Raw genomic sequence first — 71,863 nt, forward strand, 5'->3', positions numbered from 1 at the left:
TTGTGGTAGCTGTTATCAGGTGATGTATGAATACATAATGATCTTAGACCAGTTCTTCAGTATATCACCATTTTTTGTCAATCTTAATCATAATGCTGAATCACTAATTAGGTTTGTAAATTTTATTGGATATCTAATATAGGTAAAATGTTCGGGACATTCATCATGTTCAGGAAATCCAGTAACTGTAGCGATTACAGACGAGTGCCCAGGTTGTTCAGAATCAACCCATTTTGATTTGAGCGGTACAGCCTTTGGAGCCATGGCCATTTCTGGCCAAGAGCAACAATTGCGCAGTGCTGGCGTTCTGCAGATACAATATCAACGGTATGTTTGTTATAATGTTTTGTTTCTTAAAAATCCCTGATCACAAGTACATAAATATTAGGATTATGATGGTTGCTGGATTGCACTCTTGCCTGCTACATATATTCCAAATGTTTTTTTTAGTACTGGGTATTGACTAGATTTCTTATCTGGCCTGTAGAGTAGAATGCAACTATCCAGGCACAAATATTGTGTTTCAGGTTGATGGTGGTTCAAACCCTTACTATTTTGCTACATTGGTTGAATATGAAGACGGAGATGGCGATATTGCTACTATCGATCTTCAAGATAGTTCAGCTTCGGCTGATTGGCGACCAATGCAGCAGTTGTGGGGTGCTGTATGGAAGTTAAATTCAGGTTCCGCACTGAGAGGTCCATTATCTCTACGTCTTAAGTCCTCTAAGGGGGAGATGCTTGTAGCATTAAATGTCATTCCAGCAGGGTGGGGTGCTGGTGTGACCTATCGGTCAATCGTCAATTTTAATGAATAGCTGTTATATGTAGTTCGTTAGTGACTAGCAATTATCCGTAGTTTCTTAGTTTTTATTGTACTAGTGACTGGCCCCTGCGCTGCAAGGTTTTGTATATTACTGTTAAAAGAAGAGAGGTAACCAAATGACATCTTTTACTGAATCACTTGTTATTATCAACAATTTTTCAAGTGCCAATGCTTCCCTTTGCGTAGAAACTCGGGTATTGGTTTTCAGTTAAGGCCTACACCCTACACCTTGTGCAGTGATATGTTGGTGTAATTCATTCTCGTTACAACTTGAACTCTTATATCCTGATTATCTGTTTTCTTGTTTTTTTTGTCCAGTAGATTTGGTGCGTGTATCTGTTCTCTTGTTTTCTCGTATCCTGATTATCATCAGACATCAGTTGTATAGTTACAGTATTATTTTTTTAATTACTGTCATTTAGTGTGCTTCACTTTTCTTGAGTTGACTGCAGCGAGGATTTACCCTTGAAGCTGAATTTGCTCTCCTGTTGAGGATTAGTCTTAACTATGGGAAGACTGGTGCCCAGTATTCGTTTTTCCTTTGGTGCCATAGAACATCTTGGTTCATGGAAGATGATGGTTTTAACTTGAAGGTATAGTTTCTATGCTCACTGATTCGACTCATTCGTTGTAGACAGAGGTTATAAAAGTTATTTTTTTTTTTTTTTAGGAGGTTGTAGCCTTGTTGATGCTAAAGCTAGCAGAGACATAGCTGTTGAGATTGATACGCTGCAACAGGCCAGAATTTGACACTGGTTTTTCGAGGTTAGTTACACTGTGCTTAAAGTTGTGGTTGATACTTCTCTGGACTTGAATTGGTAGAGTGTATATTTAATGATCGATATTACTTACTATTGTGTTTGTCTTAGTAGAATATAAACCAAGTGATAGCATGTTGTCTCAGTAGAATATAAACTAAGTGATAGCGTTTATCTTTGCAGCAGAATATGATATTATTAGATGAACTTTCAGCAGTGTCCTTCAATTTGGTGTCTTCCAATTAATATGACATGCTCGCAGTAGCAGCTATGCTGAATCCATCGGTTTACTTGAATCCTTCTGCATTACCTTTTACGTCTCTTTTCTAAATTACAAATTTCCAGTTGTTAGAGTAATTCATCCACTTGGCTCTCGTTTTCTGGTAAACTTAGTACGATAGGAGTTTCATAAATCATCTAAACTTTTGAAACGATGATCCCTGGTTTATTCTCTGGTTGATGTTAACGCCTTAACGGGTATTTCCATTTAGAGGGCAACTAATACATATAGGTTAAAACTTTGCTACTTTCTGGTAGGAGACTTTGATGTGGTTAGATTATGGCCAGCTTAGAAGTTCTAGGTGTGGTTGGATTTTGGCTCGATACTCCTACATGTGTTCCTATAGAATATATTAGTGTGCTAATTACGCTGACAGCATGAATAGATTTGAAAATGCTTGCACCAATATTTCAGTTTACTAGAACTTTTGACAAGGGATTGAAGAAATTCAGTTATTGAAAACAGATTTACAAAAATGCACATGTAACTCATTTGCACATACAACTAAGAACACATCCTTAAGACACTAATTTATCACATCTTTTACAGATTCTGCACACTTTTGTTGATTCATGACCTAGTCATTCTTGACCTTCTTGATTGCTATCAGAGGGAAATAGTAGTATCCCTTGATCATGGCGTAAGAAGCTCTTGGTTTGAGGGTTGGCTACTCATCTTTATCTTCCTCCTCATCGTCATCATTGTTGAAAGGGAGAGGTACATTTGTGAATGCACGAAACTTGCCGACGTCTACGAAAATGCACATTGAACTCATTTGCACACACAACTAGAAACACATCCTTGAGGCACTAATTACTATCACATCTTTCTTAGATTCTGCACATTTTTGTTGATTCACGACCAGTCATTCTTGAGCTTCTTTATTGCTATCAGAGGGAACCACTAGTATCCCTTGATCACGGCGTAAGAAGCTCTTGGGTATGAGGGTCGGCTACTCATCTTTATCTTCCTCTTCGTCTTCATCATAGATGAAAGGGAGAGGTACAGTTGTGAACGCACGAAACTTGCCGACGTTATTTACATGTTCATTCTCTATCCTGAGAATAACAAATTTCATCATTAGTTAGAACCCATAAGCAAAATTTCTACTCCAGGAACATGAGTGCAAAAGAATTACAGTTGTTTTGGCCAAACATTAAGTCAGATGAATTTAAAAACATAAAAAGTACCTGAAGAAATTCCATACACCGCGACGGAAAATCTCTAGGCACGCGACAAGGGCAACCATTGCTTCCTTGTGTAAGAAAGAAACTTGAATGTTTAATACTGTTTGAAGCCAGGCAAATCTCAGCACCACATCCATTACCATGGCTACGTAGTAAATACTTTTCTGTGAAACTAGAAGTTTGTCTCTTAACCATGGATTCTTTGAATTCCTTCGTAGTAGTCCCCAATCTAGAACGAGATCCCAATATATTGCAGTAACAGCTGCAATGATTGCACTGATCCAAGCCAATACCAATAGTAGTGTTGTGTTATGCTTACTGTAAGCTGTTGTCAGGCTGACTGCGAGAACGATACTTAAGTATTTGAACCCATTAGGTCCCTGCATTGGATCTTTCTCTTCAAAGTATCGCCGAAAACACTACAAAGAAATAAAATTAAAAGATCAGTCGTTTAGGATTGGGTATTAATTCATGGATCCTTTTAAAGATACACATAAAACCTTGGATAGATTTGAACCCATGGATGAAACAGTGGGTTTTGAATGTCTAGTTAAGGTAAGTTTTACGCAACGTAGATCTTAATTTAGCCTCAAGTGAGAAAAGGATACTAACCTGTAATGCCCGTAGCCAAAATGGGAATGCAGCTAACATGATGTAGAATGAGTTATAAACAACGTCTGATTTGCATTTGGTCTCCCTCACTTTGTAATCACCTGAAGCATAGTAGCAGATGTAGAACGCAACACTTCTAAGAGCTTGGCCCTAGTAGACCAAAAGAACAAAGGAATCCATGTTAATTAGCTGTCTCAAATTGAGAACGTAAAGGCTCAGACACACACAAACAGGTATATTAGAAGATTTAAACCAGCTAACACACCTGACTACTCAGCTGATCAGCCAACATAAAATCTGATAGAGTGACCTGCTCAATCGACAGAATAAAAAAGAGATTGAGATGAGAATTTAACGAAAATTGCTTTTATTCAATAGTGCAAAGTTTTTTCTAGTCATGATTTTTTACTATAAGAAATGTTTTCATTCTTTACCGTGTACAAAGGAGCACTGATACAACGGAATGCAGTTCGCAGTAGGTAGACACGACTAGAACGATACACGATATTGAAAGGGCAAACTGTTATGAGAACTATAACCTGTGAAACCAAGAAATCATATAATAGTTAAAATAATGGTATCATAAATTAAGAACAATAGCATCATAAGTTGATAGTTTAGGAAATAAAGCTCTTACAGAAACTAATGCTAGAGGAAGTAGTTCAGTGAGAGCTTTGTATTTGCTTGTGCTTATATCCATTTCCATGTCTAGGTTGGCGAGCACACTGGCCAGTGAAACCGTTGCAAGAATTGTACTTAACAGAAAAACTTCTCTGTGTCCCAACTCTGTTCCTTTTTTGAAACCAAATATGAATGCATAATTGATTTGATAACGTTGCCAAAAGTAGATATTTGCTGAATACAGGAGCGCGTGTAGGACAAGAAACCCAAATAAACTGCAAGGAAAATTCAAACAAATGATGAAATTAGTCTTTCAGTGAAACATCATTGTTATGAATTGAAAACCTAAAAGCTAATTATAGCATTTGATGAGGTGACTTTGGCTGTTAGGGATAACTAACCTGTAGAGTGGAAACATGGTTTCCATATAATTAGCACTGCCCTCTTTTCTAATGAGATTTCTTACATTTATGACCAAAATTAGGCATATTAGAAGAGAGATTGTGCAGCCCATAAAGAAACCTGGAAAAAAGAAATCATAGATAAGAAAGTGCAAATTCCACAACAAATTTATGTACAAAAGCAAAAGAAGTTTTTGTTTTTGTAAATCATTTTACCAGAGGTAAATGTTGTTGTATGTTTGTCTTTCTTCTTTTTCGATCTCAAGATGTTCATGCCTTTACTACGGTTTGACTTGGAGAAGTGTTTGGTAAATGAATCCTCTACCCTGTCCATGAGCCTAGTAACCTGTAATTAAGTTTAACAATAAAACCCCTTTATGAGTTAACTACACAATTCAATTAGTATTGCTATATAAGATTTGTCACCAGTAATGGAAAATAAAAATTACATCATCAGAGCTGCCGATGTAGGAGTTATCCACCATATTCAGATATATTTTTGATGCATGTCTTTCAGTTATCTGCAACAAAATGGTCATCAAATCAATTTCAGATGTACTAAAGAATAATTTTTTATTTCTTAGTTGAATGGGAAACAGAAAGATACCTTGTCATATCTCTTCATGGTCTTGGAAAAGGCCAAGAGGTTCATAAAGCTATAGCTCTTTAAAAGTTGAAGTTTGTGATAGAAATGGATAATTGCAGTCTTGAGTTGTTCCTCAACTCTCTTTAGATTCCGTTTTCTGAAACTGATTAACCCTCCACTATTTCCGTTCTTAAAACTGATGATTCGTTTTATAGTTGCTCGCGGACCGAGTGTTTCATTGATCTTAACACTGTTCAGGATTTCCATATGAGCTGGTATTTCAGTCTTCAATTTTTTCCGCCCCTCTCTTTCTCCTCCACGGCTGTTGTTATCAGTTGGCTGTATATTAGATTCATCGAGATCAGTATCATCAAAATTGCTTGTTTCATTTTCATCTGAATAACTTCCGTGGCTGCTTGGTCCAATGCTTTCTTCTATGACTTCCATATGCACCATTTCTGCACATTTGTTATGTAGAGTTGTGAAATTCTATTACAATTTCATAAACTTAATAAGGAGGGGGCTTTTTATGCAGTCTTAAATCTTACTCATAATCAGTGTATTGAATACTAATCTGCACGACATTACTGTTATTCCAGCATATGAACAAGAAATATTGGAGATTACTTACCAGTACTGTGGGGGATAGAGGTTTCTGAAGAGACAGAGAATCTGGCTGCAGATTCAGCAATTTCATTACAGAGGTGTTCAAACTTTGCTTGATCGGGATCGTCAATTTTAACCCTAAAAGCAATCAATGCATCCATTTGTTTGGTCAACACGGCAGCTTCATTCATAACCTTATCAACCTTGTCTTTGTAAAAGTTATTTACTTTGTTGAATTCCTCATCAAGTCTTTTGAAGAATTTTAGTTCATATTCTCCTCCTTCTTCATCCGACATCAGGAACTTAGTCTCATATTTCTCATGATGGACATCCGGATGACTCAGCATTCCTTTTTCTAGGTCATGATCATCTTTTTGGTGCATGATTTGACGAACTAAAATGACTGGTTCTTCTTCATGATGAAATAATCCATGGTGATGGTGATGCCGATTTGTTGTGGTCGTAGTAGTAGTAGTTGCAGTAGTCTTGGAAGTAGTATCAGTGGTGGTTTTAGAGTTGGTGATGGTAGGGATGGTGCGATCAATTACTAGACCACTGAAGGTTCTGTAGACTGCAGCAACTCCACCATGATGATGATGGTGGGGGTGAGAATGTTGGAGTGGGGTTTTGAATTTGAAATGCTTAAGATCTTCAAGGATGGATTTGAGGGATGTGTATTCCATGTAAGCTCCTTGCCATTCTGGTACCATTTTTGACCTCAACTCTTTGTCGAACCTCATCTTTTTCTTTCTCTTAATCTCTATGGTAATACAAAGGTTTGCTAATGATCTGATACGTTACTGCAGATATACAAAGACTATTTATAGACTTTCAGCTTTTGAGCAACTGCGTTGGCATATCCCTGAAAAGCGAGGATTTGTCTCATGTACCAACTTGACAGACAGTCAGAGGCAAGTGTCATTTTTTTATTCAGATACAAGTACAGAATGAATGAGTTTTTGTATATTGCTAACTAGAAAAGTAGCCCATAGATAAGATAAACACGGGATCTATCTAAGATCCGTGTAAGAACAATATTTACATGATACATAATAGTACATCTCTGTTCAGTTTCCCAAGTAATATATTAGTTTGCTTTAGCAGAGATCATTAATGAACATGCATGTGAGCCGAAAGCCCCAAACCCACAGAAGGAGTTGACCTGAATAGCACCTCACATGGAATTTGGATTATAAAATTAGCTGTACACGTATAGTTGTATAGGACTATTAATATGCATTAACAGCACTTAGTGGGAGATTGAAATGAGACGCGTATTCTTCCACACATGTCGATGTTCTGTCCTTACGAAGGATATCTTGACGTGGCAAGCCTAATGTCACCGAGTCTATGTTCCAGAGGAATGATTTTTTGATTTAGGTTGTTGTTTGATACGGGCATTTTATCGTGAAGCGAACAATGGCAGTGCACATATGGGCAGAAAAGTGAACCTTTAAATGTAGGTGGAAATGCAAGCAGGTCCCATTTGGAACCACATTAAGCCATTGTCCGTTGCCTCTGTTTTAGCTTGGGTTCTCTTTTTAGTTTTTACCTGTCTTGTTTTTATCTACAGAAAATAACGTGCGGCCTTATTTCATCCTAAAATTAAGGGAAGAATTCATAAAAATGATAGAAAACGCCCCACTAGCATTTGTATGGTGACATAATGTGTTTTCGACCCTTCATTTCCCTAACAATTCACATTCATCACAACAGGTTTTTCGTTCAAGGATGATTAAGCTGTCCAGGTAGGGGGTCGTACACAGGAACATAACAAAATGTGTGTGCATGGTGTATTATTGTTTGGCTTCTGTTCCAGCTGAGATGTTTTGGTCTATCTGGTTGGAAAGGAATGGGAGAGTCTTTGAGGAAAAAAAAAGAAAATCACCCAATGATTTCAGATCTGACGTCAAATCTCTGGTAGTGTTTTCGGCATCAGTCAAACATAAGGACTTTAAGGTGGACTCGTCTATTTCATGGAGTTCCTGGGAGGCGTTTTTCCTGTAAGTTGTCTTCCATTCTCATTTTCCTCTGTTTGCAGTTTTTCTTTTTCCTTCCTTGTACTTCTTGTGGCCCTTGCTTGTATATTCTTTTCTCCTTAATTACAGCCGTTGAAAGTACATAAATTGATTGACAATGTCAGATAATGATGAGTCAGAATTTAGCAGTAGTACGGTACAGAGTACTTTCCTCTCACACGAACCAACTTGACAGAGGGTCAGAGGCAACTGTCATTTTCTTTTATTGAAAGTACAAGTACTATGAACATGATTCTGCATATGGCTAGAAATAACAACTCCTAGATAAGGTAAGCATCAGATCTATCTAGGAACAATACATATACATGAGATCAATATAGGAACAATATATAGATGATAGATATCACTGCATATCCTTTCGGTTTCCCAAGTGACGTTTTAGTTTACTTTTAGCAGAGATCATTAATGAGCATGAACACGTGACTGAAAGCCCCAGTCCCCCAGAAGAAGGGTTGACCTATAAATGATTAACATTTCACATGGCATTGGTATTCTAAAATTAGGTAGAACAAGTTATGGAAATTGATGATTGTTGACCATGTTAATAAGGTAAAGAATGCAAGTATATGCTCTTAGAACAAAAGTACGATCCATTGTAATTCATCAGGTGTCCCTATTAAAACAAATTCATCGGTCGACGTCGTGATTATTCACTGATTCGATGGAACTCTCTGGCATGTTTATGTACCTGCGTTTCAGCCTTAAAATTCAACTCTTGCTGTTTTTATGCTTGCAATTTGAAAATTCTTTTCCCAACTTTACCCTCCTTGCAAACATGTTATTTCTTTATTTGACTACTAAGGTTAAACAGGGCCCGTTAGTATTAGTCATTCAGCCTACGGGTTAATTATGTTTCTTAATAAGATTTTTAGATGGTTAGAGCTGAGAAACTAACCAACAAGGATTGGTGAAGTTGGTCAGGAGCCTGACTCTCAGATTTGAGGTTAGTGATCGAGTCTCTACTCTGGAATGTGGAGATCTCATAAAAACCCTCTCATGTTTCTGAAACTAAGAAAAATTAATGCCTCTTGGTAAACGGAATGGCTTCAATTAGATAAAGCATGTAAGATCTAACCTTGCTGTTAACGTGAGGGTTCATTTCTTCCTAAATTAGGGCATAATTAATGCAATTCCAAGATGTGTCTTGATTTCATAATGAATTGTTTAAAATAAAAAAAAAATGATTGATATTTCAATGATAATGTGTCAGGAATGAACAAAGAGGTACAGTACAGAGTAGTTTTGGTGTCTCTTTCTACACTCCATCATTAGAAGACGAGGACAATTGTCTTAAGCTACCAATATTCACACGTCTAGATTTTCGTTGGACATTGATAACTTAAAGCTCACCAACTGCTCTACCAGCAATCCACATGGTTGACAGTTATTTTGGCATGTTTGGCATATGAGTGGGGATGAAGCAGCGCATATTGGTTTGTCTCACGTACCAACTTGACAGAGAATCAGAGGCAAGTGTCATTTTTTAATTCAAGTACAAGCACTACTTGCATGATTGCTAGAAGTAGCAGGCCATAGATATTAGATAAGTTAAACATCTGATCCATCTAAGAACAATATACATGATAAATATCACTACATATCGTTTCAGTTTCCCAAGTGATAAGTTACTTTCAGCACAGATCATCGATGAGAATATAAATTAGCATATACGCATGTGAGCTGAAAGCCCCAGTCCCGCAGAAGAAGGGGTTGACCTATAAAATATTAACATCTCACATGGCATCTGTATTATAAAATTTGGTGTAGTTAGATAGAACTATATTAATATGCCATGACACAGCAGTTAGCGTGTGAGATGCGTGTGAGGCTGAAATGAAACGCGTATTCTTCTGAACATACAGAATATCACGTCCCTGCTTGATGTGAGGTTAGGGTATGGTTCCTCAGCGCTTTATGCGGAGGTCCTCACCTTACAGAAAGCACTCACATGGTTACAGTCATCATCTACACTGACCGTAAACAGTTGCCAGACATCCTATGATCAACCAATGCAAAACCCTTCTAGCATAACTCCCTCAAGCTACGTTGATATCTCCAATGATACTAACTAAAGAAGGCTTGCTTAACTGTTTATGAAATGGCAGGTGAATTCAGGGAATGCAGAGTCATGAAATGGAATAAGCCAACCTCTCATTGCAGTTGCGGATGCAGATGCTAGAAGGTTCTGTTTTCTTGTGTCTTGTTTTGTCTATAAAAAAAAAACATGCTGCTTCGTTTTCTTCCTAAAATTAAGGGTAGAGTTAATGCATCCATGTGCATCCAAAACTTCTGTCTTGATTTTATAATTTCTTAAACATTAAGAAAATTGATTGATTGATAATGTCAATGATAATGACTCAGATATGAGTACCTCGAGGTACGGTACGGAGGAGTTTCGGTGTCTCTTTCTACATCATGGCATCATCCACATCTCACGTTAGAAGATTGGGAGTCACAGTTGACTTAGCTACGTTGCAGCAGCGACATTGATAGCAAAAGCTCACCAACTGCTCTACCAAAAACAATGCACATGGTAATTGACTAATTTATACTATTTTGGCTTGTTAGTCATATAGGTGACGCTACATCTTGACAAACTTGGTTGGCTCTCTCATCTGCTTATATTAGAATTATCTATTTTTTTTTTATCAGTATCCAAGGAATGGATTCCAAATGTAGAACAGATTCCATTAATTTGACAGTTAAACAGGTCGTGATCACTGATTGATGATGATAGATTATCAAATCCAGTGGCTCTTTTCTCAAGATTTCTCTTTGAAATGGTTTAAATTAAGTTTAACAAGTATTAGTAGACAATGTCTAATATTTCCATTTGTCTGCCCATGTTGGGTGTAAATGTTGTATCCAAAAGTGAAGTTTAGAGAGCACAAATGCACAATCTCTGAAGGGCCGGTTCAGGATGGTTGGGATTTAGCTCGGTTATTAATGATTTTATATTTGAAGTCAATAGTTCGAATCGGATGAATTTAGGGCAATAATTCAAATCTTCGGGTCAAAATGAAAATAAAAAGTGAAATAAAAGAAAAATGAAAAGACAGAAAAGTGGCTTGTAACGTATCAACGATGACTTTTAGGAACTATTAATATTCGTTCTGTAAGCCATAATCACGTCCACGTTCAACATAGAAGACTGTTGACAATTGACTGAACACGTCTAGACAAGATATTCATTAGACAATGATAGCTAAAAACACCAACCAAGGCACATGGAAATTGATTAAGTTATTTTTGGCACATCGTTGGGAATGATGCTACTACGTCTAGACAAACCCTAGTTGGCACCCTCATCTGCATACTTTTTTATACCAATTGGGTCGATAAAAGTAATTACACATAATTAGTTAAAAAGACCAAAAATAATTCATGGATGAATAAAACACTTAGATTTTGATACTGTTTAAATGGATAAAAGTGTAAAAATAGTCAGGATGTAAATGGTTTCATCCTACCCATTTTTAAATACTTTTTCTTATTTTTAATTTACATCAGGATGCATCCAGTTTCATCCTTGCTATTTTTTAAGTTAAAGTTAGGATGAATCCAGTTTCATCCTTGCTATTTTTTTGTTGTCCACTTCACCCATAATAATTTTTACTCGTCCATTTGAATCATATTTTAAAAATATTTGGACAAATGACCCATTTTTCAAAAAAATTATATATCCAAGGAAGAGACAGTAGGTAGGCGGGCGGTACTACTTCTTTGTCCTGGTGAACGGTGAAGTTTCGACGAACGTGCTGTGGAGATGGCATCACTGGGAAAATATACCATTCCAAAGTTTATGAGCGACGAGTCAGTTTCACAGGTCGTGATCAGTGATCGATGATTGATTATCAACTCCCAAGAGTTTTTTTGATACGAAAAGAGCACATTTAAATAAAAACACAAAGATGTCACCGAAAATGACATTGACGCTACAAAAACGCAAGAGAGAATGAAGAATGGAAACCAACATGCCCACGGAGGAGCCATTCAGCACACTCTTGAAGAAAAACTCTAAACAGAAGTCAGAAGTTCTAACATGAATTTACGTGAGAACCTTCACAAACAAGAAACCAAAAAACAACAAATACCGAAAGATATCTACATTTAGTTCATTTATATGTTGACATCATGACACAAATAGTAGTCTCTCGGACTATAAACTTCTAGTCATTTGTTGCCCGAACATTAGGTAACGAAGTCTCTACTATCAACATGGACACATACACATACTGGTGTAACACTTTGGTGTGTAGGAAGCATTTTCATGTAAGTCCGTGGATTATAGCTCGAAAGATATCACTATCCATATTAAAACCTCCAACAAAACAAATTGTTCACAGAAACCCAATTTGAAATAACCTATCTAGACTGCGCACTTAATTTAATTCATCCCAAATAAAAATAAAAAGCAACCCCACTTTGAATTTCTATTCTCTTATTACCACTAATGATATCAGCAGCACCACCACCAACCATCGCCACGCCACGCCGTCGACCGCCACCCCCATCGCCTCCGACCACCAACCATCAGCACCACCGCCATCGACCAACACCATCACGCCACCACCAACCACCACCACCGCGACCACTCGCTGCTGCCGCCACCACCTCCGCCACCAACCAGCCACCGCTACTCAGCCATCGTTGCTGCCAACCAGTTGACGGCGCAGCCACGCCATCGATGCCGTCCTCAACTGCCGTCGCCATCATACCACCACTACCACCAAAAATGAGTTTCATTGATCAATATCAGCAAAATGGAAAAAAGATGTTGAAATCAAAACAAAAAATAATTATATCACTAACAATATTAGTTTCGTTGGAAATTTTTTTCGAAAATAAGATGAAACTTCAACTGGTTCCATAGAAAATGAAAAAATATCAGATGAATCCAAAATTGGTTTCAACAAAAAACGTCCTTAACAAAATTTAGTGTGGTCAATAATATGACCTCAAAAAATGTTTATCAAATTCAGATGGAGCCAACAAACACTTGTTATAGAAATTATTGTCACCAGCAACGTTAGTTTTACGGATAAAAGTTCAAAATAATAAAACAAAATTAGATGAAATTAAAATCGGTTTCACCAAATTTAGATGAAACCGATATTGATTTCATTATAAATTTACTCTTGAGTGTTTTAATTTTTCTTTTCCAACAGTTTTTCTATGAACTATTGTGATAATGTATATATTTTCATCCCAAGTCAATAACATTATTACTTAAGAGTAAATTCAGATGGACCCAAAACTCATTTCAATAGAAACTTATTTATCACCAACAACATTGGTTTCACTGGTAAAAGTTTAAAAAATAAAAATTATATGAAACCAAAACTAGTTTCAGCCTAAACCAATCCATATCATGAACAAACATTGGTTTCACCGATTAATACCTCACAAAAAGCAAAAAGAAAAAAAAATCAGATGAAACCGAAATTCGTGTCAACAAAAAACTATTCTATCACTGTATCGGGGAAAAAGTTAACTCTTCTTCTGCGACCATATTGCTTGTTGATTCCAAAAATGCTTTCAACTTGGTTAGTAGGTATTCTATGCTCCAAGAAGTGAGAACTCGCTGCCCAATTATTTCTAAATGGGTGGAGTCAGCCTCCTAGGCTATACTACAATGAATTTATTTTATCGTATGCGCAAGAAGTGCATCAGGGTGATCCTCTTGGTCCCCTCCTTTTTGCACTCACCTTACATTCTTTGGTCAAGAAGATTGCGGGGTAACGCCAGTTAGACTTGAAGGCACAGTATTTAGATGATGGTACGATTGCATGTGATACTTTAATGGTGTCCAAGGTTCATAACATCATAATATGAAGGGGGCGGGATTGGGATTCATCTCAATATCACTAAGACTGGGTTTTTTTTGGCCGACAGTCGACACGAGGTTTTTATTTGGTGAAAACTACAGTGACACCCATTTTTCAGATTTCTCCCACTTTGAAACCCACCGACAAAAAACTTCAGGCGCGCACCCATTTCCTCGGTGAAAATTTCTTCCACACCCAGAATTTCTAAAATTGTTTGTTCGCTTATTATTCCTCGTTTTTCTTTCATTACTCCTTTTATTCTTCTTTTCTAATATTATTTTTTTTTGATTCGAAATTAATCAGAGAAGAAATGGGTTTTGGTATGGTAATCGAATTGAGAAATTGGAGTTCAAGAAGGAATCTGAGAAGGGGATCTGAACCGAGAAAAGTTTTGACTCGCATATGAGATGGGTTTCTGGTGGTTTCTGCTATTATGAAGAAATGGAAGAATTAAACAGGGTTTTGATTGCTGGAAATACATGGAACTGTAGCTGTTACGAAGGAGAAAGTGAAGCCAAGAATGAATGGCTTGAGAAATCAGAAATTAGGGATTTAGAATTTAAACCTATGAAAAGACAAGGCAGTTGCTAAACCAGCAATTCCATCACCAACAATGATTATATCTTGCTTTTGAGTTTCGCCCACACTTGTTGATGAAGAATAAATGGGTTTTAGTCTGTCTCTGAACAACGAATTTCTTCTTGTTTTTGAATGAGGGAAATTTGATGAAGACGAGAAGAAATAACATGAGAAGATAGTGATAGCCATTGTTCCTGATCAAAAATTCAGTAGTGCATGTGATAATTGAAGCCTTTGTTTTTTATTTTGTGATGGACAAAGGAAAAACCAGTGGTGGAGAAAGAAATGGTATTCACTTTCTACACAAAGAATTAGGAGTATGAATTTTGCCGGCTGCAAAAAATGTAAGTTAACCAGATGATTTTATTCAATCACCCCAATTATTCTCTTGGATTGTAAAACCGAGAGGCTAGAAGATGGACATGTAACTCTGCTCATTGCTATGTGGATGTAGTGGTAGTGGTTGTTTGAAGTTTTGAACCACATACATTTTAATGCTAACTGGGTACTAGTAATGCCTATTTATAGATAGAACATGGATACTAGAGATGATCCATATGGACAAAATGCCCTTCGCTAATCGACAGATCTCAGGACGCCATATCTCTCTTGTGCACATGAGCGTTGTTGGGACAACGGCATATCGACAATATTTTTCAAGTTGCTGCATTTATAAAAATGGATGCATAACCTATTATGTATCTATAAAATTTGTTGCATAACTTGTAATGCAGTCCAGAAAACGGTTGCATAACACGTTATGCAACAACTTTTTTGTCACTATTAAAACCAACAAAAACAAAGACTGCATAACTTGTCATGCACCTACAATAATATCTGCATAACATGTTATGCAGTCGCGAAAATAGATGCATAACCTATTATGCATCCAAAAATACGGCTGCATAATGCATTATGCATAGAGAAATTTGTTGCACAATCTTTTATGCATCGAGAAAATAGATGCATAATGCATCTATTTTTTATGTACGCACTAATACAATGGTTACATAACTTGTTATATAGATGCATAACTTTGTTATGCAGATGCATAATTTGTTATGAAGTGGAGAAAATGGTTGCATAATTCGTTATACGTCTGCAGAATGTGTTATGCATCTTTTTTGGTGGCTGTATAATAGTTATGTATCAAGTTTTCGAAAAAATTTCCTAAAATGATGATCACTTCCGATTTTTTCGTGAAAAACAAAAATTTGATATTCTTGTTTGTACTCGTTGCGTAGCTCTCTTAAAAAGATTTCCAACGATATAAAATTTGTAAAATTCCAAGGCGCGGATTTTTAGATATGTTATATTCAAGTTGTGTTGCCAATTATACCCCTGATGCATAACCCGTCATGCGGATGCATAATCCGTCATGCAGATATTTTTAATAATTTCATATAATTATGGGTGTCACGGAAATAATTATGGGTGTCATGGTACCTAAAATTAATTGTGGGCCTGACAATGAGAATATTATTTTTTTTGGACCTACCCCTAATTTTCTCTTTTTTTTTTGCCTTCCGGGCCCAGATTGTAGACCTTCTAAAGGTGTAAAGTTGCTTGGAGGGCTGGTAAGTCTCGATCACGACTTTTGTATTGATTTCCTCACGTATAGAGTTCTAAAGACTATGGTGTTGACGGATGCCGTGAAGACATTATAGGACCCCCGGTGTGAATTACATTCATTGAAAAGTTGTGCAGGGGTTTCAAATTTATATTTTTCTATGCGAACTGCTATGCCTGAACAATTAATGGAGGCACAAGCTGTGTTTAACTCTCATTTAGGCCAACATGTGCGTCACATTATTACATTATGGGGTTGATACAACACCGGATAGTTTCTCTACCTCTTCGGCAAGGTGGTTTGGGCTTATTCTTCATGGCAGATGCGTTACTGTTACCTGGCCTCAGTTATACAGACTCTCAGTAGAACCTGGTGAACCGGGCGTACAAAAGAATCTTTATTCTCTATACGATGAAAGAGAGACAAGGATAGCTCAGAGGGTAGTAAAAGTTCCCGTTCAAGCTGTCATCCTGCGTAATATTTCCTTGCTTGGTCCAGATCTTGGTCTTCAGCATGCTATGGACTTATTTCCTGGTGTATGTCCCGATGTCGACGTTGATCTTACCGCCCCTCATCCCATGAAGTTTTTGGAGGTTAAGTATTTCCAGGTTGTCATGAATGAGATGTCAATAAAGTTCTTTATGCCTACCCAAGATTGTGCTCTCTGGCAGCGTAACAAGTCTAACCATGCACCGGATTTATCAAGGTACTATCCATTGAAGGGCTCAATCAGAGGTTAGGGGCGCGCAATTTAGTGCAGTCCTTTGTTACCGTCTTGGTATTCCTTTATTTACTGCAGGAAGTTATTGTGCGTTTTGTGATCGGGACATAGATTTCTCTGGGGATCACGCCTTGCATTCTGTGCACAAGGTGGGTCTCAACTTTAGAGATGATCTTGTTCGGGACACTATTGCTGATATGTGTTTTCGGGCTGGTGTGCCTGCTTGTGTGCCTGCTGGGAAAGAGGTTGCTTTGGGCTTCTTATCCAATGACGGTGGGTCTTTGAGACCTGCGGATATAGTAAAACCTCTGTATAAGAATATCCTAGGGACCACAAAAAAATATTCTTATATGGAGGTCTCTACCTTGATAGAGCAAAAGATATTTTTTCATACATGACTTGGGAAAACACATACATATGCATAGGAGGCACCAAAAATGTATCTAGGTAAATATAACTACTACTTAAATGGGGATTTTGGTTTTACATGTATGTAGGTATGAAATTTGTTATAACACAATCCACATAAAACTCAACTTTCATACTAAAATCTGACAAATAAAATCATATGAGTGAAAGGTATTTGTATTATGTTGTGCAAAAAATAGCAAAGAATTTACTTTAAAGCAAAATGATCCTGTAAATGGTTACAAGAATCTCTTCATCTTAATCTTTGATGTATGGAGCAAGACATGTATATTATTTATATTATAATGTCAATTATTCTTATATGGAGGTATGTTCCTTAAGACGCGACCGGAAAAAATCATGAATTATTCCAATATGGAGTTTATTCTTAATTATAACTGGCCCAAGTCGGGACCAAATTTTTTTATTCTTGTATGGAGGTTATTCCTTTATGGAGTATTCTTCCAAAGAGGTTTCACTGTATTCTGGTTTACAACTGGGATAATGACCGAGACGTCTGTTTCGATGTGACTGGGGTGTAGCTTTTTACTGGGGGAGGAATACGTAATTTTCAACCGGACCTAGCTTTGAGCAACGCCGTTATATGTAAGAATTAAAAATATTTTCAATCGGGCCTAGCTTTGTCCGTCTAACTGTAAGACGAAAACATCTCTTTTTATTTTTAGGGTTTATACCTTTAATGGCATGAGATGACTGACACGTACATTTAAAATGGTTTATAACTTTTTAGGGTTTATACCTAGAAAATTGTTCATCGATAAAGCTGACTGTAATACCCCGATATTCAGTAGTGGTTGCCGGAATATACTATAATAATGGTTTGTCCTTTCCTAATACTGAGGACTGATGAGAACACTTGATTGAGTTGTGAGAAAAACTTCTCAGTTAATCGTGCTCGGTCGGGAGTAGTCACGGGATAGGTGACCTCTCGAGAAACTGTTTCTGGATAACCGCAGTAGTGTCGTTTAAAAATCTCACATTGCTGGATAACCGCAGTGGGTAAGTGGGAAAAATATAAGTGTTAGTTGGGATACAAATATGGGTCGTTCGCTTGTGCTAGGGTGGGGAAGTATGCCGGGGGATTATGCCAGATACTTCTCTCACAGGAGACAAGGACCGTCTACATTACACTGAGGCCTTTTCAGCACAATTGGCTCCAGAGTTGGCAGAAAACTTCGCAGTTAAGCGTGCTCGGGCGGGAGTAATCCAGGGATGTGTGATCTCTCGGGAAGTTGTTGCTGGATTACCGCAGCGATGCCCGTTGAAAACCCCACACTGCCGGATAACCGCAGTGGCTAAGTGGGGACAATATCGGTGGAGGGACGGCTCATTACAAATGGTATCACAGCCGATGACGGTTTACCTGTCGAGGGTGGGAAGGTACGCTGGACGGGGTTGAACCAAGTGCTTCTCATGAGAGGCAGGGAATGTCGGAGATCTGGGCTTGTATATATATTCTGGAGCCGAGGACGGCTCCAATTTAAGTTGGTGGTATTGTAATACCCCGATATTCGGCAGTTGTTGGCATAATAAAATATAAGTAATGGTTTTTCCTTTCCTAACACCGAGGCCTGATGAGTACACTTGATTGAGTTATGAGAAAAACTTCTCAGTTAAGTGTGCTCGGCCGGGAGTAGTCACGGAATGGGTGAACTCTCGGGAAGATGCTGCTGGATAACCGCAGTAGTGCGGTTTAAAAATCCCATACTGCTGGATAACCGCAGATGGTAAGTGAGAATAATATCAGTATTAGTTGGGATACAACTATGGGTCGTTCTCTTGTGCTAAGGTGGGGAAGCATGCTAGGGGATTATGCCAGATACTGCTCTCACAGGAGACGACGAACGTGCTCGGACGGAAGTAATCCAGGGATGGATGACCTCCCAGGAAATTGCTGGCTGGATTACCGCATCGATGCCCGTTAAATTACTGGTTGGATTACCTCAGCGATGCCCGTTAAAAACCCCACACTGTCGGATAACTGCAGTGGCTAAGTGGGGACAGTATCGATGGAGGGAGGGTTGATTACACTGACTGTCCATCTTGAAACTCCTCTGAATTAATTGTTTGATTGATGATGAAGTAGGTAAATCTTATCAAGGATCGCTCTGCTTTAGCTTAACACGTGATTCATGGTGAAAAATAGCCTTATTATTATCTTGGCCGTAGACGTGCAATGATTGACTAATATATTGTATACCTGATTATATGGTTCTAGCCCTCAAGTTCCCGTAAGTACTTGATTTTGCGCAATATATTGTATTTGGTCATACTCAAGATTTGGCACGCCTGAGTCTTCATTTCTTCGTAAAGTTAAGCCTATATATATCATTTCTTCCTCATGGTAGAATCAACACTGTCTTGATTCTATCATGGTTGCTTCAAAATACAACACTTGATTGATATTGTCAATGATGATGAGTAAGAAATGAGTAGAGGTACTGTAGGAAGTACTTTAAAGTTCATCGTCATATCCCATGCACTCAAAAGATATGGACAGTTGATTTAGCTAAAGCTTACCGACTGCTCTAGCTACCATGGTTAACTCTCATACTTGAAGTTTTATAGTTTGAGTTTGTATAAAACTAACTCTACCTGAAAAAAAAGTGAAGTAAAAGAGAAATGAAGACATAAAAAGAGGTGTGTGTATGAGTGTATCACCAAATATTTTTCCTACTTTACAAGACTATTGTTTCACTATCAGAACAGAATAATTTCCCTTGAAATTAGAGGTAACAAGAAGGTCTCCAACGACTCCAAGCTCTTTATAAACACACCATTCATCAAGTCCTAACAAAACTGGTGAATTGTTATCATGTTGTCTCCCCACCAATATGAAATTATGAGTTTCTTCCATAATTTTGATTTTACTAGATGTATCTCCACAATCTGTTACATCTTCCTCTTTGTACACAATATTTCCAGTTTTCGTGATTTTCTTTTGTAATTCCTTTATCAAATTATCGTCTTTTTTCGTCTCTCTTGTATTGTTGCCGCGAACTTCTGAATGGGTGAATCTAAAAACCGTGAGTCTTAAGTTTGGCTCGTTGGCAATTCTCATACTATATGTTAATGCCTCTCGATCGTCAGGTCCTCCGATGAAGATCATGGCAACGTTATAGCGCTTTATGGGAACATCATAGAATAACTTTGAGCTGTTTATATGGTCGAAGAGTATCCCCACGGTGCAAGGCGCCTTTTGCAAAATACTTTGGTTGACAGCCCGAATAGGAGTTTCCGCTAACTCACTAGGGTATGATCACCAGATTTATCCTCTTGTCCATTATTATGTCGCACACATTGTTATACATGCCTGCAAATGGTGCTACGGCGGTGTAAGCTTGCCCAATTGTGAAGTTCTGACTACGTTGTTCAAACTTGTCGAAAGCTTTGTTAATTTTCTCTGACACGCGACTGTGAGATTGTATATGTGTAAGTTGTTTCTGCTTCGGTTGTTTATCATGTTCAACGAGGAGCGAAGCTGCACGTCCTACCAGGTCAACTAGGTGCAAAACATAGATACAAACAGAGCAATCTTTTGTTGGATTAGTGGCCGCAAGGAAATTTATGATGCTGGGAACATTTTCTTGGCTGTAAACACAAGCAAGTATGCGGAGCTCTCTCTTAACAGTAGAGTTTCGTATTGCTCGTCTCCGGTAGTCCGCGTACCTCCTCGAAGGATCCGAAATACATTTAATTACTGGTGTGGATACCATTGTTGTCAAAGCTCTCGTAAGGACAATGATGGCGTAAGATTTTTCATCCAGCGTCTGCATCACCAAGTTAAAAATAATGGACTCTCGTTAAAATGTGAGAGGACGTGCATACTATAAATAAAGCTATGTCTTTCTGTTCTGAGAATTCAAGTAGAAACTACCGAAATTACCTTTCTTGTACACATACTAGAGAAAATCAGTAGGTTGAATGTACCGTCACATTGTAAGATAAGACCAAGTGAGAGTGCATCCTGAATAGGGATATTGCAGTAGAGGGACGGCAACACTATTGCTACAAGCTTCACAATGAAAAAGCAAGGAATATCAGTAACTCTAAAATTGCAAAATGCTTCATCTGGATGTCGAACACATTTACTTTTGCACCTGCTACTAGGTATGTAACTGGCAATAGCACCATTACAATGAAACACTCGATTTTTTTCTGAACAGCCTCTCCTATAAGTGTCCCAACGGGTACCACCATTCCAATCACTCGGTGACCTCACTGTAAAAAGCGGATACCATGACGGTGATGAGGATCAACACAAGATAGTTCTCATTCAAAGTGTTTCCTTGTGGAGTAGTTTTAATCATCCACACTAGTACTGGACGTATAATGAGTAGGAATAGAATGATGAGAGCTCTACTTATCCATGTCAGTATCAAAAGTTTTGGCTCCGTAGTAATAGTCTCATTGTATACGAAGTTTAGAAAGATTAGTAACCAACTGCATACGCCAGTGAAAATTGAAATGGATAAGGATAGACGGCTAATCTCGGAGTTAAGGAGGTTCAAGTCATCAAGCGCGCAAGAGGTTCAAGTCATCAGCGCAATGCTTATCATGAGGTTAATCTGCAGATCTAGGACCTTGTGAATCATGTTTGCCATCGCCAAACAAACAATCATATTAAAGATTAATGGGATGATGAAGTTACAAAATCCTATGATATAAGTACTTTCATTTGCTTTGAGAATCATATCCATGTCTATTTTAACTCCAACCAGGAACGAGAAGTAGAGAAACCCGAACGCTGCAGCAACTTCCAGAGAGGTGTCTCCCCCATGTTTGTCAACCATTTTTTTAATTATGTCCAAACTGCCTAGAAATGACGGGCCAAGCGAGATACCAGTCTGAAATATGCGACAGATACAAAAATGTATCAGAAATGTGACTGATCTCGTACGTTATAGGCTAATCGGCAAGAATGATAATAAACAATGAAAACTGGAATGAATGAGAGAAAAACCTTACAAAGAGTGCTGCAATATATCTAGTTTGATCTAATCGGCTAAGTAAGACATTGAACGTTCCTGTGAGTCCAGAAGCGTACGGTATCTGCAGCGTTAATAATGGAAAGAAACCATGCTGAAATAGTCCTTTGAAGTGCTGATGACAATGCATTAAATTTTTTGTATCCATCTTTCTTCAGCTCCGGTGTTGTTTAATATCTTCTGCCTATTTTTTTTCTCTCGTGTTGATCAGAACTAGCAGCATCCATGCGCTTCGCCCCTGCTCATTGCGTCACTGAGATTAATCCCAGCTGTATGTATCAAGGTTCACCACTGTTTTCAGGGTTGAATGGAACAAGAAGAAGAAGTAAGAGGGAGGAAAAGGGAAAAGGGAAGAATTGAGTTGCAGAATAAAGAGAAGAAGCAAGACTGGTGTAGAATTGAGGTTTGATTGTCGGGACAAGAATAATTTGCGGGGATGAGGGAGTGAACGAGCGAGATTTTTATTATGAACCATGTATATATTATGTCCCCTTCAATCATGCATTTTTGTAGTTCGTAGTTTTGACCCATGCAAAAATATCGTGTAAACTAGTTCTATATAAAAGTCTAAGAAAAATACTATAGACTTTGTAGAAATTAATAATCCCACACTACTACACACAATGGATACAGTCCGCAGTGGTCAAATCAGAATCGAAGTATCACCGCTGTTGGTAAAACTTTATCCTTCACACTCCTTTTTGACGTGTGGGCATTATTTGGGGATCTAATGCGTTCCATTTTACATGCAGAGCAGTTAGGGCATTCTCCGGGGCTCACATCAAATTTGTAAGTGTCCGTTTATACAGTGTTTGCTTTTTGATGGTTTGTATATAACTATTCTTTAGCTAAAGGTTACCAACTGCTCTACCATGGTTGAGTTTCATATATACTTGAATTCATCAGTTTGAATTTGTGTAATATTGACTCTATCGTGGTCAGTAAGTACTACAAAAAAAAAAAAAAAATAATAATAATAATAATAAAAAAAAAAGTGAAGTAAAAGAGAAATGAAGACATAACAAAGTGGTGTGCGTATCACCAAATATTTTTCCTACTTTACAAGCCTATTGTTTCACTATCAGAACAGAATAATTTCCCTTGAAATTAGAGGTAACAAGGAGGTCTCCGATGACTCCGAGCTCTTTATAAACACACCATTCATCAAGTCCTAACAAAATTGGTGAACTGTTATCATGTTGTCTCCCCACTAATATGAAATCATGAGTCTCTTCCATGACCTTACAAAATAACTCTTGATTTTACTTGTTGTATCTCCACGATCTCGTACTTCTTCCTCTTTGTACACAATATTACCGGTTCCTGTGATTCTTTTGCGCAATTCCTTTATCAATTTATCATCACTTTTGTTGCGCATTTCTGAACTTGTGAATCTAAAAACGGAAAATGGGTCATTTATCCAAATATTTCTAAAACATGGTTTAAATGGACGAGTAAAAATTAGTATGGGTGAAATGGACAAAAAAAATTAGCAAGGATGAAACTGGATTCATCTTGGCTTAAACTTAAATATAGCGAGGATGAAACTGGATGCATCCTGTGTAAATTAAAAAATAAGAAAAGTATTTGAAAATTGGCAGGATGAAACTGTTTACATCCTGGCTATTTTTACATTTTTGTCCATTTAAGCAATATCAAATCTAAGTGTCTTTTTCACCCAGGATTTATTGATTTTGGTTTTTTTAACCAATTTTGTGATCTAAAAACTGTGAGTCTTAAGTTTGGGTCATTGGCAATTCTCATACTATATGTTAATGCCTCTCGATGGTCAGGTCCCGCAATGAAAATCATGGCAACGTTATGGCATTTTATGGATACATCATAAAAAAGACTTTGGACCGTTTATGTGTTCAAAGAGTATCCCCATTGTGCAAGGTGCCTTTTGCAAAATACTTTGGTTGACAGCCCGAATAGGAGTTTCCGCTAACTCACCAAAGGGTATAATCACCAGATTTATCCTCTTGTCCAATATTATGTCACATACATTGTTGTACATGCCAGCGAATGGCGCTACAACGGTGTAAGCTTGCGCAATTGTGAAGCTTTGATTACGTTGTTCAAACTTGTTGAAGGCGTTGGTAATTTTCTCTGACACGCGACAATGAGATTGTGTAAGGTGTTTCTGCTTGGGTTTGTTATCATGTTCAATGAGGAGAGAATCTGCCCGTCCAACCAGCTCAACTAGGTGCAAAACATAGATACAGATAGAGCCATCTTTTGTTGGATTAGTAGCTGTAAGGAAATTTAAGATGCTGGGAACGTTTTCTTGGCTGTAAACACAAGCAAGTATGCGTAGCTTCTTTTTAACAGTAGAGTTTCGTATTGTTCGTCTCTTGTATTCCGCATACCTCCTTGAAGGATCAGTTATGCGTTTCATTACTGGTGTGGACACTATTGTCGTGAAATCTTTTGTAAGGGCAGCGACTGCGTAAGACTTTTCATCAGATACTGTATCTCAAAAGTCAAAATGAAGGAGCATCGTTAAAATATGAGAGCGGCGTACTATAGATACAACTATGATCCCTTTCTGAGAATTCAAGCAAAAACTACCGAAATTACCTGTTTCACGCACAAACGAGATAAAATTAATAGGTTGAATGTACCATCACATTGTAAGATAAGACCGAGTGAGAGTGCATCCCTAATAGGGATGTTGCAGTAGAGGGACGGTCATAGAAATAGACACACCTCTTGTTTACTTGTCTTTCCAACTTGGTTAGACTTAGAATTATATTCATATATATATATATATATATATATATATATAATTACATTACTTGATTTACAAAGATATAAAATATAAAGAAATAAAAGAAAAATTAAGAGAAAATAAAATATTATAAATTCTACTCCTAATTTATATGAGACTTGCTATGTACAAAATATATTGCATGATCTTCAATATCTTCCAGTCTTCAATTTAATATCTTCAATATAATATGATCTTTATTTATGCAAATCTTCTTAATATATGTGGGCCCATATATATATATATATATATATATATATCTAATAACATTTAATACCCCCCTCAAGTTGGAGGTGGAGGAGAAATATCGAGAACTCCCAACTTGCTAGTTAATCGAGTATATAATTCGGCACCTAGAGGTTTGGTAAAAATATCAGCGATTTGATCGGCTGATTTTATATAACGTGGAGTAATGAGGTTACTTTGAATCTTCTCACGAACGAAATGACAATCGATTTCGATATGTTTGGTTCGTTCATGGAAGACAGGATTTTCAGCTATATGAATTGCTGCTTGACTATCACAGTAAAGTGTGAAAGGTTCTGAAGTAGGAATATGAATGTCTTGGAAAAGATACTTTAACCACTGTAATTCAGCAGTTAAATTGGCCATTGCCCTATATTCGGCTTCGGCGGAAGATCGAGAAACAATTGGTTGTTTCTTAGATTTCCATGAAATAGGACTATCTCCCAACATGGTGAAATATCCTGTTGTTGAGCGACGAGTGGTTGGACAACCAGCCCAGTCTGAATCGGTATAACCCCGTAAATGAAGAGAACTTTTAGCGGACAAAAGAATTCCATGTCCAATAGTCCCTTTGAGATAACGCAAAACACGTAAAGCTGCATCATGATGAGCAGTTCTAGGATTTTGCATAAATTGACTTAAAATATTCACTACATAGGTGATGTCTGGCCGAGTAACAGTTAGATACAAAAGTCGACCAATAAGTCTACGATATGGTGTAGGGTCAGATAATGGTTCACCATCTGTAGGTTTGAGGCGAAGATTTTGCTCCATGGGAAAAGAAACTACTTTGGATGCGGTTAGCCCCATGTCTTTTAAAAGATCAATAATGTATTTTCTTTGACAAAGAAATATACCTAGATCTGAACGGGAACTTCAATCCCTAGAAAGTACTGTAAGCGTCCCAAATTTTTAAGCGAAAACCGCTTTTCTAGAGACACTTTGAATTTTGATATAGAGTTTTCATCATTACCTGTAATGATAATATCATCTACATATACTAAAACATATATATACGTAGATCTGCGATTATAGGTAAAGAGTGAATAATCTGATTTAGATTGTTGAAAACCTTCACTAATAAGTGCAGATGAAAATGTAGCAAACCATTGTCGGGATGCTTGTTTTAAACCATATATAGATTTATTTAAGCGACATACTTGCGTGCCATCTGAACTTTCAAATCCTGGAGGAAGTTTCATGTATACTTCTTCTTCCAAATCTCCTTGAAGAAAAGCATTATTCACATCAAGTTGATGTAAGTGCCATCCACGAATTGCAGCCAAAGAAAGTAAAACTCTTACAGTTACTAATTTTGCGACAGGTGCAAAGGTTTCATGAAAATCGATACCTTCCACTTGTGTATAACCTTTGGCGACTAATCGGGCTTTATATCTTTCGATCGAGCCATCTGGATTATATTTAATTTTGTATACCCATTTACAACCAATCGCTTTTTTTCCTTTAGGTAAGGATTGTTTTGTCCAGGTATTATTTTGTTTATGAGCCTGTACCTCCTTGAACATCGCATCTTTCCATACTGGAATTTTGATGGCTTGGAGATAATTAGTGGGTACATCAGTGACGAGAACTTTTGTGAGAAATGTCTTATGTTGTTCAGACATTTTAGTATAAGAAAGGAAATGATTAAGAGGATACTTTGGACCCTCTAAAATAGGAGTTTCCATCACTTTGCATATATAATCTTTTAGATATGCTGGAGGATTACGATCCCTAATGGGGCGTGATGAGATTCGCTCATTCATTTGGGATTCATTTAATGATGATAATGACGGTCCAGGAGATGTCATTGAAGATGAATGTGACTCACTCATGGATGGAGGAGTTTCACATTGAGTGTCTTCGTTCGACGAAGCATGGCTATATGTGCATCCTTGTGACGAGGAAGGTAAATTTCCAGGCGAATTAAAAGGAGTAATAGTCGTATTTCGTGGAGAAGTAGGAATTGCGGCGTTTTTATCTGATTCATATTCATTACCGTTTTCTAACTCTTCTGAATACTGGTCAGAATCATTGAATTGGTTTAATTCTGGCGATGGTAAAATCGCATTGCCATATGAAAATGTTCGTTCATGAAATATGACATCTCTTGAAGTATAGATTTTCTTTGTTTCTAAATCAAAGATCTTATAACCTTTTTGATTGTATGGATACCCAATAAAAATTCCTGGTTTTGCTCGAGCATCAAATTTATGAGAAGGGCTTGTGTTGCGAGCAAAACATAAACAACCAAATACTCTAAGATGTGAATAATTTGGCGGTGATCCGAAAAGGACTTCATGCGGAGATATATAATTGAGTAATGGTGTGGGCATCTTATTGATCAAATACCCTGCTACCATAATACATTCTCCCCAAAATTCTAATGGTAAAGCTGCTTGAAAACGGAGTGATCTTGCTACATTAAGTAGATGACGGTGTTTGCGTTCTACAACACCATTTTGTTGTGGAGTGTATACACAACTCCTTTGATGTAAAATTCCATTTTGGAGAAACCATTGTTGTAAGCCCTTTGTCAGGAATTCGATTCCATTATCGGAACGAAATTTTTGAATCTGGGGAATATAGATTTTTCCAGATCCGCACGAGATAGTACCAATTTTTGACTTATATTGATTTATCACAAAATTAAAAAAATAATCTAAATATTTTTTTGTTTCAGATTTTGAATTCATTAAGAATACCCAAGTGCAACGTGTATAATCATCAACAATAGTAATAAAATATCGTGCACCATTTAAAGATGGAACCGAAAACGGTCCCCATAAATCACAATGAATTAACTCAAAAGGAGATTTACTAGAAATACTACTTTTATTAAAAGGTAACCTTGATTGTTTTGCTAAAGGACAAATCTCACACTTGTGAGTGCAGCTGGAATTAATATAATTAAAATTACTACTTAAAAATTTTAGACGTTCCAAGGATGGATGCCCTAGACGCCAATGCCATAAATCAAATGACTTATTATTTCTAACTGAATTTATCGAACTTTGTTGGAGATAATAAAGACCTCCTACTTGATTAGCCAGACCAATCTGCATCTTCTTTGTATGGTCCTGAAAAGTACACAAGTTAGAAGAAACATTCGCAGAACAACCAAGTGATCTGGTGAGTTGACTAATAGATAATAAATTAAATTTAAAATCAGGTATGTGATAAACATCTTCTATTTTGAGAAGAGATGAGAATATAATTGTCCCTATGTGTTTCACACGGGTACTAGATCCGTCAGGCAATTGAACAGATAGATTTGCAGGTGCAGATTTATAAGATGAAAACATTGATAGTAAATAACAACAATGATTTGATGCACCACTGTCAACTATCCAACTTGAGTTAGATACGCTCAAAACTCTACCTGCTAGATTTAGATCTACTAATGAAAAAGAAAAATTAGATGTAGTTAGAATTTTACCTGCAAGATTTGCTGATGAAACAACAGAAGAATCACCACCTTTGGAAGCCATAAAAGATTTGAACTTCATGTACTCTTGATAATCATCAGCTGTGAACGATTCTTTTGGTGTCGAAGATTCTTTCTCGTTCCTTGATGTGGCAAGCATTGTCCCTTGTCTTTCTTTGGACTTTGGAACATAATTTGGTGGATAACCATTCAGCTTCCAACATTTTTCTCGAGAATGACTTACAATGGTCACAAAAAGGTCTAGGTTTCTTATTCGCCGGACCTTTTGAATACTTTGATTCACTTCTTTGATTAAAAAGGGCTGCACTCTCAACTTGAACATTGGAGGATGTAGAAATATGTAACTGTTTTTCTTCCTGACGAACAAGGTTGTAAACCTTATTGATTGATGGAATAGGATCCATCAACAAAACAGAACTTTTTACATTCGCAAATCTGTCATCAAGACCTTGCAAAAATTCCATCACCTTATCTCTGTTGCGATGTTCGGCAATTTCTTTTCCTGTAGCACAAATACATGGGGTAGTGCCCATGGAAGTTGCGTCCAGCTCCTCCCATAATGCTTTCATCTTTGTGAAAAACATTGATACAGACATCCCTTCAATTTTTAGAGTGGAAATTGCATGTTTCAACTCAAAAATTTTGGGAGCATTGGATTGGTAAAAATGATCATGGAGTTCATTCCAGAGTTGATATGCTGAATCGACATATATAAAACTAGATTTTATATCTGGTTCTATTGAGTTGGTGATCCACATCTTAACAAGATTAGTAGATCTTTTCCATCTGGCATACAAGTTTGAATCCTCGGGTTCCAAAATTGACCCATTAATAAAATTCATCTTGTCTTTGGCGGAAAGAGCCATGGTGATTCCACGTGCCCAAATTCCATAATTGTCGCCATTCAAGAGAGGAGTGAACAAAACAAGACTAGTATTATCCGAATGGTGAATCGCATACGGATCATTAATCGCCACTTTTGGTGTGGGTTCAATTGGAGTTTCCGAAAGAGAATCATCCGGTTTTTTGGTTGGAGAAGAAGGAGGAGTTACCATTTCAATTGACTAAACAAAAAAGTGGAGAAACTTACTTGGATTATGGATCTTTTACTCACTAGCTCTGATACCATCATAGAAATGGACACACCTCTTGTTTACTTGTCTTTCCAACTTGGTTAGACTTAGAATTATATTCACATATATATATATATATATATATATATATATATATATATATATATATATATATATATATATATGTAATTACATTACTTGATTTACAAAGATATAAAATATAAAGAAATAAAAGAAAAATTAAGAGAAAATAAAATATTATAAATTTAATATTATAAATTAAGAGAAAAATTAAGAGAAAATAAAATATTATAAATTCTACTCCTAATTTATATGAGACTTGCTATGTACAAAATATATTGCATGATCTTCAATATCTTCCAGTCTTCAATTTAATATCTTCAATATCTTCAATATAATATGATCTTTATTTATGCAAATCTTCTTAATATATGTGGGCCCATATATATATATCTAATAACATTTAATAGACGGCAATATTGTTGCAACAAGCTTCACAATGAAAGCAAGGAATATCAGTAACTCTAAAATTGCGAAATGCTTCCTTTTTTTTTTTTTTTTTTGATCAGCAAAAATATATATATTGATAAAAAAATAAAGAATACGCAAGAAATAAAAAACATCCATTGTGACCTGTAAGCAAGTCACAGTGCATTCCAGTACAAATAATGAAAATCTTCAATCTCTCACCAATTGCTCCCACTTGAATACTAGGTCTTCAAAACGCACTCCATCCAGCACTTTCCAAGGTTGAGACCAATGTAAGATGTCAGCTTTGATATCCAATATCAGGTTGTGAATGAGTGTTTCCTTTCCACTGAAGGTTCTTTCGTTCCTCCCTTTCCAGATTCTCCAGTAGATGGCAAATGGAAGCACGTTCCAAATAAAGTTTACTTTGCTTGAGAACATCCTAGTATTTGTTTCAACAAACAGCATCCTAACATCGTTTCCTTGAACCCAATCAACTCCAAAAGCTTTATAAAAATGACTCCACACCTTTGTTGCTTCGGAACAATGTAAGAATAGATGATTAATTGATTCTTCCTCCATCTTGCACATGTTGCACCTGTTTACCAAGCAACGACCTCTTTTTTTCTTGTGAACATGCGACAGATACAAAAATGTATCAGAGATGACTGATCGTACGTTATGAGCTAATTGACAAGAAAATGGTAACACTGAAAAATGGAATAAACGAGCGAAAAACCTTACAATGAGTGATGCAGTATGTTTAGTTTGATCTAATCGACTGAGTAAGGCGTTCAGTGTTCCTGTAAGTCCAGCAGCATATGCGATCTGCAGAGTTAAATACGGAAAGAAACCATGCTGAAAGAGTCCTTTGACATCCTGATAACAATCTATTAAATTTTTTGTATTCATTTTTCTTCAGCTCCTAGTGTCGTTTAATATCTTCTACCTTTTCTTTTTCCCGTGGTTATCACAACTAGCAGCATTCATGCCCTTCGCCACCGCTCATGCGTCATTGAGAGTAATCCCATCTGTATGTATGGTTCACCAGTGTTTTCAGGGTTGAATCGAACAAGAAGAAGAAAAAAGAGAGAGAAAGGTAGAAGGGAAGAATTAATTGAGTTGCAGAACAAAGAGAGCAGCAAGACTGGCTTAGGATTGTGGTTTGATTGTTGGGACAAGAATAATTTGAGGGGACAAAACGGGTTATTTGTCCAAATATTTTTAAAACATGGTTCAAATGGACGAGTAAAAATTAGTATGGGTGAAATGGATACTATAAAAAATTGCAAGAATGAAATTGAATTCATCCTGACTTAAACTTAAAAAATAGTAAGGATGAAACTGGATGCATCCTGACTATTTTTACATTTTTGTCCATTTAAACAGTATCAAAATCCAAATGTCCTTTTCACTTAGAAATTGTTTATTTTGGTCTTTTTAACCAAGTTTGTGTATATTTTGTCCCCTTCAATTATGCATTTTTGTACGTGGTTTGTAGATTTGACCCATGCAAGAACATCGTGTAAAACAATTCCCATTGGAAGTCTAGACAAAATACTATAGGATTTGTAGAAATTAATCCCACCCTACTAAAAAGAATGGATAAAATGCGCAGTGGTCAAATAAGAATCGAAGTATCTCGTTGTCAGTGAAACTGTATCCCTCATACGCTTCTTTTGACGTGTGGGCATTCATACTTTTTTTTTCTTTTTCTTTTTGACAGGTTAAAGCCGAATCCATGTCCCTACCCAAATCCAATCATCTGGACTAGATCCATTGCTAGATCCAACCCCTCTATACAACTAATTAAATACAAACCTTTACTACGGTGGGGATCGAACCCCTGACTTTCTCCTTACTGGAGTTGATGGGATACCACTGAACTATACTTTTGGACCCCGTGTGCGCATTCATTGAGGCTCTAATACGTGGATCTTTTATTTTTGACAGGCGCAGAGCGTTTGGAATACCTCCAACAAAAGGTTTCAAGTACTACGTAAAATCCTAGGAAAAAATTTAATTGAGTTAGTTTGGTTTCTTGAGGTAGACAACACCGATGTAAGATGACGTCATTAATGATGTCACAATCTTTTAACAGTGGCTGAACTGCTTTTTGTTTTTCCCTTAATCAAAATAAATAAATAAAAACATAAAAAGTGAAAATCTTTTGAACCTACGCAAATTTTGTATATTCGGAAAACCCTCGACGAGAGCTTTCCAACGGGTACCATTGTTGTTATGTTTCAAAGTTTTTAATTTTTACCTTATCCTCTAGTGTAAAATGAATTATTATACGAGTAACGAGTTCATTGTACAAAATGAAATACTTTAATGAACTACCATACTAGCCAGTTCATCTAAGAAAATGAACTGTTTGAAATAAATATAATGTAATTATTTTCTACAAGATGTACACTTGTGATTATGTAATATACGATCTCATTTTACAAAAGGAACTACAATACGATTCCATTCTACAAAATGAACTGGTGTTGATGGTGAATTTTAATTTAGGGCTAAAATTGTAAAACCAAATTTAATATGCTGACATCCTACAAAGGATAAAGCCATTTGATATGCGATGAGCGCAGAAAACCCCTCCGCTTTATTTATTTGAAGCAATTCATTAAATATACAAAATTCACCCAGAATGGTGCATGTAGCAACAATCCCAAATATTCTGTGAATTTATAGCATTATTAATTAATGCATGGTTTGCCTAGTATTTCCTGTGCGACCTCTCGTTATTGGCGCGGCATAACAACTGAGTGTTTACTCTCAGCAGAGTAACATGAATCTCCAAGTGTCAATTTCGAGATGTGCACGAAATACCCGTATAGGCCACACCATTCTCTAACGAAGAGAATCTCGTGTCGGCGCGCTTTAATTAGCCCGACCGAGCATGTTTAATTTCCTGAGGGAAATCTGGACTGTCCGTATCAGTATATATCAGAAACAATCACGGCCACACAAGTTGACCGCATGATTTAACCAGCCTAGACGAACCCTAGAAGGAGTAAGCGATCATCGTGATGACCACCGGCGGGCCCGCTTATGTCCTAGCCGGTCGAACACCACGCTACACTCCCAACGCCCATTGAACTCCAGCCCTAAAATAGAGTGGCCGTGTTATTTTCGGAAAGGCTCGAACGAGCGAAAACTGTTCAAGAAAGTCTTAAAATCCTCATGACCGTCCAACTTCGCCAGCCTGGTTGGACGGCTTAGATCATCCCGCGAATGATTAGTGAAGCGCTAACGAACACGTTGGCGGACCCATTTTCTCCCCTACCCAGTCGGTTTTCTCACGGCGAAGCCATGGAGCAATGAACGTTTGCTCGAAACATGGATGGCGTGATGCTTTAAAGGATCGCGGAAATTCCACTAGCGTCTTAAAACGATCACAACCATCCAACTTAGCCAGCATATTTGGATGGCTTAGATTGCGCCTAGGATCATCAGAAAGGTGCATATATGTCCACCGTCAGCCCAACGTTGGCCCACACGATCGGTCGCTCCAAAGGAGAAGTGTGACTTGACAAACCGTTTGGCCAAAGTCATGCATGCGTGACTGTGTAAAAACCCTAATTGGCGTTTCATACATGTCGTAGTTTGATCATGACCATCCATCTTCGCCATCTTGGATGGAAGGTGTAGATATAGACTTAAGAGGTACCGAGAGTGTCAACGTGATCACGGTGGGCCCACCATTGCATGTGGCCGGCCGGCCTAGGCAGACAAGAACTAGACATCTCGAAACGCGCGCCCCAAAGTGGCATGTCACGCGGCTTCCAAATCTTTTGTGGCGATGGATTTCTGTCGTAAATAGATCGCGACCACTCATCTTTGCCAGTCAAATTGAGTGGCCCAGATCAAGCCTTCATGGGACGGAGAGTTACAGGTGTGCACAACAACAGGCTGCCTCCATGCATGACCGCTCGGTCCCATCAAAATTAACTCCCATGCTTGAGTTCGATCAAGCCAAAGAGGGATGCTTGAACACTTCTTAAAAACCCTAAAATTCCATCAACAGTCGCAGATTTATGCCGTAAACCATCTCGTCCGTCCAACTTTGACAGCTTGGTCGGACAGCCTAGGTTGAAAGCTAGACGACCAATGAAATACCTCGATGATCACCGTCCGTCACTCTTCCACATGGAGTGATCGACCAGAAGATGGCTCGCCCATGCAGCCTCCAAACGATTACTCGAAGATGGTTGGACGTGATGCTATTTTAAGACGCTTAATCCACGACTTATTCGGTTAAACCTTAAAACATCGATGCTTCGTACATGTTAATTGTTTTCGATGCATTATATGTATCGAGCATCACGATATTTCATGAATATCGATTTCTTAAATAACTTAGTTATCTAACTTAGCACCGTATGCTACTTCTTGCGGGTCCCACAATCCACTCATTCGCGACATCAAGTATGTCACAAATTAGGGGATACTTACTGGGGTATTAGTCTTGCGGTTTACAGCATGCAGCGTGCAATGCCCACATTACGAGAACGTGTCAGGAAACATGGACGGTTAGCAATGATGATGGAAGTGGGCAAAGGCGTGATCGTGTGGCAATCACTATCCCTACACGACCCCACTACTCCATCACTTTACTTCTTCCACTTCTTACGAGATCGGGGTTGCGCTCAAGGACTTGTATAAATAGGTCATTTACCTATGTCCAAACAAAAACACAGAAAAACCAAGTGTTGTCATCCGTATCTAGAAAACATCCAGAGATGATTGCTTACATTATTGTAAGCCAGTTCATCTTTCTGATACAAGTCATAATCATCCAACACCTTCACAATCTCAACACCTTCTTCGCTTCCCTCCCTAAGATCAACCCCATCTCCTTCACTTTGTGACCGAAGCAAGTCTGGAACGACCATTTCTTGGTTTAGGCCAGAATTGTATAGACTGATCTCTCGAATCAGAAAGCACTCCCGTGCAGTGCATTTTTTTAAGGTTTAGATTCATTTCTCATTCACACACCTAAAATTACCAAAACCAACAGAAATAGTTTTCACCCATAAACAATTGGCGACCACAGTGGAAAATTAATCTCTCGGTTGTGAAGTTCATTACTTCAATACCCAATCCCATTTGGCTGATTTCAAAATTGGTTGGTCTTAGACTCCCCCAACAATTTCAAAATTGGTTCGTCTATGTTCACTTGTCCACCAACAAGCCACAAGTTTCTTTATTGGTATTTTTTCTTTGGTATCGTGATTTCATTGATAATCCACCCAAAATTAAGCCACTTTGAGTTTAAAAATATATATAGATGTTTCGAAATAAAAACAGCCCGTAATGAAAGAGAGTACTGGAGTATGATAAGTTTCCCAAATTTTTATGTTTCCCTTTTCATGGATACGTTTCTGAAAAGTCATTTAACTTTATAGACGTAGAAAGGTGCGACCATAAAGAGTGCATTATCGGTATGGAAAGCTCTTTACAATTAGCTATTACAAAAGTAGGAATTAACTTTTGGCATTTTTTGCAACTACTTTGGACATTTTTTTGTTATATAAAGCTCAATTTGCACCCCTATCATTTGAACCAGGTTCGGCCTCTGACTTGTGCACAAGATAACAGAACTCAATACGTAGAATAAAACAACTTGTGAAAGTTACTTGTATAGGAAAAGAAAAGAGACACATTGAACAACAAAATCTGTATATCTTACCACATCAACGGTTAAAAAACCCGAAGTTAATCAAAAGGGATTTGAACTCAGCTGGAAAACTTATCACACTCCAATACTTATTCTTTAATCTTTATATGCCGTTTTTGTATGGTAACAGCACTAATTGAATTAAATAAAGAATATGTACAGGCAACAAGTGAAAGGTTAATAAATACCTGCATAAGCAACATAAATTTTCACAAAAACATTTTCAATCACACCTCTAAATTTTTCAAAGAAACAAAGAAAGCCATGGCTGCAACTAAGTCTAGTATCAAAACTGCAACATCATTCTTCCTAGTTCTTTATTCAACCATTATGTTATTTTTTGCTTTGCCATGCTTTTCTTCTGATCCCGACCCTCTACAAGACTTTTGTGTTGCTGACTTGAGCTCCACCACTAATGTGAATGGGTACTCCTGCAAGCCAGCGTCCAAGGTTACATCAAGTGATTTCTTCTATAGCGGCTTGATGAATGAAACGAGCATAACTAACAATCCCTTCGGGCTTGGGGTGACACCAGGTGATGTTACCACCTTCCCTGGGTTAAACACCCAGGGACTTTCAATAAACCGACTCGATCTCGCACCTGGTGGAATTGTTCCACTTCATTCACACCCTCGAGCAAGTGAAGCTAATTATATCGTGAAAGGGGAAGTAATTTTTGGGTTTATCACTACTAATAATGTTGTGTACTCAAAGCTCATGAAAGCTGGAGAGTTGAATATCATTCCTAGAGGGCTTGTGCACTTTGCAAAGAACGTCGGACAGGAGAAGGCCTTCATACTAGCTATTCTCAATAGTCAACTACCCGGATTTGCGACAGTTCCTCTGAACCTCTTTTCTTCTAGCCCAACAATTCCTAATGATATTTTAGCTAAGAACTTCCAAGTTAATGAGAGCGTCATGGCTAGCATAAAGTCGAAGTTTGGTAACTAACCAAAATAGGCTGTCGTTCTTAGGCATCTGTACATGCATGGGAAGGTGTGATTACTCTTGTTCCTTGTAACCAAGAAGAGTCAATAATAAAGCAGCCGAGGCGATGACCTCGCTAAGCGTGCTATGTCTAATCGTTGTAATCAAGAGTGGTGGCAAGAACCACCTTCTTTGTTGGAATCGTTCCCGTCTATGAGCAGGACTATATATGTAACTTTCATCTTTGGTTTTAATGTTAATTTTCAAGAAAATAGCTAAATGTGGTTCTTCACGTTAACTCTCTCTCAATCCCTCAATCTCCCTATTACTCTCTTACAGGAAATTTAAGAGGACAATTCTGGGTCACCAAAAAATTTTCAAACATATTCGGGGCACACTATATATCATGCCTTGTATTATCACCTTTTAAATTTAGCCTATTTGTCCGAGCTAAAATAAAGAAAAAATGACAGTACCTTTTTTCTAAATATCGTCTTATATCTTTTTTTTCTAAATATCGTCTTATACTCTACGAAATTCAAAGTTGTTATTGCAAATTACCAGTCGTAATCAAAATTTTGGATCACGTGGTAAATCTTTGATGAAAATAAATAACAAAGGATCCGGAATCCTCATATATATATATATATATATACATCATGATAAAACAGGCTCCATGGTGTGAAAAAAAAGCCCAAAACAAAGACACCAAATTACCGACAGCAAAATAAATAACGCTACGGGCGCATCAGAAAAGTGATTAGCAATAGCCTTTGCAACTGTCTTTTCCGTCTTTCTTCAATTGGGGATTTTGGGGTTTCACAGAATAAAAACCCTAGAAAACTAAAAATCAGTGGAATTGAAAGAATCGCTCCAGTAGAAGAAGAACTTCTGGTGAACCCTTAACAGTATCAGGTAAGTAATCTTTAAATTCCGACTACTTCTGTACAAATGTTTGGTGTTTTAATGGTGTCTGAACTTAGGGTTTTGCTGAGATTTTTTATTAGCGGTTTTCTTTCTTTTGTAATGAAATTAGGGTACAAAACAACTGGGGGTTGCTATAAATTTAGACACTTATGATTGGGTTTTGTTTCTAATGGAATTAAATTAGGGTATACAAATTGGGGGTTTGCTATAATTTCTTAGACACTTCTGTTTGGGTTTTGATTGAATTTAGTGTATATAGCTTGCAGATTTCTCAATTTTTTGTGTATTTTTGTTTTCAGCAGCTAATAATTGAATATGAGGTCAAAAAGACTGGAACTTATAGAAGCTCAGCAGAAGCCGAAGAAGCTGTCAACAGCAAAACGGCAAGAAGCTCTGCGGAACCTGAGGTCGTCAACAACAAAACAACTCTCTGGGTCTGTGAACAACAGCAGAAGGGAAAAAGAAGTTGTGACTGATGCAGTGGATGAAGGACTCGATGCTATTGCTCCCGAGTCGTCTGCAACAAAATCACGTTCCGCATTCATGAACGGCAGAAGGGGAAAAGAAAATGGGACTGATGCAGTAGGTGAAACACTCAATGCTGTTGCTCTTGAGAAGAAGAAGTCGCTAACAGTAAAACCACGCGTTTCATTTGTCAATGAACCGAGGGAAAAAGAAATTGTGACCGGCCCACTGGATGAAGGACTCAATGCTGTTGATGACATGCTTGATGCTGGGGGCGATGTTAGAGATGAAGATACTCACACGGTTGATTCTTGGAGCGATATTAGAGATGAAGATGCTAGCATTGTTGATACTGGGAGCGATGCACGAGATGTAGCTGCTGACTCTGATCAAGATGCTGACGAGCAAATTGCGGACGATGAATGGTTACCCACCAACTCTGATCAAGATGGTGATGATGACATACTTGATGCGGATGGAAACGCTGACATGCAATTTGCAGAAGACCAACCGTTACCCACCAACTCTTATGAAGATACTGGCATACTTGATACAGATGAAAACGGTGGCATGCTAATTGTGGATGCACAATCGTTACCCACCAACTCTGAGAATGTTGCAGGTTCATCAAGGAAAAGGAAACACAAAATGATCCAAAGGCAAGTAACTGACCCCCATAGCGAGTCTAACTACGGAAACTTCACCGGTTATGGCCAAGGAAGCACTTCTGTGCCATTAGGTAAGTATTTTAACTTAATAACTAGTTGTTTATCTTGTTTGTTGGTATATAAGTACATTGTAATGTTTTGTACACTTCATTTACTAGATAGGCGTGTCCCAATTACATTCGACAAATATGGGCGGCCTTGTGATGTTGGGTCAGAAGAATTTGCAACGGATATTGGAAAGATAGTACGAGCATTTTGTCGTCCTGCGATTGAGTCTTGGAGAAAAGTTCCAGACAGCATGAAAGAGAATATATGGATAAATATTATTGTGAGTGTATTCAGTTTGTTTGATTTATCTTCAAATATTTACGACCAGTACATGATATGGAGATTTTTTTTTGCAGGCTAGGTATGTCGTACCTGAAATCTATAAGCCTAATGTTTTGTCAAGGGCTAGCAAATCCTATAAAACATGGAAATCTCAGCTGCGAGTAGAGATGGATAAACATGAGACCATTGATGAGAAAAAAATGAATATGCCATGGCGTTTGATTTCAAACAGAGAAGATTGGGTAAGTTTTGTTGATTTCTGCAATACTGACGAGGATAAGAAACGTCGCGCAGCTGGTAGAAAAGCTAGAGAAAATCTTGAATTTTTACATTCATGTGGCAGGAAAGGAATTTATCGCAAATTATACGAACTGGTAAAAAGCTTTTTATCATTTATTTATTGACTCTTTTGTTTTTCTTTACAATAACATTTTCTGTTATCTTATGTAGGAAAAAGAGAGTCCAACTGGTGAAGTTAACAGAGCTGCAATATTTGTTGACACTCATGTTTCCAAGAATATAAATGATCCTGAATCATCCTCCATCTCAGATATTAAACTGGTAATTTAATCATTTCCTTTGTCATTCTAATTGGAATATTAATTCTTAGTTTATGTAGGTATGTATCTGAATTACTCTGTCCCTGCAGAGATTAATTAAAGAGCTTGTAGAAGCTAATCCAGACGGTCAAAAAGATATTGATAACGATGCTGTCGCACAGGTTAGTGAAACAAAAAACTCTAGTATATCTTTTGTAAACATCAATCATCTCTTCTGGTGAAATACCTTTTAAGACTCTTTCTTTCTTAGGTATGTGGACTTGATGGTAAAGGTGTTGTAAGAGGCATGGGAGGAGGTGTTTCGAGAGCTAAGGTGCTTGCTTCAGCGGCAAGTGTTGAGACTCTTCGCAAAGTACAACAAGAAAACAAGAGTTTGCAGTCTGATATTGATTTACTCCGATCACAGTTGGTAGCGCACACACCAGATCATACTTCTACACCATCAGCGTCCCCCATACGAAACTGTAATTCTGTACCGTCAAATCAATCTGCGTCTCAGGTAAAAATAAAATCATGAACCAAATTGAATTTATATTCAGAACCCATTATGCTCTAGAAAGTAGAAGACACGTGTTATACTAAGTTGAAACTTAAAACACTCTACACCATTCAGCGGTTCTTTCTCATATCTCAACTGTTTCAAACTCCTGCACTGTCATAGTAGCATATAATTGATTAGCGACTTAGTATGTGGTATATTGAATAGTTAACAATCAGTCTAGAAATTAGAAGTACTCTTCATAGTTGCTGTTTCATGTACCCTGTATTGGTAACAATTGAAATCTTTCGTTTTACCAAAACTCATTATCTAGTTGCACCTCCCTTCGACATCACTAAATAAGAAATGCAGAGTAACCAATCATTTGTTTGCGCACTTATTGTGTATACTGTGTTAGTGAATGTACACTCATTGTTTGCTCGATGTGGGCACCTGAAGCGTCCAACTTCACGTTTAGAAGTAATCTTCATAGTTAATTTGTAATATCAAGATTGCTGTGTGAAATTGTTTGCTGAGTTATTGGTAAATTTCACATAGCTGTGATGGGAACACTGGGTAACTCTTGTTTAACAGACACGAAAAACTCGTTATCTGATTGCACCTCTTTAGAAACCACAGAATAAGAAGTCTGAATTAACCCAATTATTTGTTTCACTTTCACTCATCTCTGCATATATAAGCATGTTAGCATTACTTTTATGTATTTTCTGTTACTGAGTGTATACCCTTGGTTTAATGGATGTAGGCACCTGAGGCGTCCAACTTGCCTGCTCGTTCTAGTGTAGCACCTCCTTCGCCCAACTTGCCTGCTCGTTCACCTCTGGCACTTCCGGTGCCCAACTTGCCTGCTCGTTCACGTTTGGCACCTGATGTGCCAAACTTGCCTGCTTGTTCACATGTGGCACCTCGTTCGCCCAACTTGCCTGCTCGTTCACGTGTGGCACCTCCTTCGCCCAACTTGCCTGCTCTTTTACGTTTGGCACTTCCTTCGTCCAACTTGCCTGCTCGTTCATCTTCGGCACCTCCTGCGTCCAACTTAGCTGCTAGTTCATGTTTCATCAAAAACTTCAAAGGAAGAACCATTGCTTTAGGTAGTATCAACACTGCTGATCCACCAATGGAAAATGTCCATAGTTTGATTATCGAAGAAATATTTGACAGAAACGCAGAATTATTTGATCAAGATGGGAAGCTTGGAGATATTATGATCGGTGGTGTGATTAATTGGCCAAAAGCATGTGTTGTATCCAACTTGCCTTCTAGCTCATGTTTCATAAGAAACTTCAAAAGAAGAATCATCGCTTTTGGTAATTTCGACACTGCTGATCCACTGACCGAAGATGTCTACAGTGTAATCGTCAAAGAAATATATGACAGAGATGCAGAATTATTTGATGAAGATGGGAAGCTTGGAGACATTATGATTGGTGACGTGATTAATTGGCCAAAAGCATGTGTTAAGCCTTGTCGATAATAAACCATGTCATTATTGTTTTTCATTTTCAGTAATTAACTAGAACGTGTAATCTTTGCAAATAACGATTTTTGGGTTCTAGTTTTCGACCTGGTTGTTGTCTGGACAAGAAAATGCTTATAAGGTAGAATTTTTAGCAACTGCAGCCTGGAGGAAACCAAGTGTGTATGCAGGAAAAGCAATAGCTTTAGCTGTCGAAGAGGAACATTTGTTGTCAAGTCTGATGCAGAATCTTTTTGACGGGCAAGACGCAGAAGTAAAAAACGACTGTCATGTACTGGTTACTGTTTCCAACACCACATACAAAATGAGACGACTCATTAAGCAGAATCTAGCCTGAAGGTGTCAAACAGGGCCTGGCCAAGACTTTTGTGAGCCTGGACTGGCCGACAGGACTGATCATGGTAGGCCCTTTTTTAGCTTGGCCTTATTCCTGCGGCCGATATAGATTAGCCGCAGGGGCGGAGCTAGGTTTTGAGAAATGGGGTGGACAAACTTCAAATGCACGCATATTTAAGGGTTGCCAATGGCAATGAGCAAAAATTAGTAACCCGTTATAGGGGCGGCATGGTTTATTAGAAGGGTGGCATTCTAATAGGACAAAAAGGATCATTACATGATCATTCAAGGTGTCCCTTATAAAAAAAATATTAGAAATGACAAATTAACCCTCATAATTGATAACCTAGTTTAGTGATGATAATCAAATTTAGTGTTAATGATTAATTTCACTTATATTAACTCAAAATCAAAACCAAAATCAGATTTTTAGATTTAAAAAAAAAAAGTTTAGAAGAGAAGGTCAATCTCAATCAATTGAAGAAATTAACCAACAAAATGAAGAACCAGGACATGAAAATGACCGGGTATACTTCTAAATTAGTCCCAACTAGCTTTTTGTTGCTCAAAATTATCTAAAGTACGTAAAAAATCAATTTTTTTACATTTTCAGAGCTAATTACGGTTGAAATTGTGCTCATAACCAACCGTAAATCGAAGTTACGGTTTGTAAAAGATGAACTACCAACCGTAACTGTTTAAATTTGAAGAAAACTCAATCGTAAAACCAGTTACGGTTGGTAACTAAATGTTCGATACGAACCGTAACTCAGTTACGATTGGTAACCAAATGCTCGATACCAACCGTAACTGAGTTACGCTTCGTAACCTAAAATGGTTACCAACCGCAACTGAAGAAAATTCTCAGATATAAGAACATACGGTTGGTAATTGAACTATTACCAACCGTTTGAACATCAAAATATCCAGTTACGGTTCGTAATTGAGTTAAAATCAACCGTAACTCACATAAACGCAAAAATTTCAATTTCAATTTTCATCTAAAACCCTAATTTTCGATAGAAATTAACTTAAATCGAACAAAATAAACCAAATCGTAACTGGGTTTTCAAAACATACCTCATATAAGTCATTACTACACTTGATTAATTTTCGAATCGTCGATTAATCGAAGACGATGAAATTTTGAGTTTTAATGGAGGTTACGGTTGATGGGAGGAGGAGAAGAGAAGAAGAAAGAAAACAAATTTTCAATTTAGCTTTGATTTAGGTTAAAAAATGGGGAGGGTAATCTAGTTAATTTACACCCCCTATAGGACATCTCCTAACCAACTAGAGGGACATTACTATCATACTGCCGTCCCTCTAATAAACCATGCCGCCCCTATAACAAGTTACAAAAATTAAGGGGTCGCCGATGAGCTAAAATGGTTCAGAGTTGTGTGTAATAAATCAGATTGGGCTTGGGAGCCAGCTGGGCTAGGTGAACAATTATAGAATGATTTTTTAGGGACCATGGTTTTTTCGGGGGTACCATAGTCTTATTAGGCCAACCTCCCTATACTTATAAGGGATGTCCTAAAGTTAGGTAAATACACATTTACCCTTTACTTTAATTTAAATTAAAACTAACCTAATAACTATATAATTCTAATCATATACATCTAATCCAAATGAATCTATTGTCAAAATCAAAATCAAAAACAAAAATAGGAGGGGAATCGAAAATTTTTAGTTTTGAAAAAAAATAAATTATTCTCTTCTTCTTCTCTTTTTCCTTGACGTTCCTCGTTCGATTGAAAACTATTCTTTTCTCATGTTCTTCTCTTCTTCCTCATTACTTTTAATTGAATAGATATCATCAAAATAGGGTTCATATGGAAATTAGAGTGCTTTGTTCGGTTAGGACGCGTTTCACAAAAATCCTAGTTTCTTAACCGAACTTCCTGAAAGGAAAAACACGAAGAACAGTGCGGTTCAATAGGATTTAAAATTAGGTTACCGAACTGCGAGTTCGGTTGATTCGCAAAAATTTCTAAAACTATCTAATAACCGAAGTCTACCCATATTACAAAAAGAAAAAAAAATCCAATGTAACCGAACTGTGTTATTTTTCCCACTATGTTGAGTTCTCATTCAACCGAACTTTTCCCACTCTGTTCGGTTGGTTCCCAAAAAATTCTAAAACTAGTTAGTAACCGAACTCTACCCATAATACAAAAAAAAAAAACCAATGTAACCGAACTGTGTTATTTTTCCCACTATGTTGAGTTATTATGATTTAACCGAACTTGTCCCACTATGTTCGGTTTGTTTGCAAATTTTTTTGACAAACTGCACTCTTCACTAATTGCATACATGTAGAGTTCGGTTAAATATGTTGTTACGTTAAAGTTTGCGAACCAACCGAACATGACTCTGTAAATCCTATAAATAAAATTCGGTAACATGTCTGTTAACTGAACGACTAAAAACCTCCATTAAAGAGCGAGTTCGGTAACCTGCGCGTTTGGAAAAAGTAACCGAACTACACTTTCAGATGGGTTCGGTAACCTGTTCTTCACATAAGGTAACCGAACAAGCCCAAATCTACTCTAAAAATTTACATTTTTTTGAAAATTTGGAGCAATTCAACCAATATTATCTAAGTTTGAAGCATACCCAGATACCCAAATACTCTTCCTCCGATTGTGGTTGGTAAAATCCATCGTCTTTCATGTTTTCCTTCTTCATCTTCTTTAACTTTACTCTCTCAATAATTCTACTTCTTTTAAAAAAAAAAACATATGATTTTTTAATGTCACTAATTATCTTTAACTTAATCATTACACTAACTAATCATTACCCAAAATTAATTAGGGGGATAATTTAGGTATTAATATAAATATCTAGAGAAGGGGTGACCTAGATTTACTTCTAATCTCTTACCTAAAATAAAATAATGGTCCCCACAAAAAAACCATGGTCCCCAAAAAATCGTTCCAATTATATACCACGTTGTTCCGTCCCAATCCATGGGGCAATATCTAGGCATACTTATTTTTTTTAGTATTGTTGTGCACTCGAGTGCATAATGTGGATGCACTAAGAAGTCGCCTGATTTATCTATCTACTTTTTCAACTATTTTGCGTTTTTTAATATTTTTGCTAGCAATCCAAATTCTCATTCATTGATAAAAAAAAAAAGTTGATTATCGATTACAAGTAGGATGAGAACAATTCTCTAAGAAAAAATTATAATAATAGGTATCGACGAGTAATTAGATAAGAGAAAGAACAGAGAACCACAAAAGTACCATTTTTGTAGAATCGAAAGTGCGCAACTGTTTTTTGAAAAAGTATCCAACCATTTTGATAGAAATTCTTCTTCTTGAAGATGTGCTCCAATCAAAGAGAGTGATTTTTCTGAAATTAAAAAACTACGCCTTAAAGGAATCCCTTGTTCAAGATTTTCTCGAAGAACAAAGTTTTCTAAAACACACCGAAATCGAACCAAGAACTCTGAATGAACACCATGAAAGTGCATGAAGGAGCGTAGAAACACATATCATATGACTAAGGAATACTATCTCAAAAAAAATTTAAAAAAAATGATACTATCCCTTTTTCATTTTTACCTATAAAATATTAGAAGAAATTACACAGTAACAATAATAAATTTAAAATGATAAGAAGATGATTTTAAAATAAGTAACAGAAAAAGAAACAGAAAAAGGTAGAATAGTTAATCAATAAAGAATAAATGAGAATATAATTAAATATAGATAAATAAAACAAAATGTCAATATTTATTGATGGTGTAAGTGGAGGGTGTCCAGAAAATATATTTCAGATCCGGAAGATCTACAGAGTTTCAGATTCATGTGAGTCAGGTGATATCATAGTACCACCTCTAACTGCATATAGTTGCTATACCGTATAATGGGGTCTCTGTGAAACACTTGACATTTAAATGCAACCTTTGACTATTTCTGCTAACTGCGGTATCCTAAGATTGGATTTACTCCAATATATGAACATGAAACCAGAAGTAGAAGCTAAAAAGCGATAATAAGCTAAAAGGCTCATCTCTCTAAGCTAAAATTGTCTGCACACTCCAATTACCTCTGATTTAATCGTGCCAAATGAACTCTCGGTTGTATGGCATCAATTTTGTAAATGTCCAGCGAACTAACACCTCGTTTGTTTTTTCCTGACTAATTTGACTCGTCTGGATCTGACTGATATCACCTGATTCATCTGGATCTGACTCAACATGTTTGTTTTTTTGAGTCAGATTTGACTCACCTGACTCAAAAATATGTGAATCAATGTCTTGGTACCATGAGTTATGGGCATTTTATTTTCTATTAAGAGTTAGGTCTGAGTCGGATCTAATTAATTCACAATAAAAAAACAAATATTCTGATATCTGACTCGAACATAGTCAAATTCAGACAACGAATCAGCGGAAAACAAACACACGTGATGTTCGAGTCAGACTCGTGATTTAAATTATTCTCAGCATCCGATTCGAGACGAGTTAAATCTTTGTTTATTCTGTTTTTATGATGTCTAACTTGAAATTTGATTCGGCTGACGCATCTGACTCGGATCTATTTAATTCCGATTATCTTTTACCTGACCTGTTGCATGTTGGGCACATATTTCCCTCCAACCAAAACAATTTGTTTTGTATTATTTCATAATTTTGAGTCAAACTCAAAGAGTCAGAGATAAAGTCAATGAGTCGACTGACCTCGTTTACTCCGTCGCAATAAAAGTAGTCCAAAGAAGAAAAAAATCAGAAAAATGGTTTTCCTTTCCCTCTTTCGCTTCAAATCGGGGATTTGGGGTTTCTCAAAATATAAACCCTAGAAAACTGAAAACCAGAATTGAAAGAATCACTCAGTGTAGTGGAAGAACTTCTGCTAAACCCTTAACAGTATCAGGTAAGTAGTTTTTAAACCCCTACTACTTCTGTACAAATTTGGTCTTCTAATGGTGTCTGAACTCAGAAATTGGGGGTTTGCTGTCAAAATTCATTTGGGGTTTTTTCTGTTTTAATGAAATTAGTGTATACAAATCGGGGGTTTGCTATAAATTTATACACTTGTATTTGGGTTTTTGATTTTATGTCGAATGTATATTTCAAATGTTGTATAATTTTTGTTTACAGCTGCTTAACATTGAATTTGAGGTTGAGAAGAAGACTAGAAGCTCTCAAGAACCATATGCCGTCGACAACAAAACTGCGCCCTGCGTCTGTCAACAATGGCAGAAGGACAAATGAATTTGTGACCGATGAATCATTCGTCAACAGCGGAAGTGCCAAAGAAGTTGTGACTGATGCAGTGGATGAGAGACTCGATGGCCAGAGGGCAAAAGAAATTGTGACTGATGCGGTGGATGAAAAACTCAACGCTGTTGCTCTGTCTAAGCAGAGGTCCGTAACTACAAAACCATGTTCTGCATTTAGGGAAAACGAAATTGTGACTGATCCAGTGGATGAAAGACTCGGCTCTGTTGCTGACATGCTTGATGCTGGGCGCTGTAATAGAGATGAAGATGCTGGCATACTTGATGCGGATGGAGACAGCGACGTGCTAATTGTGGAAGACCAAACATTACCCACCGACTCTAATGAAGGTGCTGGCACACTTGATGTGGATGGAAACAGTGACTATAAAAATGTGGAAGAGCAATCGTTACCCATCAACTCCGACAAAGTTGCAGCTTCATCGAGGAAAAGGCAACACAATGAAGTCCAAAGAAAAGTAACTGACCCTCACAGTGGGTCTAACAATACAAACTTCAATAGCCAAGGCAGCACTTCTAAGCCATCAAGTAAGTACTTACAATGTTGTAGCTTAATAACTTGTTTTGTATTTTGTGAATTAGAATGCAACTGTATTATAATGTTTTGTACACATCATTTATTAGGTACCCGTATCCCAATTATATTCGACAAATATGGACGGCCTTGTGATTTTGAGTCAGAAGAGTTTGCAATGGATATTGGAAGGATGGTACGTGCACATTGTCGTCCTGCGTTTAAGTCTTGGAAAAAGGTTCCATTCAGCGTGAAAGACGATATATGGAAAGATGTTGTTGTAAGTGAATTCAATTTGTTTGAGTTATCTTAAAATATTTATGATCAGTAGATTCAGTACATGATATGGACTATGGAGATTTTCTTTGCAGGCTAGGTATATCTTATCTGGAATTCATAAGCCTAATGTTTTTTCAAAAGCTAACAAAGCTTGGAGAACATGGAGCATCAGCTGCGAGTAGAGTTGGATAAATATGAGTCGCTTACTGCGAGAAAAATAAATATCCCGTACCATTTAATTACAAACAGAGAAGATTGGGAGAATTTTGTTGATTTCTCCAGTACTAACAAGGATTTGAATCGTCGCAAAACTGGTAAAAAAGAAGCTAGAGAATCTCTTGAATTTTTACACTCTTGTGGCAGGAAGGGAATATATCGCAAAATATACGAATTGGTATGAACTTATATCATTTATTTACAGATTTTAAAGCTGCGATGTTTGTTTACACCCATGGTTCCAAGACTGAAAATGATCCTGCATCCTTCATCTCAGATATTAAAACGGTAAGCTTAGTCGTTTCCTTTGTCATACCATTGGAATATTAAAGAGCTTGTAGAAGCTAATTCAGACGGTCAAAAAGATGTCGACAACGATGCTGTTGCATTGGTCAGTGAAACGAAAAACTTAAGTGTATCTTTTGTGAACTTCAATTTTCTCTACTGGTGAAATACCTTTAACGACCCTGTCATTCATAGGCATGTGGACGTGATGCGAGAGGTGTTGTCAGAGGCATGGGAAGATTACACACAAAAAATCGTACGTCTAGACGACCCAAAAAATCTGCGTCAAACATGCAAAATCGTACTTCTACGCCATCAAATCAATCTGCGTCTCAGGTAAAAAAATTATATGATTCTAACAAACTGAATTTATATTCAGAATTCGGTTCTGCAATAGAAAGTAGAAGGACCATCGTTATCCTAAGTTGAAATGTAAATCACTCTACATCATCTAATATCTCAACTGTTTCAAAGAATAGTTAATAATCAGTCTGGAATTTAGAAGCAATCGTCATAGTTAATTTGTAATTTCAAGATTGCTGTTGTGACATTGTTTGGTCAGAGTTATTGGTTAACTTCGTATACTTGTAATGGGAAAAGTTGGAAACTCTTGTTTAAAAGACACCAAAACTCGTTATCTAGTTAAACCTCCGTCGAAACCACGAAATAAGAAATGCAAAGTAACCCATGGTTTGTTTCACTTTCACTCAACTCTCTGCATTTTTGCATGTTAGCGTATGCTCTTCCGATTTGTGTTATTGAATTTACACTCTTGGTTTGATGGATGTAGGCACCTGGCGCGTCCAACTTACCTGCTCGTCCATGTTTGGCACCCGATGGGTCCAACTCGCCTGCTAGTTCACGTTCGGCATCTTCTCCGACCAGCTATAAATTATGCTGTCTCATGCATTAAGTGCGTTAGTTTTTCTTTAGGAAAAAACCAAATGGTAACACGGTGAGAAATTCATTTTGCGTAAGAATTAGATTCCTGACTTAGACTTTAATCAATGCCAACATAGATGTTAGCTTAATCACAAAATTATACTAGTACAACTGTTGCCACTGTGGGAGGGCCGACCGAAGAAGAATCCAAAGATGGGGTTTTTCGACTATTTTCGCCATGTTTACGAAAAAGTGATACTTTCACTCCGTTTCGAAAAAATTGATACTTTCACCCTGTTTCAGAAAAAATGATATTTTCGTTATATTTCGAGAAAAGTGATACTTTCGCACCGTTTCAAAAAAAGTGATACTTTTTCCAGAACCGAGCCAGAATATCACTTTTTCTGAAACGAGGTGAAAGTATCACTTTTCTAGAAACGTAACGAAAGTATTACTTTTCCCCAAACAGAGCGAAATATTACTTTTCCCGAAACGGAGTGAAAGTATCACTTTTATTAGTATGGTTGCATGATGTGTTATGTGTTTTTTGTGGTGGTTTGCATAATAGCTATGCATTCAATTTTCAAGAATTGTGCCTAAAATAAAAGTATCGTTTTTCTTGAAGCGAAGGGATTACATCGTTTTATTAGTTGCAAAGAAAATTTAGTTGATGCATAAACCAAAATATGGCTACATAAATTATTATGTATCCTTTGTGGTGATTTGCATAATGGATATATATTTAATTTTCTAAAATTGTGCCTAAAATGATAAATACCTCCAAGTTTTCTATAAAAACTCTAAATTTGATAATGTTGTTTATACTCATTGCGTACCTTTTTTTATTACCTTTCCAACGAGATAAAATTTGTAAAATTCCAAGGCACAGATTTTTAGATATGTTATACTATTAAAAGTTTTGTTGCCAATTATACTCTTAAAGAATAAGATACATAAAAAATTATAGTAATTTGATTAAAAGGAAGGGATATTTTTGTATTATCAAGTGCACACTGTCAAAATATTTTTATGAAATTACAAATTTACGTGAGGTTTCAATTTACAAAAAAATTGCACCAAAAAGGACTCCCATCATCCTCCGGGCGGTCGGCCCCATAACCATATTATATGCATAGTCCTAGTTGTAGCTTAAGAAAAGCAAAATGGTAGAATTAGGCACCTGTGGTGCTTTGTCCAGCAACCAGGGGAGTTCTTGGGACATCCTCCCTGGAACCTGATTGCGGATGGTTACAAAATTATTCTGAGACTAGTGTACCTGTAGGCGTTATAGGCCAATTAGGGCCCATTTGTTGGGGCCCCAAAATTCTACTTCTTTTTTTTTGTCTTCCGTACTATTTTTTGTTTTCCGTAAGTAGTTTGTGTTAAAACTTTAGTAACTGTTACTAAATCATTTTATCAAGTTTTGGAGAATTTCATGCCAAATCAAAAAGTTAGAACCCAAAATATAACCGAAAATACTCGAAAATAAAAATAAAAATAAAAAAGGGTTGGAATCCAGCTTGTTGCTTGGTTTCCGACGAGTTTCTTGTCTGACAAGAATTCTCTTGACTAATTGTATTTCTTAAAATAAATATAAAAGTAATTTAGAAAATAAAATAAAAATGGCAGCCGGAAATACAAGTTATTCCTTTCAGTAGATAAATTAATTTGGTGTGGTCAGCCCTTTTCATGGAACCTGCTATCGAGCTATCCATAGACCATTGAACCAAGTCATACTGTGGATCTTTTCTGATCTTTAGGTGTTTCACTCTTAAACTATACTAGATTTGTGCTCGTGTTATGCATCGAGCATAATTTTTCTTTTTAATGTGGTGTGCGTGGGGCTTCGCATCGCCCTGTGACAAATGCATTTTTGATTTGGCATGTGTGGGGCGTCACCTCGTCCCGTGGCGATGTATTTTTAATTTGGTGTGCGCGAGCTTCGATCTACTGGTTGTTAGCGATTATTTCTGTTAATAATTGATTTGTTGTATTAAAATCTTATAAATACCCCATTAAAACTCATACAAATAAATTTTTTTATTAACAATGGTCTCATTTATCATAACAAATACTCCCTTATTTGTCCTAATTTCTACTTTGGTCTGTCTTTTTTTATCTGTCCGCTCTATTTATAGACATACTTTTCCCTTAAACCATCAAATATACCCTTTATTTTTTATAATTACAAAATCATTTTTAATATAAACTTAATTCAAAATCTTAAATATTGTTACCATATATAAGGAAAAAGTCTACTCAATATCTTTGTATTAATTGTCATTCCTTTTTTAAATAAAAACATTTATGGATATTTATAAAATTCCTAATAAAACTTCTAGTTATTCTTACATCCCGTTCTAATTATGGACTCCATAATAAAAGCAGTATAAGTTTGTTTTTATTTTTTTAAAATATTTCTTAAAATAATAACACTACTAAAATTTATATAGTATTACTTATTATAATGATAAAAAAATATAAGGGTAAATTACATATTTTTGGTTGGTAACCTAGCAACAAGATGGGCTCCAAAATACTATCAAATTTATAATTTTTAATGTTATTAATTTTAGTTTTGGTAACAACATAACATTAAATAGGACTAGTCAAGGGTTAGTCACGACATTTTATAGAATTTTCATAATATCTTGACAAAGTCAATTAGGACTGTTAATTTAAGACGGGGGAAGTATATTATTTTATCTAAAATTTACCATTTTTGCTAGTTCATCCATAGTGGAGAAACGGATTTGTCATACCATGTCGCATGGCAAAACAACTTCTATGCCTCCCCATAGGAACCGGCCTAGGGAGTAAATATTATGACTACTTATGGAAAGAAAAAGTGAAGGATGAGAGAGTCAGACTCCACGGAGAGGATTAGTGGCCAGTGGCGGTCAAAGCCAAAGGCTTGTATTAGAGCCTTTATATACATTATTGGTCCGACCGACCGGAGGATCCGAAGGGTGGGAGTCCTTTTATTGCCATTTTTTGTAAATTGAAACCTAACACAAATGTGCAATTTGATAAAAAAGATTGAATTGTGGTGAGGTTTTTTTTTTGTGAAGTCTTTTCACATAATTCCTTATGTATCCTAGTTTTCCTTATGTATCATATTTTTTTAGGGGTACAATTGGAAAGAAAACTTAAATATAACATATCTAAAAATCCGTGCCATGGAAGTTACAAATTTTATCTCGTTGGAAAGGTTGTAAAAAAAATCTATGCAATGAGTACAAACAACAATATCAAATTTAGAGATTTTATGAAAAATTCAGAGGTGTTTATCATTTTAGGCACAATTTTAAAAAATTAAATGTATATATCTATTATGCAAACCACCACAAAGGATACATAATACCTTATGTAGCCATATTTTGGTTTATGCATCAACTAATTTTCCATTGCAACTAATAAAACGTATGTACATGCTTCAAAATAAAAAAACGTATGTACTCCCATTGTTTCAAGAAAAGTGATACTTTCACTTTAGGCACAAGTTTCAAAAATTGAATGCATAGTCATTATGCAAACCACCACAAAGGATGCATAACACATCATGCAACTATATTTTGGTTTATGGATCGACTAATTTTCCGTTTTTGGAAAAGTGATACTTTCACATTTCGTTTCAGGAAAAGTGGTACTTTCGCTCCGTTTAAGAAAAAGTGGTACTTTCGCTACATTTCTGAAACGGAGCGAAAGTATCACTTTTTCTGAAACAGGGCGAAAATATCACTTTTTCTGAAACAGGGCGAAAGTATCACTTTTCTGAAACAAGACAAAAATATCACTTTTTCTGAAACGGGACGAAAGTAGTCACAAACAAACTCATCTTCAGATCCCTTTTCAGTCGGCCCTCCCACTGTAGCAAAGGTTATACTAGTTACATTTCCCTTTTCATGTAGATTTAATTTCCTAACATAGTCACGTTTTTTAATTCCAAATTATTATCATGTCATGAAATTTCAAAGGCTTGAATTCCAAACTAAATTTGGTTTCCTTCTTCTTCTTTCTTTTCTTTTCCTATTGTTTTAAACAAATAATACATTGCCAAGTGTCTTCATCAGGACACTCGTTTCACAAAACTCAAAAAAAAATACTTTCGGCAATAAAAAGTGATGGTTTCATTACCGTTCAACGTGAAAACTTTATTTGTCTAGTCCTTTAATTCTTTAGATTCATATATTCCTGCAAATTCCTCAAAACTTAGTATTGTGACTTTCTAGACGATTATTTCCATGAGTTGTTTCGGGGATTTGGTCCGTCGAATCACTAGATTTGATAATGTGTGATTCAATTAGAAGAAGTTTATTCTGTAAATTATTTAGGATTCGGTGTACCTTAGAATTTAGTTTATTCCTTCACATAGTTTATTCCTTCACAGCTAGGTAGTAAAATCCTATACTTTGCGTGTCTATTGCCTATTGGAGCTTTGTTTTATCCCTCTTTCCAAAATCTGTCAAGACCCAAATTTATCACTCACGGGTGTCTGATTTTCAAAATTCAAACTTTTTAAATATCATAAATCATTTATCAAAATCCATTAAAGTTCATCTCATGCGTTTTCCAAATATCATCGTATTCTGTTTCCTCTCTTTTCATATCCATCATGTCTAAGAAAGAAAGTTTATATACACATATTAGTGTTTTAACATTATCTCAAAGGTTTGCTAATCACATGTATTCTTTCGACTCCTTTGGAGTTCGTTAGGGATTTCGGAATAAAATAGCACAACATTTTAGCTAGAATTTTTTCACAGAATTTGTTCAAGTCATGGGAAATCAGAAGGGTTTTATCGATCTCTTGATTCTCTCCTAATGGCTCAGGATCTGCATTTAGAATTTAAATTTCATATACTGTATTTTCTTCATTTATCATAAATTCTAATTCTACTCCATTTGAAGCGCAAATTGATTAATATATATCGAATCTCAAATAGCAACACAAAGATTCAAAATCATATCTCCCTCTTTCGTTCTTCCTATCTCTATCTCCGAAGCAACAAGAAGAATTACAAGTTTCCCCATTATCTCTAAACCCTAATTTCTGCATATGATAAATTTTAACTCTTCTACATTTACTTTTGTTCGGATCTTAGGAATTAGTCCAATTCTAAAGACTTATCTAGTTATAGTCAAAGGAATTAGTCCAAATTACATATCTATAATCAAATTTGATAATCTGTTTTAGGATTTATCTAGTTATAGTCCAAATTAGAACTATAACATCCAGGAAGTCATTGTCTTAGCAATTACTCTAATTCTTCATTCTGCCTTTGGTTTTATCATAAAACGAAAGTATGAAAATAATTGCATGGAGTGTGCAAGGATGTAGAAATCCTTTCACTCAAAACCATCTAAAGCATATCATAGATACAGAAAAACCTGAAATTCTCTATCTCTCTGAGACTAAATCTTAGAAACCTGTGGTAAAATACTTGTTATCATTTTACCCAAACATTCATATTGTTGACCCAATAGGAAAAGCAGGAGGGTTAGTTATATAAGTTTTATTTTATAAATATAATGGTCGGATCTTCGAACAAACATGATAATCACAATACACATAGTTGTGTTAAAATAGAATACCTGATGAAGCCATTGATTAAATCCAAGAAATCCTCCAAGGATGCAAGCACACCCGTAGAACAGAATAATATCTTGGTTTCTCCTTCTTGACCTTTTGTGTAATGAATAATAAAATTCTCGAACCAATACTAATGGCTATTGAGTTCCTTTTATAGGTAGAAGGAGGACCAAGGTTCCTAGGGTTAGAGTTAGCAATCAATCTCGACCGTCCATCAAGGAAGAGTTAATAGGAATTAATCCCCTAGAATGGTAACCGAAATATTTAGCAATCTTCTTAATTAACCAAAGTTATTACATGGGCCCACAGGATATTTCTAACTATAGAAATATTCTTACATTCTCCCACTGGTCCATGTGATAATTTATTTAATGGATAATTACAGAAAAACATAAGCGTGCATAATTGCTAAACAAATTTAATGGTTAAACGTAATACCTTAACCAAGAAAATTACTTATGCGAGTCATGGCGGTGGCACATTGTCCTGTTATCAACATGTTCCCTTCCATGTACTACAACACAAGCAGCTTACTTAATCAGGTCTTAAATAGGGATATCATAATGGTCCACTAATGTCTTCGAAAGAAAACAATTTCTGTAACATTCATCCAATAACATTAAATTATACTAAAGTGGATACAGAAATAAGTTCAGAATAATAACAATAATAAGATCTCAATAAGTGTTCAAACATAAGAAAAAGTTTAAGTGAAACTAATTGTTTGTTACTCCCTCAAGACCCATGTTTCCAACATGTTCCAGAAAGGTTTAGGGAGGTAACGCCTTCGTAAATGCATCTGCAATCATAAGTTTTGTGCCTATGTGCTCAATGAAAAACTTTTTCATCTGAACAGCTTGCTTCACGCATAGGTACTTTAGATCCATGTGTCTTGAACCCTTAGTATATCTAGCGTGCTTTGAAAAGAATACTGCTGCGGCATTATCACAATAAAGTTTCATTGGTGCGGAGGCAAAATTTAGGTCTCCAAACATTGAGATGAAATTCCGCAGCCATGAACAGTGATTTGTAGCCTCATAACATACTACAAATTCAGCTTCCATTGTTGATCCAATGAGAATAGACTCTTTTGCACTTTTCCATGATATTGCTCCTCCAGCTAATAGAAAAAGATATCCAAAAGTGCTCTTTCGAGTATCATTACATCCCATGAAATCGGAATCTGTATAGCCAATCAACTCAAATTGATCTGACTTCGTAAATGTGAGACGATGATCCTTCGTTCCTTGTAGGTACTTTAAAACTTTCTTTGCAGCTTTCCAGTGTTCCATTCCAGGATTCACAAGGTATCTTCCCAGCATACCAACTATATAGTTGATATCTGGTCGTGTGCAAACTTGAGCATACATTAAACTTCCCACCACATAAGCATAAGGTATTTTATCAATTTTCCTACGTTCCAGTTCATTCTTAGGACAAAGATTGAGTCCAAACTTGTCTCCTTTAGAAACCAGAACTATACTTGGCTTACATGCACTCATCTCAAACCTCTCTAGAATTCTTTCGACATATGCTTTCTGTGAGATTGATAATATTCCAAGTGATCTATCACGGGATATTTCTATCCTAATCACATAAGAAGCCTCACCCATATCTTTCATTTAAAAATTCTTCGAGAGATATTCCTTAGTTTCATGCATAAGGCCAAGATCACTACTCGCAAGTAGTATGTCATCTACATACAATACCAAAAATATGAACTTCCTCCCACTGATCTTGAGGTATGTGCATGGATCTACAGCATTTTCTTCAAAACCAAATTTTTGAATGCTTTCGTTGAATTTTAGATACCATTGCCTAGAGGCTTGCTTAACTCCATAAATTGATTTCTTAAGTTTGCAGACCATGTGTTCTTGTCCTTCTAAGACAAAACCTTCAGGTTGACACATGTAAATTTCTTCTTCAAGCTCACCATTAAGAAAGGTTGTTTGCACATCCATTTGATGTAACTCAAGGTCATATTGAGCTACTAATGCCAGAATAATTCTGAGAGAGTCTTTCTTTGACACAGGAGAAAAAGTCTCTTTGTAATCAATGCCATCTTTCTGAGTAAAACCTTTGGCTACAAGTCTAGCTTTATAACATTCAATATTTCCATTAACATCGTGTTTGGTCTTAAAGACCCATTTACACCCGATTGCTTTGTGTCCTTCAGGAAATTCAACGTTTTCCCAGACTCCATTATCATCCATCGATTTTTTCTCGACTTTCATGGCATTAATCCATTTACCAGAATTACTACACTTGATAGCTTGTGAATAAGAAACTGGATCTTTCATAATCCCTAAACCAAAATCCGATTCTTATAGATCAACAGTTCTTTGAATCAGGAACCATGAACCATGATATAAATATAACTTTCCTCTTCCTAATTCCTAAAATAAGACAACCAAAAAACCCAAGTCAATTTAGACCAATAGGGCATTGTAACACGATCTACAAAATAATTGCTAAAATACTAGCCAATATAATTAAACCAATACTTGAGGAAATAATATCACCATTTCAAGCGGCCTTTCTTTCAAAAAGACAAATATTTGATAATATAGTGATAGCTCATGAAATAATTCATACCTTCAAAAAGAAAAAGGCTAGAACTGGAGGACTAAAAATAAAAATAGATATGTCAAAGACTTTCGATAGGGTGAACTGGATTTTTCTCCTCTCTGCTCTTAAATCCTTTGGTTCCAATTCACAATTCTGCAATTTAATCCATCAATGTATCTCAACATCTTTTTTAGCGGTTTCTGAATGGATCCCCTAGAGATCTATTTAAACCTTTTAGAGGACTGCGTCAAGGAAACCCACTCTCTCCTTATTTATTCGTAGTCTGTATGGAAGTTTTCTCAAGATTACTTTTATCTCATGAAAAAGAGAAGCTTATACACAGGGTTAAATTAACACCACAAAATAGTCATATATCACATCTTTTTTCGCAGATGACTGCCTTATATTTATACAAGCAGATAATGTACCTATTAAAAAATTGAAACCTTCTTGAATGCTATGATAAACTAATGATTTGGTAAGCTAATTTAAATAATGTGATGTATTTTTAATTTTCAGTCATAGCCACCGTTTATCGACCATATTCTGTTTTATTGTACAAGAAAAAAATTGATCATAGGAAGTAATTAAAGGCCGTATAGGTTGAAAAATACGTATAGCCCAAAACTAAAATATTTTATCCTAAAAATCAATAAAAAAATAATTTTTTTACATGAAAAATCCATGATTTTAAACAGTGAGAAGGTGCAACAATCGATAGTTTTTCACCGGTAAAGGAAAACTCAAGAGTATTGTTGAGATTATTCAGAGTATTGTTCAGATTATTCCCACACGATATGGGTTATCTAAGATTCTATGGTCTTGGACAATCCTAACCTTGTAAGCAGGTTTTCAATGTTAATTAGACCCATGAACTTCAATATGCTATCAACGCAGTCATTTTTGTGTCGAATCATATTGTTTAACCGTATCCTTTACTTTGCGTCATCCGATTTATATGTTCATCCGTTAGTCCCAACAATGGTATATGGTGGTGGAGGGGAGGGTATGGTTTTCGAGGTTGGTTAGGAACATGCACTTCAATAACTATTGTTCGGAAATGGAGTTACCATTCTTGTTCTGGGTATTATTTGTTTAATGGTTATAATGATCCAAAGGTATTGCTCTGGTTGTTGCCCCTTGCTAGTGTTAAAGGCAACCGAGATTTCGAAAACGTATCCAACCAAGAAAGAAGAAAAAAGAAACTAAAAAGAAAAAAAATCTAAAAAGAAAAAACTAATCGATTAATCTAAGGGAGACGGAGACATACTGATTTGGAGAACTCGTCATACCCCAATACCATCTTTAGAATCCCTTTTAGCATCTCATCAGCAGCACTATTGTTTTTCTGGTTTATTTTTGTATCAACAACGTTGTTGATTAATTTAACTATTGCACTCCACTCGAATGTACGTAGCAATGGTCACCGCACTATACTATGCAAGTAGGCGATCGGGACCGTCTGCAGCATGCGGTATATCATGATGATCACACCAAGTCGCTTATACAAAAATAGACTAAAAGGTACCACCCACCCACCACTGCCACCACCCCACCCCACACGAATACCCCTATAAATACATGTATCGCAAAACTGAAGAGAAACACAAGCTTAGATATAAATAGACTTAATTAGCTCAGAAATCAGTAACAATGGCTAATATCTGTTATTCTTCTGCTTTCTCCTTTCTGATCGTCCTGTCTGTTCTTCTTGTTGCAGCTAATAATGTGCCTGTATCTCATGGGCAAACTGTTGGTTCTTTACCTGTTGATCAAATCGGTGGCGTAGTACCAAAAGAAGTTTCGGGTGTTCCTGTTACTCTAACAATGATCACCAGTACTGCTCAATCTCAACTCACTTAAACAAAATGTACTAATCATAAGGGGTGATGTTGCTACTCCAATCAATAAGCTTGTGATTAGATTCGATTTACTACCGGACCCGGCTGATCTATTTAGCGTCCTGGAAAGTTCAGGCGGCGTTATTTTTGTTGCTGGGTTAAACCTAAGTCAGGTTACAAGTCTGATTTCGGCGGCAGGTTCCTTCTAGCCCCACAAGTGGATATCTATCTTAATCACTAAAGATTAAGGGACCATCAAGTTTGTGTGTCAAGTTTTCTTATGTTATTGTGTTGTGGTGAAGTTATCCTCTCTTCCTCTGTTATTGTGTTTCTCTTTGCAACCTTTTATGTTTCTGTCTGTTTTTGCTTTTCCCTATCTGTGTTTGTCTCCGTAAACAAGAACAAAATAAATAATATAACTTGTTCCTGTATTACATTAATGGTGTTTCCTGCTCGATATTTTTATCTTTGTGAAACATTTGTTAGGATTTGGTTCGACCAAAACCATTAGATTGTCCCATAACGGATTCGAATGTGGAGTAACATGGGACGGATATGAGCTGATAGTGCTATATCCGAATCCATATTGATCCGACAATCTGGTTTGCAATGGATAACTCACCAAGCCCCTATAATTAATTAATCCTTCTTTCTGGGCCTTTTAGTATTGCAGCACCGTACTAAAAAAATAATATTCTCATTGTCAGGATCACAATTAATTTTAGGTACGTGATACCCATAATTATTTCCGCGACACCCATAATTATATGAAATTATTAAAAATGTCTGCATGACGGATTATGCATCCGCATGACAGGTTATGCATCAGGGGTATAATTGGCAGGGCAAGTTGGATATTACATATCTAAAAATCCGCGTCTTGGAATTTTACAAATTTTTTATATCGTTGGAAATCTTTTAAAGAGAGCTACACAACGAGTACAAAAAATAATATCAAAATTTTGCTTTTCATGAAAAAATCGGAGGTGATCATCATTTTAGGCAAAATTTTCGAAAACTTGATACATAACCATTATGCAGCCACCAAAAAAGATGCATAACACATTCTGCAGACGCATAACGAATTATGCAACCATTTTCTCCACTGCATAACAAAGTTATGCATCTATAACAAGTTATGTAGCCATCGTTTTGGTTGACTTTAGTGCGTACATAAAAAATTGATGCATAATACATTATGTATCCATATTTACGGATGCATATAAGGTTATGCATCTATTTTCTCGATACATAAAAGATTGTGCAACAATTTTCTCGATGCATAATGCATTATGCATCCATATTTTCGGATGCATAACAGGTTATGAAGTCTTTGTTTTTGTTGGTTTCAATAGTGACAAAAAAAATTGCTGCATAACGGGCTATGCAACCGCTTTATGGACTGCATAACAAGTTATGCAACAAATTTTGTAGATGCATAATTGGTTATGCATCCATTTTCACGACTGCATAACAGGTAATGCACATTTTCTCGACTGCATGACAGGTTATACAGATAAAATGGATGCATAATGCATTATGCAGCCATATTTTCGGATGCATAACAGGCTATGCATCCATTTTCATGAATGCATAAGATGTTATGAAGATATTATTGAGGAGCATGACAAGTTATGCAATCCACTGCTACCAACTTTCCCTTGTATAATACGAGTTTGTCTTTGGCCAATCCTCCTTTGATGGCTTCATCGAGATCCAATTCTCTATTGCTGGCAGCAAGTACCAACACCGCTCTTTGTCACAGAGAAAGAGAGCAGAAGAACATCCTACTTTCTTGTTTAATTAGGCAACACACAAATCAAGTCTTACTTCTTAAACATAATTTTGACAACCGCAGAGCACCAATCGCAAGCCATGTGTAGTCGTCTAGTAACGACGCCTTTCTTCATGATTTTTCTTTTGTGCTTCTCTAAAATAGCCAACTGCCTTCATATCATCTCCCAAAGAAGAGTGAGCAACGCCTTGTTGGTTAAACTTCAACAATAAGCCTATGATAATCTCTAACAAGTTAGTTAGGATAAGAAAAGGCGATTGATGTAATCCTAAGGGAATTAGAAGTCATCTAGTTCTAAGAAAAGGAAAGACATGTAATAAGGTAATAGGATTAGGAAAAGGAATTCATAGTTCTATATATATATATGCTCACCAAAGTTGTGGTTGATCATATGAGCAAGATTAGAGCTTGTGTTTAGTTTTGAGAGATTTTCTAAACATCAATAAAGAGAGTTGTCTTTATATAAGCTAAGTTTCATCTTGCAGTTGCTATTAATTGGTATCAGAGCTTGTTTCTGAGCCATGGAAAACGAAACCACCATTGTGGGTGCAAAACAGTTCACGCCACCATCAATCCAAGTTCCAATCCTCAATGCCACAAACTACACAGTATGGTCCATGAGAATGAAGGTACTGATGAAAATCTACAAAGTTTGGGAAACAATTGATCCTGGTACATTGGACCCAGACAAAAACAATGTTGCCATTGGATTACTCTTTCAAGCAATACCAGAATGTCTTGTTCTACAAGTTGGTGAACAGGAAACTTCAAAGAAAATTTGGGATGCAATAAAGGCACGTAATCTCGGAGCTGATCGAGTTAAAGAATCCCGTCTGCAAACCTTAATGTCTGAATTTGAAAGAGTGAAGATGAAAGACACTGATACTATTGATAGCTTAGCAGGAAAACTATCAGAGATAGCCTCAAAAGCTGCGTCACTTGGACAATCCATTGATGAAGATAAACTGGTAAAGAAGTTTCTCAATAGTTTACCAAGATCCAAGTATATTCATATCATAGCCTCTCGAACAAGTCTTAGATTTAAAGAAGACTAGCTATGAAGATATAATTGGAAGATTGAAAGCATATGAAGAGAGAATCCTTGATGAAGAAAACAATGGAGAAACTCAAGGAAAACTCTTGTACACAAACTCTTACCAACAAAACTCTGCGACAAGAGGAAGAGGTCGTGGAAGAGGTGGTAGAGTAAACAGAGGCCGAGGAAGGGGAGGAAGGTTTAACTCACAAGATAGAACAACAAGTCAGAATGATCAAAACCAAGGGAAAGAAAAGAAGGATAGATCAAACATTATTTGTTACAGATGTGATAAACCAGGACACTTCTCCTCTGTATGCCCTGAAAGAATACAAAAGATGGAAGAAGCAAACAAATGAAACAAGGGAAGCAATACAACTCTTTTCATGCACGAAGTTGTATTCTTAAACGAAGGGAAACTAATACCAAAGAACTACGAATCAAAGGATGGAGAAGAAGGAATCTGGTATTTAGATAATGGAGCCAGCAATCACATGACTGGTAAGAGACACTACTTTTCTGAACTCAATGAGAAAATCAAAGGACAAGTGAAGTTTGGGGATGGATCTTCTGTAGAAATTGAAGGGAAAGGATCAATTCTATTTCAGAGCAAGACCGGAGAACAAAGCTTGTCACAAACATCTACTTCATCCCAAACTTACAAAGCAACATTCTAAGTTTAGGACAAGCTACAGAAGTTGGATGTGATGTTAGAATGCGACAAGATTATCTAACAGTTCATGACCCAGTGGAAGACTTTTAGGTTAGAGTCTCACGCTCACAGAATAGACTCTACAAGATAAGTCTCATGATTGGAAGGCCGCTTTGTGTCTGAATATGAGACTGGAAGATAAGACATGGATGTGGCACGCAAGGTTAGGACACATAATTTTCAGAACCTTAAAAACTACGTCTCAGAACAAGATGGTTCTAGGGCTCAACAGATAAACGATGAATCAAGGATCTGTGAATCATGTTTAGTTGGGAAACAAACGCGTCAAGGTTTTCCAAAAGCACAACATTCAGATGGTAGTAAGTCGCGACGTGGTGTTTTGATGAGACAACACATTGAACTGGAAAGAACTAATGATGGACCAAGTAGGGATCCAGGAATGTTTCACATGAGATGGGGTCAAGTAATTGATGAAGGCGAAGGACCCATAATCATCAATACCAATGGAAACAATGATGTTAATCAAGAAGAAGAAGAGAATAATGAAAACACTGAGAATAACGAAGAAGTAGAAGAAGAAGAAGAAGAAGAAGAGATCGATGAAATAACTCAACCCATTCCACTGCGAAAATCAACAAGACAGATACAAAAGCCACAGTATCTGGAGGATTATGTTCTTCAAGCTGCAGAAGAATGTGAGATTATGCTACTTTCTGTTAATGATGAACCAAGGAATTTAGGAAGCAAAGCTCGACTAAATGGACACAAGCATGTAGAGAAGAAATTATTTCAATCAACAGAAACAAGACTTGGTTTCTAGTTGATAAGCCAGGTGGGGTAAAAGTGATTGGTCTTAAGTGGATCTTCAAAATAAAACGGAATGCTGATGGTACTGTCAACAAATATAAGGCAAGACTTGTAGCTAAGGGATACGTTCAAGAATCAGGCATAGACTTTGATGAAGTTTTCGCACCAGTTGCTAGACTAGAGACAATTCGCTCTTAATAGCAGAAGCAGCATCAAACTCATGGGAAATTCACCACTTAGACGTTAAGACAGCATTCTTACATGGTGAATTGCGAGAAGATGTGTATGTTGAACAACCAGAAGGTTTTGAAGTAAAAGGACAAGAGCATAAGGTTTATAAGTTATCAAAAGCTCTATATGGTCTAAGACAAGCTCCTCGAGCCTGGAATACAAAGTTAGATCAAATCTTAAGAGAAATCAGATTTGTTAAGTGCTCTAAAGAAACATCAGTATACAGAAGAGAAGAAAAGGGAACGCTTCTTGTGATTGCAGTCTATGTAGATGATCTATTTTTGACTGGAAACTCCCTTAAGGTGATCAATGAGTTCAAGAGAGAAATGTCATCAAAGTTTGAGATGTCAGACCTCGGAAAACTCACTTATTACCTTGGCATAGAAGTCCATCAAGGAGTAGATGGGATTCAGATTAAACAAGAAGCTTATGCAAGGAGAATTCTGAAAGAAGCAGGACTTGAAACTTGTAATCCAACTAAGATACCAATGGAGTTTGGACTTAAAGTTTCAAAGGCACAAGAAGAAGCTGATTGATCCAACGAGTTATAGAAGAAATGTTGGATGCCTTAGATACTTGTTACACACAAACCAGACTTGGCTTTCTCTTGGGAGTAGCAAGCCGTTATATGCAGAGTCCACGCAAGTCTCATGGTGATGTAATAAAGCAGATATTGAGATATCTAAGAGGAACAATCAGCTGTGGATTGAAGTATGGTCGAGGAGGATCAAAAGGAATTGTTGGGTATAGTGACAGCAGTCATAATATTGACCAAGATGATGGAAAAGGTACAACTGGTCATATATTTTATCTAGGTGAAGCACCTATTACATGGTGTTCACAGAAGCAAGACACTGTAGCCCTCTCATCCTGTGAAGCTGAGTTTATGGCCGCAACAGAAGCAGCTAAACAATCAATATGGCTTCAAGAACTGTTGGGTGAAATCAAAGGAAGAGAACCTGAAAAAGTTCTCATCAAGATTGATAATAAGTCTGCAATTGCACTCACTAAAAATCCAGTGTTTCATGGGAAGACGAAACACATTCACAAAAGGTATCATTTCATACGAGAATGTATCGAGAAGGAGATCATCAACGTTGAACACATACTAGGAACTGAGCAGAAAGCAGATATATTGACAAAGGCATTAGCTCAGATCAAGTTTGAAGAAATGAGACAATTGATTGGAGTACAAGATATGTCACGGGTAAGGTTGAAGCTTAACGGGGAGAATATTGGTTAAACTTCAACATTAAGCCTAAGATAATCTCTAACAAGTTGGTTAGGATAAGAAAAGGCAATTGATGTAATTCTAAGGGAATTATAAGTCATCTAGTTCTAAGAAAAGGAAAGACATGTAATAAGGTAATAGGACTAGGAAAATGAATTCATAGTTCTATATATATATGCTCACCAAAGTTGTGGTTGATTATATGAGCAAGATTAGAGCTTGTGTTTAGTTTTGAGAGATTTTCTAAACATCAATAAAGAGAGTTGTCTTTATATAAGCTAAGTTTCATCTTGCAGTTGCCATTACGCCTAACAGGAACAGTGTCTTGACACCTCAAGTGCTTTGTGTAGTTTGTTAATTGCCTCTGCAAGTTGGAAATAAATCTGAAAGAAATTCATATCATATGTCTTATTTAGTAGCAACACATAATGAAACTAAAAGATAAATTGGGAATAGATTTGATTATAAAATTAGAATTACCGTGAATCATCATCTTCGTTTGTGGTTTATCTTTCTGAAACCTTGAGCACCATAGAAGCGTCGCTGCCCACTTGTTGAGATCACAAGCATTATCGAGATCCGTTTTTTCTTTTGAGTAACTTAGTTTTTCCTGCCATAAAGAAATCTTTTGTTCGTCATCCACGGGGGACGCTCATATCCGAGCGTTCAATCTGTAGATATAAAAACAACAAATTTCATTAACAACATACATAAACCAAAGGTGAATGGAAAAGATAAAATGCAAAGAATTCATCTAAAATCTAATTAAAACAAAATGGAATTTGACTAAGATTCCAATAAATTTGAGAAACCAGATCTAATTAAAACAAAATCAGGGAAAAAAAATCGTATAATCACAGAGAAACGATCAAACCTAAAAATCAGCTCATGAAATTGAAATTCTTCCGCTAAAAAATCCCCATGTTAGCTATTCTATGGCGAGAATCAGACTGTTAGCTACTCTACGACGAGAATCAGATGTTTCAGAAAATCAAAAGAACATAGAAGAAAGAAGAAAGAAGGATAAGAAAACACGGAAACACTTTTCTTTTAAATATGGGTGTGTGAGAAATTTTTATATAAAAAATGGGTGCGCGCCTGAGGTTTCACGCCCGTGGGTTTCATAGTGGGAAAAATCTGAAAATAGGTGTGACTGTAGTTTTCACTAATTTTTATCGCAGAAACGCTATTCCACTCCTGAACCCGCTCAAATTTATGTAGTGCCACAACGTTCTCCGGTTTATGAATCTACATTCGGAAAAGAATATGCTCAAAATAGTACAAAGAAAATGTCAACCCAACTTCTTGTGATTTGTCTTCGCAATCACAACAGCTGATACCGCAAATGGCATACCGAAACGACATTGGGAGAGTATTATAAGGGATTTTCAGGATGTCATAGCTATCAAGGCCTGCAGTGGATATCCGAAAACTTTGATATCCGTCCGAATACGTTATCAAAAGTACCGACAAAATATGAAATAAAATTCTGGATACAAATATCCGGAAGTAAAAAGAAAATCTCAATAGAAGGTTATATTAAAAGAAAAGGTCATTACAATATACAGAGAAAATCACTCACTCATAAAAGATTCCTAATTGCTCAAAATGAGGCTAGGGATAACATATTTTAACGTATGGGTGTCACAAGACCATAGGTCCACAATACTTTTCTGACGACCACCAAAAAATCTCCCACTTCTCTCCTTCCACAAAATCCAATAAATAGCATAGTGAATAATCTTTCATACCTCTTTTCCTCTACCATGCAGCACACTCGTTCAAATAAATGGAACAAAGATCTCGGCATAGGCCATGATATCTCCAAAGCTTTAATAAAGTATGTAAGTACCCGTAAAGCACGTCAACACTATTAGACCAGTCCAAGGATGATGTAGCCGATAATTACGTAATTAGTTAAATATGAACAAAAAATTAACAAAAATTAATAAAAAGATAATTTAGATATGAAACTAGTACCGTTGGACATCACGAAAAGTTATGCGAAACCGACTACAAGAACGCGTCATTCGGACATCAGACGAGAAAGATATCGCACTCGGAAAGTTAGATGTAGAATTTTGACTAAAGTCAAGTGGAGTTGACTCGAACGTTGACCGACAAACCTTGACGTTACCTGTCGTTGACTTGATTTGACTTTACCCTAAACCGTTGACTGGACCTTCTTTAGTAAATGGGTTTTTTTGGAGGAGCTTTGAAGAACAAGTCCTACGCCTCAGAGCCAGTAGGCAATGCTTGTATTAGTCACAAAATCATGCTCACTCCTATTTCGAACAACTAAAATACCTCACGACATCCATGCTCACTCCTATTTCGAACAACTAAAATACCTCACGACATCCGTTGAAGGTAGTAGCAGTATTTTTTTTTGACTCGAAAATGCGCTATATTAAAGAGACAGAGTTACCACAAAATAGTGGTAAAATTGGAGAAAAAAGAAATGCTACAAAGTATCTACAACTCAGTCAAGATGACTGCAACATAGATCAGAAGACAAAAAATACCAGAAAAGAAAACAAGAACAAACACACACAAAAAAGAACTACTGATGTCCTAAGATATTATCCCAGTTATACAAGACTATATTGAGTGAAATGTTCTCACACGTTTCATTACCCATCGACCAATTATACAGGAGGATCTTCACCTTCTTCAGCAATAAATATGAGCTCTTGTAGATATATTGAAAATGTCTTACGCTTCTTTCATTCTAAATCGTCCATCAAATAACGAAAGGAATCATACCCCAAATCCTTCTTTGTAAGGAATTATCTTTTCTTCTGTGCCATTCCCAAATGTTTGATAAAAGCAGATTTGAATGAATGCAAAAACATTCTTAAAACCATTGAAATCTTTAGCAAAGCCGGTCAACTCATTAACTTTGAGAAATCAGGGATTTTCTTTAGTAAAAAAGTGCATCCAAAACACCAAAGAAGGATGACTAGTATTCTTAAAATAAAAAAGATTAATATGAAAGATTCTTATTTAGGGTTTTTTTATTCATTGATAGATCTAAAATAAAAACTTTTGAAGTTATTGTGGACAAATTGGAACAAAAACCCAAGGATGGGTGGGGAAAGTACTACCCCAATCCAGTAAAAATGGTTCTAAACAAATCAGTCTTAGCTAGTACAACTACATTTCAAATGGGATGTTTTGTTCTTCCTAAAAGGATAGATGCACGAAAAAGAGACTTTTGGTAGGGGAAAGAAGTAAATAAGAAAGGGTACTACACCAAAGCTTATACATGTCTTTGTAAACCCTTACAAAAAGGTGAGTTAGGATTTAGGAATGCTCATCACATGAACTTAGCTATGATAGAAAAATTAGTCCGGAGACTGTTAATAGAACCAAGTTCATTATGGGAATCTCAACTAAAACCTAAGTATTTCAGAAAGAAATCAGTTTTTAGAATCAAAATCTCTTATAACAGCTCTTGGGTTTGGAAATGCATTGGTAAGGACATAAATATAATAGAAAAAAACTCTGTTTGGGAGGTAGGAGATGGCACCAATATAAACATTTGGGATGATAAATTGATACAAAACATACGAGGCAATATTTTTCGGTATCATACCAATTTTAACAAGAATTTAGCCCTTGTGGCTAATTTTTTTTAGATTCAACCACTAAAAGGTGGAATGAAACCTTAATATTTTCCCTTCTTCCTAGAGCAATGGCTGAAAGAGGACCGGGACCCGGACCCTACTTATCAAAGTCGGATCCATTTCCTAAATTCATGGACCTAGAACCGGACCCGTTAAAGATCCCGGATACCCATTGGGTATCAATAATACCATTAAAAAAAGTTCAAAAACTTAACAACTTTCTATTTTTGGCTTGAGTCAAAATTATTTTTATAAAATTTATTATTGTTTCTTTATTAATGTATTAAATAAAGATTAAATGTAAGAAAAAAATGAAAAAACATCCAAGCCGAAACTAACAAAATACTTATAATTTTGCTAAAAAAATGAATAAAAGTTAAAATAACCGGGTACCCATTACCCGCGGATATTACCTGTTGGGATCCGTTAAAGTTCGGGTCCAATCGCGGGTCCAATCGGGTAATAATCCGTCGGTTCCTAAGTTGTTAACGGGTCCAACATTAGGACCCAGAAACGGACCCGTTTCTACAAGATCCGTTTCCGGATCCGAGTAATGGGTACCATTGACAGCCCTAGCTGAAAGCATTTGTAAAATTAGAGTACAAAAAACTTCTCCCAAACCAGATAGACTTTGCTGGCTTTTAAACAAATGTGGGTAATTTTCAGTTAAAACTATGTATGTAAAATTAGGTGAAAATATAATAAATTCAAACAACTTAAATTTTCCTAATAAATTTTGGAAAGATCTTTGGAAGATGAATTTATCTCAGAGAATCAAAAAATTTACCTGGGAATGTTTGCAAGATGCAGTTGGTGTGAATTCTAAATGCACACAATACACTTGCAAGTATACAAGGTCAAGATTTATAATATAATGATGAGTAGGGGTTTGTCCACAGGGAGAGGAGCATATAAGAAGTTTTCCTAGCTAAGGTGTGTAATGAGCTAAGGGCAGGCAAGGTTTCAGGCAGAGAAATAAGAACACAAGGTAAAGCAATAGAGAAGCAGGCTAAGAACCAAAGCAGGGTAAAGCAATACAGAAGCAGTTAAGAAAAGCAACAAACAACCAAGGCTTGGCAGCCAAGGGCAAGAGGCAGGATTGTGCACTGACTTCAGTGCACAGTAACTACAAGATGCAGGAAAATAAAAAGCAAGAAAAGTAACTGAAATACAAGCATACAGGACTGAAATTAAAAGTGACTGAAAGGGAATTGGTGGGTAAGCCAAGGCTTATGATCCACCTTGTGTCCTAATCAAGTGACATGTTTCTAGGTTGTGTTCATTCCTAAGCATACAACTAGAAATGGAAGAACACCAACTTGCTCACTAGTCTACCCCTAGCATTGGCTGTCTTTTGACAGTACAGCCAATCACAGGCTCTATGAGCATTGGCATCTCTCATTTGCACAATCAAAAACATACAGGGAAGAACTATCCTAGCTCACTTACACTTGACAGTGCACAAGGCTTCACTGAGCCTTGGCCTGATGCTGATTAGCTCATGCTAACCATGCTATGGCAACACACATACATCATATGAGATAAGTTAAACACAAATTGCAGCATAACAAATAACTACAACAGAAGCAATTTGCAACTGTTAACATACAAGCACTGAAATTTTAAGTTCATACAAATTTGTAGCAATTTCTCTACTGGCTAGTCCAGAGAGGTAAATAGTGTCCCTCTAATACTTCCCCCAACACCCATTTATACCCAATTACAAAAATCCCCAAAAATCAGGACTACATCAGTCCAATTAAGGTTTGGTGAAAATACAAAATAAATCAAATAAAATCCTACCTAACTATGATAACAACCCTAATTGGACTAACCCATGCTTCAATTAGACGTACAAGTTATTTCCCCAAAAAATTCCCAAATCAGAAAAATTAGGGTTCTTAAAATTTTTTTTACCTAATCACTGTTGACACTGATGGATGTCGACCCATGCCTCCAATCCTTCTCCTGATGCTTCTCTTTTTCTTCCCATGCCCTAATTGCTTTTCTAGCTCATCTATTCCATCAATTTCTCTTCTAGGGTTCCTGTGAGAGGAAAAGATCGAGGAATTGATGTTATAGAAAGCTAGAGGAGTAGGGGAATGATGGCTCGAATGGTGATGGTTGAATGATTTGGGGAGAGGATGGTGGAGTGATTTGGGGAGAAGATGGTGGTGATGGAGACGGACATGGTGGTGGTACGGGTTCTGAAGGAAGAAGAGATGGAGAAGAAAGAAGAAAGGTGCGTTTGGCTGGGTATAGGGTGTTCGATACTTGGGTGTTAGGTGGGCGTATCGAGTGTGATGATCTGCGACGCTGCGCCGTGGGATAGGGAGATGAAAGATCAATCGGACGGTGAGATGAAGTGAAGCTTGTAGCGACCGCTGGATTTTTTTATACGACGAAGTTAACGGCTCTAGATGGGGTTAGGTGTTGTAGTGTAAGGCGGAGATATCAAACGTTGATGAATAGCAAGGGAGCGACCGTTGGATTCAACAACCATCTAATCTGAAGGCTTGGAATTTCAGCGCTGTGGTGCTTGGCAGAGACTTCAGATTTTGATGCTCTATGAAGGAGCGACCATCGGATGCTTCTGAGAACTGATCTGACGGCTGAGAACGGAGGCGCTTTTGTGTGTAGAAAATGAGGTTGTGCGTACCATTCTTCGCGGCTTCCTTGCGTGATTTCTCCCGGCTTTTCACTACTTTTCTGCTCTTTTCGCTCCGCGACTCATCCGAACTTTATTTATTACCTAAAAATGCAAAATTAATTAATAAAAATATTTATTCTTGAAAACAATGAAAATACAGAATATGGGATAAAATGTAGAATTAATGCACAAAAGATGAGTTAAAATGCCAACAAAAAGGGATAAATATATACAATATTTGGCACTCATCAGCAGTCTCGACAAACCTCAAACTATCTAAATTCATGAGAGACATAACACCTGGATGTCTTTTTGGATGCAAAGCAGATGAAACCATTAAACATGTCTCTTTTTACTATCAGTACCCTAAGTCTGTATGGGCATTAGAACCTAACCCAGTACAACTCCAATTCAATAATGATGTGAACTTTTTAGATATTTG

At 36.7% G+C, this 71,863-nt stretch overlaps 7 protein-coding genes across 10 annotated transcripts in view; 4 read left to right on the forward strand and 3 right to left on the reverse strand.

Annotated features, from left to right (window-relative positions):
* Positions 1-960, forward strand: part of LOC113357804 (expansin-B18-like) — a 2,302-nt gene extending 1,342 nt beyond the window's left edge. Inside the window, exons 4-6 of the mRNA XM_026601264.1 lie at positions 1-19; positions 143-327; positions 488-960. The exon at positions 1-19 is cut by the window's left edge and continues 94 nt beyond it. Of these exons, the coding sequence (XP_026457049.1) occupies positions 1-19; positions 143-327; positions 488-818 (535 nt within the window). The 3' untranslated portion in view covers positions 819-960. The remainder of the gene's footprint in view (positions 20-142; positions 328-487) is intronic.
* Positions 961-2,450: 1,490 nt separating this feature from the next.
* Positions 2,451-6,587, reverse strand: LOC113360218 (phosphate transporter PHO1 homolog 5-like). Its single transcript, XM_026603751.1, has 11 exons — positions 5,903-6,587; positions 5,293-5,729; positions 5,135-5,206; positions 4,902-5,031; positions 4,686-4,806; positions 4,301-4,559; positions 4,098-4,202; positions 3,929-3,973; positions 3,664-3,813; positions 3,055-3,470; positions 2,451-2,922 (listed from the first exon to the last, which is right to left on the reverse strand). Exons 1-11 carry the CDS (start codon positions 6,585-6,587, stop codon positions 2,817-2,819), a joined length of 2,526 nt encoding a protein of 841 aa, XP_026459536.1. The 3' UTR covers positions 2,451-2,816.
* A 13,116-nt stretch (positions 6,588-19,703) lies between these two features.
* Positions 19,704-21,265, reverse strand: LOC113361770 (cation/H(+) antiporter 15-like). Its single transcript, XM_026604906.1, has 2 exons — positions 20,930-21,265; positions 19,704-20,813 (listed from the first exon to the last, which is right to left on the reverse strand). Exons 1-2 carry the CDS (start codon positions 20,942-20,944, stop codon positions 20,292-20,294), a joined length of 537 nt encoding a protein of 178 aa, XP_026460691.1. The 5' UTR covers positions 20,945-21,265; the 3' UTR covers positions 19,704-20,291.
* A 7,509-nt stretch (positions 21,266-28,774) lies between these two features.
* On the reverse strand, positions 28,775-29,550 carry LOC113360219. Its single transcript, XM_026603752.1, has 2 exons — positions 28,873-29,550; positions 28,775-28,780 (listed from the first exon to the last, which is right to left on the reverse strand). Exons 1-2 carry the CDS (start codon positions 29,548-29,550, stop codon positions 28,775-28,777), a joined length of 684 nt encoding a protein of 227 aa, XP_026459537.1.
* A 6,470-nt stretch (positions 29,551-36,020) lies between these two features.
* LOC113361771 (germin-like protein subfamily T member 2) lies at positions 36,021-36,733 on the forward strand. The gene has a single exon (XM_026604907.1). The coding sequence runs from the start codon at positions 36,074-36,076 to the stop codon at positions 36,692-36,694; it is 621 nt and encodes a 206-aa protein (XP_026460692.1). The 5' UTR covers positions 36,021-36,073; the 3' UTR covers positions 36,695-36,733.
* A 644-nt stretch (positions 36,734-37,377) lies between these two features.
* On the forward strand, positions 37,378-41,750 carry LOC113357805. Of its 2 annotated transcripts, none has more exons than XM_026601266.1 (8): positions 37,378-37,585; positions 37,900-38,801; positions 38,889-39,058; positions 39,135-39,434; positions 39,511-39,621; positions 39,710-39,781; positions 39,871-40,119; positions 40,865-41,750. In XM_026601266.1, exons 2-8 carry the CDS (start codon positions 37,913-37,915, stop codon positions 41,591-41,593), a joined length of 2,520 nt encoding a protein of 839 aa, XP_026457051.1. In that variant the 5' UTR covers positions 37,378-37,585; positions 37,900-37,912; the 3' UTR covers positions 41,594-41,750. The 2 variants fall into 2 exon arrangements, with proteins under 2 accessions (XP_026457051.1, XP_026457050.1); XM_026601265.1 differs by having other exon boundaries at positions 37,379-37,585; positions 37,897-38,801.
* A 4,942-nt stretch (positions 41,751-46,692) lies between these two features.
* On the forward strand, positions 46,693-50,019 carry LOC113361772. 3 transcript variants are annotated; one of them, XM_026604909.1, is made up of 7 exons: positions 46,693-46,824; positions 47,052-47,719; positions 47,816-47,985; positions 48,077-48,378; positions 48,478-48,591; positions 48,681-48,821; positions 49,276-50,019. In XM_026604909.1, the coding sequence occupies exons 2-4, from the start codon at positions 47,107-47,109 to the stop codon at positions 48,164-48,166; spliced, it is 873 nt and encodes a 290-aa protein (XP_026460694.1). In that variant the 5' UTR covers positions 46,693-46,824; positions 47,052-47,106; the 3' UTR covers positions 48,167-48,378; positions 48,478-48,591; positions 48,681-48,821; positions 49,276-50,019. The 3 variants fall into 3 exon arrangements, with proteins under 3 accessions (XP_026460694.1, XP_026460693.1, XP_026460695.1); XM_026604908.1 differs by having other exon boundaries at positions 48,077-48,298; positions 48,406-48,591; XM_026604910.1 differs by having other exon boundaries at positions 48,077-48,298; positions 48,406-48,488.
* The last annotated feature ends 21,844 nt before the right edge of the window (positions 50,020-71,863 follow it).

This window comes from Papaver somniferum, chromosome 3, assembly GCF_003573695.1.
Source record: "Papaver somniferum cultivar HN1 chromosome 3, ASM357369v1, whole genome shotgun sequence".
NCBI classification, from domain to species: Eukaryota; Viridiplantae; Streptophyta; class Magnoliopsida; order Ranunculales; family Papaveraceae; genus Papaver; species Papaver somniferum.

Bases quoted from the DNA above. Each gene is read 5' to 3' on its own strand.
- LOC113360219 (XM_026603752.1), bottom strand. From the start codon at position 29,550: ATGGTAACTCCTCCTTCTTCTCCAACCAAAAAACCGGATGATTCTCTT.
- LOC113361772 (XM_026604909.1), top strand. From the start codon at position 47,107: ATGCCGTCGACAACAAAACTGCGCCCTGCGTCTGTCAACAATGGCAGA. The intron at 47,720-47,815 runs GTAAGTACTTAC...ATCATTTATTAG, and splicing joins CAGCACTTCTAAGCCATCAA to GTACCCGTATCCCAATTATA. The intron at 47,986-48,076 runs GTAAGTGAATTC...TTTTCTTTGCAG, and splicing joins ATATATGGAAAGATGTTGTT to GCTAGGTATATCTTATCTGG.
- LOC113357805 (XM_026601266.1), top strand. From the start codon at position 37,913: ATGAGGTCAAAAAGACTGGAACTTATAGAAGCTCAGCAGAAGCCGAAG. The intron at 39,435-39,510 runs GTAAAAAGCTTT...TATCTTATGTAG, and splicing joins ATCGCAAATTATACGAACTG to GAAAAAGAGAGTCCAACTGG. The intron at 40,120-40,864 runs GTAAAAATAAAA...TAATGGATGTAG, and splicing joins CAAATCAATCTGCGTCTCAG to GCACCTGAGGCGTCCAACTT.
- LOC113361771 (XM_026604907.1), top strand. From the start codon at position 36,074: ATGTTATTTTTTGCTTTGCCATGCTTTTCTTCTGATCCCGACCCTCTA.
- LOC113360218 (XM_026603751.1), bottom strand. From the start codon at position 6,587: ATGGTACCAGAATGGCAAGGAGCTTACATGGAATACACATCCCTCAAA. The intron at 5,730-5,902 runs GTAAGTAATCTC...ACAAATGTGCAG, and splicing joins CTCTATCCCCCACAGTACTG to AAATGGTGCATATGGAAGTC. The intron at 3,471-3,663 runs GTTAGTATCCTT...ATTTCTTTGTAG, and splicing joins TTTGGCTACGGGCATTACAG to TGTTTTCGGCGATACTTTGA.